Below are 71,738 nucleotides of genomic sequence, written 5' to 3' on the forward strand. Positions count from 1 at the left end.
TTCTATTTTTTGGAAAAAAATTTAAATTAATTAAGAACTGGGTGTTTTCCACAAATTTGAGCAGTATATAACATATAAGTTCTAGATGTATGTTGTGGATCTTTGGCATCAATATCTTATCGAATTTAGACTCTCAAATTTATACCATAAAAAACTCTTTAAAAGGATTTTGCTTTAAAAAGGTTGGAAATTGTTAAAAATATACGCTCTATCTTACCAACGAAAGCAACGAAATAAAACCCGATTGAAATTAAGATACTATATATGTTCCGGAATTCATTTATGCAAGGCCTGTAGGGCAAGGAGGGAAGAATCCATATCCTCTCAAGTAACAAAATATTACTGTTTGAATCACTGCCGCCCGATCAGAATATATCCTGGCCAATCCAACCAACCGGAGGTGGAACACACGGGGCCGATTTAATAATCGTGCGGATTCTGATAGACGGTCCAGATCCAAAGAGATATATTGTGTTACCTTAGGTGAACGAATTCCGGAGGGAAAGAGACTCCATCGGGGCTAGGCCCCTTATGACTTAGAATATATTCTTGGAGACCTCGTATTTTATTCAGTCACCGTCCCAGCATAGCATAAATTTGTTTCTCAAGTCGAGCTTGAAGACGTGTCAATCACGTGATTTAACTTCCACCCTCAACGAAATGGGAAATGGGAAATGGGAAATGGGAATTGGGAAGCATGTCTGCATGTGCAATGCATTGGACGATTCAACTTGCAGTGTCTCTCTCTCACCCCTGTGTTTAATTCGAAATTTTGAATTAAACATCTTGTTTAATTCAAAATTTGGTTGTAATTTGGTAAAATAATATACTGAATCATTATATTTATTCTGAAAAATTCATTGCATTGTACCTTGTAACCAACATGTGTAAATCTATTTTTATAAAAGTGGGTTAAACCCGCCTGTTTCATTAGAAACAAAAATAGATACGAACAATGACACATGGCCACTGATCAAAATACAACCTAAGTAATGCAAAGATCCCACAAGTTGAGAACCAACATGTGTAATTTACTTCCTCAAAAAAAAAAAAAAAGAGTGGAATTTTACTGTTTTATTAACATTGTGTCTATCGATATACGGATTGAAATGTTTCAATACTCATTGTACTAGCTGGATGCATGAAATTAAATTGTGAATGTCAACTTTAAAATATATCAGCTCAAAGCCACTTGAAGTTCAAATAAAATTTATCTCGTTTCACAAGGTACACTGACGGATTTTGAAAATAATTTCCCTTTGGAAAGATAAGTGGGGAGAGACCCAAGGCCTCTTCAATTTTCATGTTGTAGTGTTATGATGTGAAGGCATTCAGCTTTATCTAAGTGGCCTCAAATGCTACCAGGCCTTGTAAGCATCCTGACCCAATAGAACTCTGGGCTAAATTAAATTCTCTTGACCCGATCGATACAAGGGTAGAGATTTAGATTCTTGAATCAAAACTCAAAAGTGATGATTATCCTAAGCCTATAAGGTCACCTTATTTTCAGTCATTCAATGTACATATCAATCGTCACACAATTTTGTGTCATAAAAAAATAAAATATTACTTTTGTAGTTATATTTCAATTTTTTATAAGGGAACGACTAACAGTACCCCCATATCAGTCCCCTAAACGTCCCCTGCACTAAAAGACAAACAACTTTTGACAGGAGACCACTAACTAACTCCAACATCTAATATGGGGGTATTTATACTCTGAGTTAATAGTCAAAACGTATAGTATTCATACCTACGAATGTATAGTATTCATACTTATTATCAGAACCATTCGTCATATGTAAACACAAGCTGTAGGGGACCAGTAACGACCAGGGGGACCGTTGACATCTTGTGACAGTCTGAATTGGGGACCGCAACCGTCTGAAAGCGACATTTGCCAATATTAGGAACCACTACAACAAATCTATATATTATTCATATCTAACTAAAGAAGTATTTATATCTAACTAAAGAAGTATTCATATCTAAACAAATGAAGTATTCATACATGTTTGAAATAATTTATACAATTCAAAATTCAAAGTTAGACCCTTCTTCATGCATATCTAACTAATGAAGTATTCATATATGTTTGAAATAATTTATACAATTCAAAGTCAGACCCTTCTTCTTGAACACCCCTTCTAAGAAATATTCATATCTAATAACATGAATACATATTTAACAAACGAAGTATTCATATCTAACAAATGAAGTATTCATACATGTTCGAAATAATTTATACAATTCAACATTCAAAAGTCAGATTCGTCTCTCTCACCCCCCCACCTCTTCCAAGAAGTATTCATATCTAACATGAAGTATGCATATCTAACAAATAAAGTATTCATATCTAACTAATAAAATATTCATATGTTATACTGTGACAACCTTTGCTGGACTAGCATTGACCCCCTCAAATGGTGCACCACGCTCTCCCCATCGAATGTTGACGGTGCACCATGCTCTCCTCGTTGGATCTCGACGGTGCACCACGCTCTCCTCGCCGAATCTCGACGGTGCACCACGCTCTCCTCGCCGGATCTCGCCGATGCACCACGCTCGTCTCACTGGATCTCGACCGCCATCACAACTGTCGGCGTGGGTAGATGGTGGCGAGCAGTAAAGGAGAAGAACAGGGTGAATTTTGAGTTGTGTTGAATTTTTTTTTTCTTTCTAAGAGAAGATTGAAGAAGATGAGTTTTGACCACGTGAGGGAACAAAAAATGAAGATTGTTAGGGGGACAAATTCAAGGGGACAACATCTTTACTTTTTTTTATAATTAATATCGAATTTAAATAGTTAAGTTTGTTCTTTTTCACGAAAGCCATGTCTCCATAAAATATTATAACTTTTTGTAGTTCATTTAATCCTAAATCAAGAGGATACAAAATAAATGTCCTAAAAATCAATTTATTGTAGTTAGATAGACTCGTTGATTTATGGACTTGAGATTATTAGAAACAAGCTTAACATATCATAAAATTGTGTGGACTCATTAATCAAGAAAAAAAAAGACAAGATTAAACTTTGGATCTGAAAATAAGATTCTAAAATTTTTAGATACAGATAAATAAGATATATTGTAGGAATACGCTAAAATTACATTAAGAATATTAAATGAGACCCTGTATTACAACTGGGCCGCTAATGAAAACGTAGACTATCGAAGTCAATGTCTCATTCGAAGTCCTTATTAATAATTGGATGAACAATTTCCCCGCACATCACATGCATTGATGCATGTTCATTATATATATTATCTTGGTCAAATAAACCAAACGTCAGATCGGCGTTAATTTATTAGATAAAACTTTTGATACTATGTGAATGTAAGATCTAGGGGCCTTCTTGTGCTTTTCCAAATAATGTTTTAATTATTGATTATTTTTCTTATGTGAATTAAGTTTTCCATAGTATCAAAATTTTTTTTAAGATCAGTGTCTTTTATTCCTACTAATAATTTGATTAATAAAAAATATATTTACAATAAGTCAAATGACTATAATTTCTAAATAAATTGCTATAATTATTCTTTATCACACTCTAAATTACTAGATCCACTCTTCTAATTCTACTTATCACTCATAATCATTCTAATACTTTAATCCCTATTTTACTCCACGACTGAAGCCGCTCTTTTGACTGCTGCAACGCTTTGATGACTTGATTTACTCACCGTCGCACTCTAATTGAGATGAGGACTCTAATCTCCAAGCTCCAACAATACGGCGTTTTCGGATCCTCTTCTTTATTCTCCTCTCTAACAACTATAACAGGTAAAGATAGAATACATATAAAATACTTTCTAGTATATAAGAGTAGAATATGAATAAATATAATTTGTAATAGACACGAATATAAAAATATTTCCACCCAATTTTTACCTTACCAGTTGATAACCTACGTTGACGCCCCTACATGTACTGAATACTATCAGCTAACATAACAGCTAAATAAAAACAACTCTTTATCAAGAACCTTGCCCCTGAACCGTGCCCCTCTCCTCTCCTCTCCTCCTCTTCTCCTCCTCCAATCTCCTCTCCTCCTCCTCTCCTCCCCTCCCCCAATCTCCTCTCCTCCTTTCCTCTACCAATCCCTACCTAAATCTCCCTCCGGTGCCCCCAATTTTTATCACCTCCCTACTACAATTTCTTTCCTCCCTCTCTTCCAACACTGTCAGCAAGAAAATGCAACATGGCTAGACCTTTTCCCTGCTTTCAACAAATACCTAGGGGGTTTTGCTTCCTCTCGCCCCTTGATGAGCATCTCAGAATACTCCCGGAGCTACACGCCTCGGTATTGCTCCAGTCCCACGATTTCACCGCCCTCCCTTCTGTTCACCAGTTGGCGGATAGGCTGACTGCTCGATATGGGGGATACTCGGCGAATTGGGTTTTCACACCGGTTAACCAAGCGTTGCTTCTGCGAGTACCCGATTGGCTCTCGGCAGAAGAGCTCCTTTTGGATGCAGCCTATTGGGATGCCACCCATTACATCCAAATACTGCCATGGCAATATCTAAGCAACTCTCAGCCCCTACCGGCCACCACCAGAGTGCGCCTCACTTTGAAGAACTTCCCAATTGATTTCTACCACCCACATTACTATCGACAGGCTACGACGGCAATGGGTATCATGGTAGGGGTGGACCGGGAATGCCTCAGAGGGAGTCATAGGTCGTTTGTTAGATTGTTTTTGGACTGCCCTGATTTGAGGCTTATACCAAATATGCTCACTGTAGGTCACAACGGCAGCTGGACTGATTGCCCGGTTGAGGTGGAGATCAGGCGCCTCCCCCCGGAGATCCCTCCGCCTCCTCCGCCGCCACCACCTCCAATCTTCAATCAGGCACCCAATCAACAACATCACATCCTTCCGGCGGTAGATGACCCTGGAGAGGAGCCACATTGGCATCAACTCCTTCAACTAAGAGTCCCTTTCCTGCGGGACCCATCTACAGAGGCAGCGCCTGCAGCTGCCGATGAAAAATTATTTTGGTCCACAAAGCAGAATCTAACACCGGGTGTAGATAGTTGCGATAGAGAGTTCATCCGTTTGGAAGGGGAAGGAAGAGACAAATTACCTCAGGCCCCTACAAAAATTCAGAGCAGCTCTGCCTTCTCAGTTCTGCCACCTGAACGAATAAGAAAAGAGTCATCCTCTTTTCACCACCCTCAACCAAAAATAAATATCACCCTACCGTTGCATGAGAACACCCTCGTGCATAAAACGAAATTAGAAATTCAGCCCGAAATAGCCCCTGTCAGCCCAAATAAAATATCTCCACTAAAGCCAAACCTCAGAACATTCTACCGTTTCATTCCTCAGCAACAAAAACATCCTGGAACTCCCTTCAAATCAAACTCTATACTAGGCCCCCCTCCTTTACACCTCTCCCCACACACTCTCTTCTACTCAAAAAAAGAGCTCCCAAAATCCAAACTCAGCCTCCTCCCGTCTAAACCTATGGCTGCCATCTCCAAAGAAGATGAGGAGTTGATCAGCAAATTTGTCGGTCTCTCCACTGATGACCAGCAGGGCCCTTTAATTCTCTTGCCACGTAATGCCTCAAATGAAACTGACTGGTCAGCTTGCCTCCTTCTAAAGGTAATCACTAACCGTACTGTCATTGACTCCTCCTTTTCGAGCTCCATGGTGAAAGCTTGGCATGCCGATTCAGAAACTAGAATTACTCCGCTATCCAAAGGTGCATTCATGGCACAGTTTGTAAGTAATGCGGAGATGTTGCGAGTATGGCTAGGGGGGCCTTGGACTTACAGGGGGGATATAGTTGCCATGAGGCAGGTGACGGGTCATGCCGATTTGTCCCCTGACCTACTCTCCACTGTAGAAGTCTGGGTTCAGTTTTATAATGTGCCGGTTGGGGCTCTAAATGAGGCGGGAACTGAACTGTTGGGAAAAGAGGTGGGTTTGCTGGTGTCCCCTCCGGTTGAGGGCTTTACTGGAGGAAGAAGGTTTGTCAAAATGAAGGTGGTAGTGCCAGTTGGAGAACCTGTAAAGGATCGGGTCAGGTTTGGCCATCCATCACTGGGGGAAATCACGGCCCACTGCCACTATGAAAAAATCTCTCGGATTTGCTGTTTTTGTGGGCTTATTGGCCATGAGATATCAGACTGTCCGGATCATCTCAGGCTCTCTAGGATTATGCAAAATCCGGCTGTAAGTGCGCAGCCCGGAATGGCAAACATACTCAAGCCAAAGAAGGGGAAATGGATAACTGATCTAAGTGCTATTCCAAAGGCCTCACTGCCTACTCATCAAGGGCCAACAAAACGGTCTTTCCAACAGACCAACGAGAGTGGGCCTAATCCGAATCTGAAAAGGCTACAATCTGGGCCTATTGACAATGTGGAGGTGCTGTTTGATAAACCTGAGACAAGTTCTGAAATGGATTCTGACTTTTCTCTTCCTGCTAAGAAGCCTAAGCCGACGGGGCATAATGCGTCGGCAGTTTATATATGAATATACTGTCGTGGAACTGTCGGGGTAGTGGGGGCACGACAGTTGCCACGTTAAGCCGATACCTCCACTGTACAAAGGCACACATCGCATTTATTTCAGAAACAAGGTGTAACTCAAAATTTGCGGGGAAACGAATTCAAGGCCTGCCTTTGTGCAATTCAGCAGTGGTAGAGTCAGATGGTCAGTCGGGGGGGCTTTGGCTCCTTTGGAGTAGTGAGTACAATGTTACAGTGAAGTTTAAGAATAAAAATGTTATAGTGGCAGAGGTTCAGGGACAAAGGGAGGATATGATCTTGGTTGGGGTCTATGGTGATCCTTCCAGGGAGCAAAATTCTGCCATATGGGATCTCATTGACTCTTTTATTGGGGATGTGGATAAACCTACTTGTGTAGTAGGTGATTTTAATGCAATTGTTGACTTAGAGGAGAAATGGGGAGGTAACGATGTGTTAAGCTCACAGAATAGAAGTTTTGGGGAATGGATAAATAGGGCGGAACTCATTGACTTGGGGCATCACGGCCCGTGTTTCACTTGGACAAACAAGCGGGCTGAGGCGGCAAATGTTTCTGAGAGGCTAGATAGACGAGCACTCGGGAATGTGGCATGGTCACTCAAACACCCCAAAACGGGTGTATTTCACATCCCAAGATTTAATAGTGACCACATGCCGATACTGGTACGAACTGAACCACGCACGGTCGACAAGTCAAGGAAATTCAGAACTGAAAATTGGTGGCTGGCACGGGATGATTTTAAGGGCATTTGTCAAACGGCGGTGCAGCAGGGGAATTCTGAGTGGGAGCATGTGCGATCTTCGCTGAAAAGGGAAGTTAGAAGGTGGGAGGCAGTAAAGAATTCTCCTCAAGCACTGCTAGGAAAGGTAGAATCTGAAATGTTGAGCCTTAACTCCCAACCGGCAACCCGAGATAGTATAGAAAAGGAAAGGGAGTTACAAAAGAAGCATACTGAATATCTCACAATGCTAGAAATTTTCTGGCATCAACGCTCGCGGGTCAGCTGGGCTCAATTTGGAGATCGCAACACTCACTTTTTTCACACAACAGCAGTGATAAGGCATAGAAGGAACCGAATCAGAGCAATTGACAAAGGGGAGGGAGTATGGGAGACCTCGGAGAAGGGGATTACACATCTCTTTCTGGACCATTTCAGGGATATTTATGCTGGTACTGAATGCGTGCAAATAGAGCATACTATGCCTGAATCAGTTTTGGCGCAACTCCCTAAAATTCCTGAACTGGTACATGAAAGTCTCTGTGATATACCGGCTGAGGCGGAAGTTCTTAGAGCTCTATCATCTCTTGGACCTGACAAGGCCCCGGGGCCCGATGGGGTGAATGCTAGATTATTTCAGCAGCATTGGGATGTGTTTGGGGGGACAGTCATGAGCCAAGTGGATAATTTCTTCAGGAAAAATCAACTTCCGCCAATAGTTGCTCGATCAAATCTGATATTGATTCCTAAGTGTGAAAACCCAAGCAAGGTGACTGATTTTAGACCCATTTCGGTATGCAATGTCCTATATAAATTGATCTCCAAGATCTTAGCAACCCGTGTTAAGCCTTTTATTGCGGGCTGTATCTCGGAGAATCAATGTGCTTTCGTGCCAGGGAGGGAAATTTCAGAAAATGTTATCTTGCTAAGGGAAGTGTTGCATTCCTTCAAAACATCAGATTACAAAAGTCAGGATTTCTGTTTGAAATTGGACCTTTCTAAGGCGTTTGATCGAATGAATTGGTCGTATCTTGAGTCTTTGCTGCCATACTATGGCTTTCCTACTAGATTGTGTCAGTGGATCATGCTTTGTGTCAAATCTGCCGAGTTCTCGATAGTGGTAAATGGAAGGGGGGATGGTTTTCTCAAGCCAAAGTCGGGTTTACGGCAAGGATGTGCCTTATCGCCGTATCTATTCATTCTAGGTATGGATCTTTTATCAAGGGGGTTGTTGCATCTTACTCAGACAGGGCTGCTAAAGGGAGTTAAGTTGGCACATTCGGCTCCTGTCATCACTAACTCCCTTTACGCGGACGACCTCTTGCTGTTTGGTAAAGCCCAACCTGGGGAGGCGGCTGTATTAATGGGGGCGATTGAGGCTTTCTCTAAGATGTCTGGACAAAGAGTTGGAATTGAGAAGAGTGAAATTTGGTTCAGCAAGTGCACACCAATGTCTGTTAGGGAGGAAATTGGAGGAATATTGGGAGTCCAGCATCAACAACTGTCTAGCAAATATTTGGGGGCACCTATTGCAACCTCTGCAGGGGCTTTCAAGTTTTTAATAGACAAGTTTCTTGCTAAGCTTCAAGCATGGAAGGGTAGAAGGTTGACTCCAGCTGGTCGTCTAATCATGATCAAATCGGTCTTGCAATCAGTTCCTTTGTACTACTTTGGGACAGCTAAAATTCCTCAAGGAGTACTGCACAAGCTGACTTCCATTATCAGGGCTTTCTTTTGGGGCAAGGAGGTGGGGGAACATTATCTAGCATATGTGGCTTGGGATTCTATCACAGCTCCTATCTCCTTGGGGGGGCTGGGGATAAGGGACCTTAGCCGCATGAATGAGGCTCTCTTAATGAAGGCACTATGGAGGCTCACTGATGTGGAAGAACCTTTATGGGTAAAGATAGTTAAAGTTAAATACATGCCTAGGTCGGATTTGTGGGATACAAAAAGAACATACAAGTGTACACCACTTTGGAGAAATCTGATGGCATTACGTGAGAAACTTCTACCCTTGCTGTCCTGGAAAATAGGAAATGGAGCGGGTTGTCAGGTTTATGGTCAACCATGGTTCCCTGGTGCATTGAACTTTGTCAGAACGGCTATGGATGATAGAAGTCTGATGGTTAAGGATCTTGTAGACGAGGAGAGTGGTGGCTGGGATCTGGAACAACTAGTACGGCGTTTTGGGTACTCAAATTCTATCCAAATAGCATCTAACATATCACCCCCTCAGCATGACAATAGTGAAGATGTGCTGGTTTTCAACCCGGCAACTAGTGGCAAGTATTCTGTCAAACATATGTACAATGTGTTAAATGATACTTGGAGGCAAATTTCAGGAAACATACCCGCTGTATGGACTAGTATTTGGAGGTTTGGCAACATACAGCCTCGTGTGAGGCTCTTCCTCTGGAAATTAGCAAAATCGGCACTGCCACTTGCGAAAACCATATCAGATAGAACTGGTCTTATATCACCCCTTTGTGCTATGTGCTCCCAATCGGAAGAAACGGCAGTACATATGGCGTTCAAGTGTCCCTTTGCACGAGCTTGTTGGATGTCATCTACACTGCCCCTTAGAACTGATCAACTGCCCGATACGATCTCCGGCATCCTTGATGAAATATTGGGTTGGGTCAATGAAGAACAGTGGTCGGTATTTGCTAACACTTTGTGGGGGATTTGGAGATGCAGAAATGCACGGACATATCAGGGGGAGCAACCCACACTGGAAAAATTCTCTCTGTACTATGTGAAAATTACTGTTGAATCGGCACTGTTGCAGCCGGTAAAGGGGAGCACCGGCTTGTGTACCGGGTTTGGTACGAATACTGGTATGGTACAGTCAGCAGCGCTCAGCTGCTATTCTGATGCTTCTTGGGTCAGCGGGTGGTCAACAGGCATGGGGTTTGTACTCAAATCAGGTGACTGCCTACTAGCTTATGGGGTTAATCACTCTTCCTCTTCATGCCCTTTGCAAGCGGAATCTAAAGCTCTTCTTCAAGCGGTCAGGTATGTAATGGCAAACAGAAATGAGGAATGTGTGTTCTTTACTGACAATCAGATTTTAGCAACTTCTGTTTCTAATTTACAGCCTCCAATTGACGTAGACTGGAGAGCAGCTAGGGAAATGGTTATGCTTTGGGAGATTTTTAAGGGAAATACACAATTTGAATGTAGGCACGTTCATAGATGCCATAATGATTTGGCAGACTATCTAGCGGGAATAGGAAGAAGGGAAGAGATTGATTACATAGGATTTACTTATCCTTTATTCAAATTGTAAACCTGATGTACTGTGATCGTTGAGTATTAATGATATTGCCTACGGGCGTGTTTGAAGCAAAAAAAAAAAAACATAACAGCTAAATATACATCATATATATTTATTTGAATATACTTAATAGACATAAGACATCAGACATATTAGTATTTTGCATACATGCGTCACACATGTAAACATGCACATCTTATTTCAACATAAAATCCGGGAAACTTATCCCTTTGTCCTTCTTCCAGTTGACTCTGTTCGGAGAGCGATACATTTTGATAAACATCAGATATATTATATTGTATATAGAGACAGACAGAGAGAAAGAGAGAGAGAGAGAGAGAGAGAGAGAGAGAGAGTTGCAGAGATACCTAGGTTCCTACAACAGCGATTTAGAAATATCAATTTGTGGAATCAGAAATTTGCTCCGTTCTTTTTTGTGATGGAAGTGGCAAACTATCTTGTATCGATCACCACGAAGAGAAAGGAATTGGAGGTGGTGCATGATCTCTCTCTAGCTTCCCTTCCTAAAAAGATCAAATTAGAGGTGATCATTTCTTTCTTTTCACCTTTTCAGTTTTCACAGATTCGTTGCATAATATGGCCTCCTCACGCTAATTGTTTCCTGAAGTACCATTGTCGTTTCCTTTGGCTCGGTACAGAGTAGTATCTTCTAGTGAAATCCTTTGGTATATACTTATTTGAGCTTTTGGGTATCATTTGTGCCTAATAAATTCTTGTATTGTAATCATGGTGGCATAACAGAGATAAATGATACCAGGACCCAACCCAATTTTTGTTTGTTGATTTTTTTTTTTTTTTTTTTTTGTGAAGAGTTATATCAGGACCTGATTGGCGATGCTATGGAATTGTTTTTTACAAACACATATGCATTATATGTGTATGTACTTCATATCATGTATTAGAGAGAGAAACTAATATGAATTTAAGCTCATTAAGGTGATTCGTTAGCATAGCTTTAAAATTCATTGATCAATTTTAAACAATGAATTAAAATATTTCAAATCAATCTATTTCATAAATGATATGCTTACATCCAAAGTTTGCTGATTTCTAAACATATTTTGTACAAGGTCAACTGTCCAAAATGGTGGTTTAAAGCTTAATTAATGTTTTTATTATTTTTTATTTTTACTGATTGACTTTATACTCAATTGATATGAAGTTTTCTAATTCAAATGCATCAATCATGCAATATATTGAATTGGCGGTCTGAATTTGTTGAACCGATGAATTATTTCCAAAAATTGAGTCGTCCTTTTTTTTGTCTTCATTGTTTTTTTTGACAACAGCATGCAAATTTCCCCCAATTCTTGGAAGAAGAGGAAGATTCACCTGTGGCCATTCTATTTAACCCAAAACATGAATTGACATATTCTGTAAATAATCAAAAAGTACTATCTCACAACTACAACATAAATCATGAAATGGAATTAATGGACGAAGACGAAGACGAACCATCAGCATCATTAATGGAGGTTGAAAACAAAACCGAATGTAATGAGCATCATTGCATGTTACCACAAGTACCTCAGAAACGATCTGCTTATTTATGGTCAGGTATTATATAATAAAACTCTAGGTTCTATAAATTTGGTTGATGGTGAAAATTTGATACTACCTTCCTCGAACTTTACACAGCCTTTGTTTTGTCGTCTCATTGGCAGGTTTCTTCTGATTTTAATTTCAAGACGAGAAGATGGGTTATCAAAAAGATATGGGACACAGACAGATGAGAAGAACGTCAACCATCACTGGCAACGTGTGCAGCAATCTAGTTTTTAAGACGCTTTATAATTGTAATTTATCTGGGAACAACGAGACAATAGGCCTGTAATGATGATTACAAAAAAAAAATGTAATGGTTGACATTGTGAATGTGAAAAATCGTCGTTATTAATACTGCCCAGATTTGGAAATTTTTTATCTATAGAAATTATTCAACACACACGTAAGGAAACAAAAATGTACATAATTTTCAATAAATTTAGAAAGATCTGGCTCAATGAGTCTGATTCAAATATATAGATCGGTCTCAATAGTCCAGATTCATAAATATATATATATATATATATATAGAGTGTGGCTAATTTGTTACCGGAAGCACTTCGGCCGAAGTGCTTCCGGGGTTATATTTTAGTGTGTGATGATCAAACAACAAATCTAAACCATTAGATGTTCAATCTATTATAAAATCTGCTTGGAGACCAAATTTTACATTTTTTGGAATTTTTTTACTATTTATTAAGATGGTTTGAAAATCGCTGTTTTTATTAAAATTCTGCACCATTAAAAAACAGCGATTTCAAACCATCTTAATAAATAGTAAAAAAATTCCAAAAAATGTAAAATTTGGTCTCCAAGCAGATTTTATAATAGATTGAACATCTAACGGTTTAGATTTGTTGTTTGATCATCACACACTAAAATATAACCCCGGAAGCACCTCGGCCGAAGTGCTTCCGATAGCAAATTAGCCACACTCTCTATATATATATATATAGAGTAAGGCTTGGGTGCTATGGATAGCATAGAGGCCTCTATGCTACGGCTCAATATTCGAGTTTTCAAAATCCAAACGGTCGATCCGAACCGTTCATCTTATTCTCCATATTAATATCTGCTTGGAGACCAAATTTTATAATTTTCTGAATTTTTTTACTATTTATTAAGCCACTTTGAAAATCGCTAATCTAACGGTTTTACTGTTTTGTGCAGCCACCGTTGGATCAACAATTTTGTAAAATACTTAATAAATAGTAAAAAAATTCAGAAAAATGTAAAATTTGGTCTCCAAGCAGATATTAATATGGAGAATAAGATGAACGGTTCGGATCGACCGTTTGGATTTTGAAAACTCGAATATTGAGCCGTAGCATAGAGGCCTCTATGCTATCCATAGCACCCAAGCCTTACTCTATATATATATATATATATATATAGGACTTGGCTACGGTGCTATGGGTAGCTAAGAGGCCTCCCGTGCTACGGCTCAATATTCGACTTTTCAAAATTCTAATGGTCGATCCGAACCGTTCATCTTGTTCTCCATATTAATATGTGCTTGGAGACCAAATTTTACATTTTTTGGAAATTTTTTACTATTTTTTTAGATTTATTGAAAATCGCTGTTTTTCAGACAAATCTGGACCATAAAAAATAGCGATATTCAATAAATCTAAAAAAATAGTAAAAAATTTCCAAAAAATATAAAATTTGGTCTCCAAACACATATTAATATGGAGAACAAGATGAACGGTTTGGATCGAACATTAGGATTTTGAAAAGTCGAATATTGAGCCGTAGCACGGGAGGCCTCTTAGCTACCCATAGCATATTAGCCAAATCCTATATATATATATATATATATGAGTATGGCTAATTTACTGCCAGTAGCATTTGAGCAAAGTGCTGCCAACTCTGTAAGCCGTTAGATCTGAATTTAGATTCGTGCCTTGATGAGCCTTGATGAGGCGTTAATTTGAATTGACGGAACAAGAAAAAGGCTCCGTTTCCATTGACCCCTGTCCGGCTCTCTCTCTTCGCTCATTCTCTCTTTTTTCTGAAAACCCTCTTCGCTCAATCTCTCTCAAACACACAACGGCCTGCGCCTCCCCTCTTGAATCCGCCACCCGACCACACCCTCCCACAGCGGCCTGCGCCTCCCCGACCTCTATTTCTCCTCTCTTCTCTGTGCGATTTCTCATCCTCCTCTATGCACGAGTGCTTCTCCTCTCATCGCTCCGCCCAGGTTTGCTCTTGAATCTGCCACCCGACCACCCCTCTCTCAAATCGACGACCTGATCACCCCTCTCACTCGAATCGTTGTCCTTGCCACCTCCTCTCTTCGAATTGGCGTATGAGGGTTTTACTGACAGCTAATGACGATGAGGCATCTAAGGGAATCATGTATCACCTCGCCAAATTCGGATGCAGGTACTTTGATTTGTGATTTTTTTTTTCTTTACTGCTCCAATTTCGAAGGAAATTCGAGCTGAAATTAAGGATGGAATTTTCTAGTCATCAAGCTCTCTCAGTAATTAATCAAAGCTTATGAATGTGTTGAGATAATTTCTGCATCAAGCTCGTGCATACAGGTAACAATGGTTTGTTGAGATAATTTGAGAATTAAAATGGCTAATTAGAGTGTTTAAGGTTTGCAAATTGGATCGATACCAATCGTGATCAATACCTATAGTTGGGAGGTGTTACTGAACATGGTGAGTTAGGGGTGTATATTCATATATTTTCATACAGCTCTTAATTCAATGTCAGAAACACAATATGGAACTACTAGTGTAGTAAACATGGTGTGGCAGAAGTTCAAGATGCATATAAATGAAACTATTCCTGAAAAGATATAAAGACTCAAGGATGAGTATGTACCTATTTTTTGCTATATATTTTTCCCATTAGTTTTTTTTGTATATATGGGTGCATGTAATATAAAATTGCTGCTTTTGTGAATCTTTTTATTGCAGGGTTATTTTCGTATAAACTGCTTTAGGTTCAGCTGGGATAGATGAAGAAGTGGAGTATTTTGCTGCTTTTGTGAATTTTATTATTACAGGGTTATATTCGCATAAACTGTTTAGGTGTTAAATTGTAAGAATTATGTTTAGGTGTTAAAAAAGAACTAGTACAGTGTCTGTGAGTTTCATCTTCATAATTTGGAAGAATTATGTTCAGTTTAGATTGTGTTAAATTGTAACTTTGGCCTAAAGCCTCATTAACTTGGCTATGGGTAACAGTTTTATAGATCAGTAACAGTCCAGTACTAGAAAGTCTTGAATGTGATTTGCTGAATTTTGGACTGGTTTAGATTAGAGTAACCGTACCAGTTTTCACTTAAGTTGTTCAATTAATTAGGTCATTTAGGTAGTTCATTTAATCTAATATGTAATTTTTTTTTTTGTAGATAAATGGATAATTTGAAGTAAATGAAAGGGAAGATATGGTAATAGGTAAAACAAGAGAGGAAAGTTTCGAGCTTCGTGAAGGATGGAGTTTCCTAGTCAACAAGCAGCCTTTGATTTTTAATCTGTTTTGAGACTAGGGTAATTTTTGAGTTAATTTTGGTATTACTGAGTGATGCCCTTGAAGTTACTAATTAGAGAATACCTTGGATGTAATCTTAATTCTTTAATAATCTGTATGTTCTTTTCTAAATTTAGAAATTGAGTATTGCTTAAATTAAGTTGAAGTTTGTTTCTTTAATGTTGAAGTTTGTTTCATACAGACATCACCTTTTATTGATAGTTATTCATGGTTTTACCATTGAATATAACTACCAGAAGTAATTATGAGCTAAGCAAAATCTAAACTAGACTAGTAATTATGCCTAAACTATAGTTAACTATTGCAATAAATTTTGAATTGTGCACTAAAAGAGCAAAAAGAATCCAATATTCAGTTAGGCACACAGAAAGAGCGAAGAGAATGATGGTAAGAAGGTTACATTGACAGCACTGTTAACTCCATTATGAATATATACATACAAAAATTCAATTTGAGTTTTAGTTGAACAACCATCTTTATATTAAGCTCTTGACATGTCACTCTTCAGATTAATTTCAATTTAAGGAACTCTTACATATATGCATCAGTTATACAAAAAGAAACACTTACATATAAACTTTTCATATATACCTATACAAAATCACTCTTACATATCATATTTTATATCTATAGCAGCACCGCAAAACAATTACTCTCATTATCTTTTCAATAAAAGAAAATCAATTTTGTCCCTCCAGAACCTCAAAATATCGGTAATATCCCTGAAAATTAAGAGATATCTAATGTATCAGTGTAATACATGCAAAAGAAGTAAATAACACATCACTCACTTCGAAATTTTCAGTAAATTCTCAAAACTACCGTTTTGTAATACATGCACCCCTACCCTCCTTTATAACCCCTGCTCAAACCTCTTTTCTAAACCAACCTGAGATTGGATCTCATATAGAGATTTAAAATTCTTGGCATCTTTAATTGCTTCACGCATCTCCATCATCTGCACAGAGCATTATATAGGGGCTTCAATTAATTATCACACTTTGACAAAATATACACTCTATTAGAGATTTAGAGCGTAATAATATGAACCGGATTATCAGTATCTCATCCTCTTCTACCGTTACAATATCCACAGGAACAAGCTCCTGTAATAAGGAATATTTTAACTTAATAATTTGTTAGGTGGCAATGTTCATTTTGCTGTTTAAAGTTGAGAGGCATATGTCATTTGATTACAAACTAACAATTTTCCTACATAAAAAAAAGAGCTACTCTCAGGAGCACTAAACACCATTCCTAATATCTTAATCTTGAATTTATGAAATTCTATGTACCCGGTTGAAGTTTTAACTCATATTAGATTTTAACGTGCTAAAGCTCAGGTCCTAATATATTTATTTGGCAATAAACACCATTCCTAATATATTCTCTGTACCCTATTGAAAGGCCTGACCTTGTCAGTTTTGATTTGGCAGAGCAATTAATCGGTCATATAAAGATAGGAAGAGAGGGAGAGAGAAACTTACATGGTTCTCTCTTGTTAAGCCATGTGAATGGACTAGATGAGAAGCTCCGCATCATTTGTAGCTTTCACCATCTTTATCACCTAAATTTTAAAATTAAAACACTGTTCACTTTCCCCAAATCAAGGGTTCGAAGAGGGAAAAAAATAAATAGGAATTAATCGCTGACCTGGAGGCTAAGAACGCTAACCAGGGAGAGGACCTGGAGGAGTAGATGAGTCGTCGGAGCAACCTCGAGTTGAGCTGACCTAGAGTAACACTAACCAGGGAGAAGCGGCCAGACAAGAGGACGACTATAGGGAGGCGAGGCACAGCGATGATGGCGCTAAGGCTGATAAGGAGATAGGTGCCCTGCCAGTTCGGACGAGAGAGAGCGAGAGCGCTGATTTCTCGTTTTCTTCAAACAAGATTGAGCGGAGAGAGAGAGAGAGCCGGACAGAGACAGAGAGAGCGCAAACGAGAGAGGGATAGAGAGAACGAGAGAGAGATTGAGAGAGATTGAGAGGAGATAGAGCGCCGCTGATGTCCTCAAACGAGAATGAGCGGAGAGAGAGAGCCGGACAGGGGTCAATGGAAACGGAGCCTTTTTCTTGTTCCGTCAATTCAAATTAGCGTCTCATCAAGGCTCATCAAGCCACGAATCTAAATTCAGATCTAACGGCTTACAGAGTTGGCAGCACTTTTCTCAAATACTGCTGGCAGCAAATTAGCCATACTCTATATATATATATATATATAGAGAGAGAGAGAGAGGTTGGCTAAGATCAAAGTGGTAGTTCCTAAGCTTTGGTGGTACAAATTTGTTTTTCAATTTTCAAAGTTCAAAACGTCAATCCGAACCGTTCAAGTTGTTCTCCATATTAAATTGTGCTTGGAGACCAAAAATTTTATTTTTCTGAATTTTTTTACTATTTATTAAGCCACTTTGAAAATCGCTGATCCAACGGTGGCTTAACAAAACAGTAAAATCAGAAGCCATCGTTGGATCAACTGTTTTCAAAGTGGCTTAATAAATAGTAAAAAAAATTCAGAAAAATATAAAATTTGGTATCCAAGCACAATTTAATATGGAGAACAACTTGAACGGTTCGGATCGACGTTTTGAACTTTAAAAATTAAAAAAAACGAATTGGTAGCACCAAAGCTCAGAAACTACCACTTTGATCTTAGCCAACCTCTATATATATATATATATATATATATATATATATATATATAGTAAGGCTACGCTACTTCGTGAATTAAACATGTTGTTTTAATTCACACTTATATCTCTAGTTTCGAAGTCCAAATAGCCGATTCAAACCGTTAGATGTTTAATCTATTAAAATGTGCTTGGAGACCAAATTTTACATTTTTTGGAATTTTTTTACTATTTATTAAGATGGTTTGAAAATCGTTGTTTTTTAATGGTATAGAATTTTAATAAAAACACCGATTTTCAAACCATCTTAATAAATAGTAAAAAAAATTTTAAAAAATGTAAAATTTGGTCTCCAAGCACATTTTAATATAGATTAAACATCTAACGGTTTGAATCGGCTATTTGGACTTCAAAACTAGAGATATAAGTGTGAATTAAAACAACATGTTTAATTCGCGAAGTAGCGTAGCCTTACTCCATATATACTAGTATCATGCCCGTGCGTTGCAACGGGAACATATTATAAGATTGAATAGAATATGAAGAGATTCTTAGTGACCGGACGTTGCCGAGTGGAAGAGACGTCGCTCAACGAATAAAAGCTACATTCACATAGAATTAAGAAAAAAAAATATATGAATGAAAATAAAAAAACCCAAATGACAAAAAACAGAGAGACAAATAATAAATAATAGTAAAAGAAACAACAACAAATGATATAGGGAGGCTTGATCTCCATATCTACTTCCAAAAATAGAAAATGGGAAAAATGGATCAAATATAACATAAAAAAAAATCTTGAAGTATTATTGTTAGTGTGGTCCACTTCGATGTAGTTTAACATTTCTAAAAATGAACAAACAAAATATGGAAAGTAGATTATAATTGCTCCAATTGAAAAGCTAATAAAATTAGCTAATGTTTTGGCTTGATGCATAAAAACATTGTCTTATTCCTTAAATTTGAGATTTAAAATTAGCAAATGGGTGTTTTAATCGAAATCTGATCCACTTCTTGCATGTTTATATGTTGTTTTCAATGTTTAGAAACTTGTTTTGCTAAACATGATACTCTAATCATGTTTAAATCTAATTTGAAGACTCAATTCCAAAACAAGTTTTTAGTCATCTTGCAAATTGAGCAGAATTTTTCTTGTAGAGAAACAAATTAGACATAATATTTCTCCTTATTGAATTGAGCAGAATGGAAAATGATTTTTTTTTTCGTGAAATATATTTCCTTGTTTCTCCTTCTTCAATTGAGTATAAGGACATGGAGATCTGTATAGAAAGAAATAAGGATATATGAGGAAGAAAAAAATATTGATTTTCATTTTGCTCAATTGAAGAAGGAGAATAAGGAAACATATATGCAGAGTTTGCTCAATTCGAGCAATAAGGAAACATATTTCATGCATAATAATTTCGCTAAAAGACCTAGTCGACTCAAATTGAATTGTAACATATATTGTGGTTGTACGTGTGGCGAGTCTTATTTTAACTAAATTTACATTTCTATACATAAAAGAGATGCGTTGAATTAAAAGAAGACAAATTATGTGGTTAGAAGGCTGAGATTAAATCAGAAATTTCATCTTTCAATCGTAGCCGTTGGCGGATCGGACACCCAACGTGCTTAATAATGAAATGAATATATATATACACACACACACATAGAGCAGGCTTACTCATATATATAAATATATATAGAGAGAGAGAGAGAAATATGCTAGCATGCTACACGTAACATAGAGGCCCTCTATGCAACGGCTCAATATTCGACTTTTCAAAATTCTAACGCTCGATCCGAACCGTTCATCTTGTTCTCCATATTAATATGTATTTGGAGACCAAATTTTACATTTTTTTTTTAATTTTTTTACTTTTTTTTTAGATTTATTGAAAATCGCTGTTTTTTTATGGTCCAGATTTGCTGAAAACAACGATTTTCAATAAATCTAAAAAAATAGTGAAAAAATTCCAAAAAATGTAAAATTTGGTCTCCAAACACATATTAATATGGAGAATAAGATGACGGTTCGGATCGACCGTTAGGATTTTGAAAAGTCAAATATTGAGCCGTTGCACGAAGGACCTCTATGCTACGCATAGCATCGTAGCAGGTTCCTATATTTATATATATATATAGAGAGAGAGAGAGAGAGAGGTTGGCTAAGATCAAAGTGGTAGTTCATGAGCTTTGGTGCTACCAATTTGTTTTTTAATTTTCAAAGTCCAAAACGTCGATCTGAACCGTTCAAGTTGATCTCTATATTAAAATATGCTTGGAGACCAAATTTTATATTTTTCTGAATTTTTTTACTATTTATTAAGCCACTTTGAAAATTGCTAATCCAACCGTAGCTTAACAAAATAGTAAAATCAGAAGCCACCATTGGATCAGGGATTTTCAAAGTGGCTTAATAAATAGTAAAAAAAATCAGAAAAATATAAAATTTGGCTTCCAAGCACATTTAATATAGAGATCAACTTGAACAATTCGGATCAATATTTTGAATTTTGAAAATTGAAAAACGAATTGGTAGCATCAAAGCTCAGGAACTACCACTTTGATCTTAGCCAACCTCCATATATATATATATATATATATATATATATATACTAGTATCGTGCTCGTGCGTTGCAATGGGGATATATTATAAGATTGAATAGAATATGAGGAGACTTTTTTTTTTACATTCACACAAAATAAAAAAAATTAAATAAAAATAAAAGACAAATGAAAAAAAAAATTCAAATAATAAATAACAATAAAAGAAATAACAACAAATGAAAAAAAAAAAAGATCAAATATAACATGAAAAAAATTATTGGTATCATTGCGATTTAATATCTAATTGTCTCCACAAATAAAATATGTCATTAAACGATTTAGAGGAGAAATGATATGTAAAGAAACAAAATTGAAAAAGATATAATTAAATAATTCAAATAGGATTCTGTACATATATATTTTTTATGGAAATTATTTTAATAATGGAATTTTCTCGATATATAATTTTTCTACACGAAAGTTCTAGATATTGTTTATTTTCTCCCTAGATCTGAAAGATTTGATTGTTTCCACCAGCACAAGATCTGTTATTCATCTATTTGCCAAGATACAGTAGCTCTAAATCCGAAAACATATGATTGTTTCCATTTTCATTGTCGAAACTATAGAAGAAGAGGAGAAATAAAACAGAGGAAATGGTGAAATAAGGAAATAATTTAATTGCAACAATCGAAGATAGCTGTAAGGAGAAATAAGAAAACGGATCGCAAGGGATTTATTCAATTTTAATATGATAAACTATGTAGCAATCTGTGTAACAAGTATGTTTTTAACTAAATTTAGACTTTTACACATCAAATAGATGTATTTAATCAAAAGAGGACACATTGTGTGATTGGAGGGTTGATATTCAATTTAAGAATTCATCTTTCAATCTCAGTCGTTGGCGGAATAGGACAATTACGTGCATAATATAAGAATGGAGATATATTTAACGGTGAAAAAGGAGAAATTTGTATGCCATATTTCATCTAATACTAAGTGGATCTGACTTAATGAGTTTGATCCAATTTTCTTTTTTTTTTTAAATTCGGTAGAGGTCTTTCTAATTTATTTATTTTTAAAAATAATTTGAATTTTCATTATTGAGGTCGATCCCCTTCTTATCAAATTTTATATGGCATTTATATTTCAAATTTTCCCATCAACAATTATTTATTTTTAAATAAAATATATCTATGGATCTGGAACATTGAGACCAATCCATATATTTGAATCGGACTCATCGAGCCAGATCTTTTTAGATTTGTTGGAATCCAAGTATTCTTTTTGTTTCCGTACGTGTGACTTTAATAATGAGTTCGGCTAGTATAACATCGATGTCACGTGACACTAACTTCAAAATTGATTGAATAGACTTCAAACGACTAATCCAAACCGTTCAAACAAATTTACTTTATAAGTGATGTGTTTACATGCAAACTGTTTATATTTTCGAGTTATTTTAGTATCAAATCAAGCGGTAAAAATATTGAGATTAACTTAAAAACTCACACATTTGACCGCTTGACTTGATACCAAATAAATTCAAAAGGTTATAAATTTTACATGTAAACGCACAACTAATGAAGTAGATTGGTTTGAACAGTTTAGATTCACCGTTTGAAATCAATTTGATAGGTTTTGAAATTAGTGTTATATCGACTCGAATGACACTGAACTTATACTAGCTAAACTCTTTAATAATTTCTATAGATAAAAAATTTCCCTCAGATTTGTTGGGTGTTTGACATATTTTGATATTGTTTATTTTATCTCTCTTATGGAACATAAAATTTGCATAATTTTGTTTCTTTTCTCAGCAGCAGGAGTATTTGGTAAGCATGTAGAAAATTAGATTTACAAAAATGGACCTTAGTTTTTAGTTTAATATTTTCTAAGCTCAATCAATGTCTCTCTCTATCTCTCTGGTTTTTTTTTTTTTTTTTTTTTTTTTCCCGAAGACTCCCTCACTGATACAATTGTCCCAGCATGTATCTGTACACTAATCCCAACATTGGATTTATACGTAGGGACAACTAAACAATGACTTGAAGCAAAATTGAACGAAGAACAAGTGAACACTAATGAATTTAATTGCTTCGAGCACTGCAAACTTAGGTTTCCGGATGTAATCCAGAATACTGTAAGATCATATATTCCACCTTTTTCCTTCTAGGTAACAAATAACTTTTCCATTTTAAATAAAAAAATTGCTTTCCTCAGTAAACAACTCGAACGAAATTCCAGGGGAATGTGTAGCTATCTTCGGTCATTGACTGTTCATGTGTCGCAAATAATTGGTGGTATTTAGCAGGATCACAAAATTCAAGTTAACATTCTTCTTCTCACCTTTTGTCCTAGTCTCCAAAAAGTAGCACATTTATGTGAGATCAATCATCAGCAACAAATGTCTTCTCTGAATAGTACCTATCTTCACTCGCTTTCTTCTTCAAATTTCGTCGCTGGTAAGATAAAAAAGGGGTTTGTTTTAAATTCCTTAATGTGTTGACAATATAGTAAATGAAATAGGATGGTTCAAATCCTGCTACACCTTTTAGAAACTGGTTGTTAAACACTGTTTCAGAGACAAAAGGTCTCGAGTTCAAATCCTGGTAGACCCTTATCATGAAATACTTTCCCATTAATAATCTTCTACATGATGTATCTATGCAAAAAAAAACACTAAACATAAAAGTGAAGTTCAAACATTTCAAGTACTTCGTTGATTAATGGTATGAATGAGCTTTCTAGTGACTTCCCATAACATGGGGTCTTGTTTGTAATATTCCAAAATTACGTGAGGAATCTTTTAAAAAGTAGAACACTTCACCTTGTATGCTTCAAGATTATCTATGATTCTTTTTGCAACTGACAGGGTAGTTGTATTCCTCGGGCTCTTAATTGTTTGAAAAATTCCCATGCTTTTAGGTATGGCATAAGGATCAGTTTGTGCCTGTTACAAGAAATCTGCACTTTAGGGAGAGAGAGAGAGAGAGAGAGAGAGAGAGAGAGAGAGAGAATTAAGTTAACAACTGAGAGATTAGGAAATTAGATGTACTTCTGAGCTGTTCTCTGATACAGTCCCATGCACTACTACAGAAATGTTAAAAGTGGCAATCTGTTAAGAAAATGAATAAAAACAAATTCAGTTTGGAGAGTCATAGTTCAATAAACTAGATTAAATCAAAAGACAAAAATGTGACAAGGATGCTGCTTGTGTTCATATATATATAGCTTCTCTCATACCATATCTTTAGAGACCTCCCAAGGAGCACCAATAATAACCTCGTCAACATATCTGCACGCAAGTACACTAAGACTCCTCTCATGAAGGTGCAAAATAGTATGTCGACCTCTCCTCTCACTGATTAGGTAGAGATTCCACAAGTCAACCAAAGACAATAAAAAATGTACATCAAACAATTATTTCATTTAGTATAACGCATGATTCATAGTTAAGTGTCTTAGCAAGGTATAAGCACAACAACCAAAGACAATAAAAAAATATACATCAAACAATTATTTCATTCATTATAACACATTATTCATAGTTAAGTGTCTTAGCAAGGTATAAGCGTGCCTCTTATTTTGTTTGATAGAGATGTTGATGGATAGATTGAGGTACCTTAGAACTTGGTCATCATGAACTCCAACAAGTAGAAAATCTCCCAGCCTTTTAGCGCTTCTTAATATCTAAAAAGAAAATCTACATAAAAATAGAAAGGAAAAAAAAAATACTAAGAGAGTATAGAACATCGAATAGGAAGATGAGAAATAATACCTCAACATGACCAGCATGGAAAAGATCAAAAGCACCATCAATGTACACCACACGAGAATTTGGTAATGGCCCCTGCAGTAACAATAGAAGAAATGAAATTTTAAATAATAAATATACATATTTTTATCTAAAACTAAGATTAATTTAGCACAAATCTTGGACTCTAGCTCTAATTGAAGTAGCAAAAATTACTGCTTTCTTTCAATTCGGAAAATTAAACTACAAGGGTAAAAAGAGACAAACAAGACTTTCTTTTCTTTGTTTAGCTTTACCTTTCCATTGGAGAATTGCATAATGCGGTGAGATGTTGGAAGAAAATCAGACATATTTGTTTTGAATGAACCTGAGTTCTCAGCATGATTCTTATCTTCATTATTTTTATTGTTACCATCTCCTTTTTTCATTGAAGACAGTATTCTGCCTACGTAAAAAAAATGATTTTGTTACATTTGGTTAGAAATGAAAATTCCTAACTTTTACCAAAGTACAAGATAATTTACTGTATTGGATATAAAGTTAGACAAAAGGAGTACAGCCATAATTTTCAAATTGCTTTTCCCGTATATCCAGCTTTTTATTAATAATAAAAACAGTATCCACTCCAAAAGAACAACAATAATATTGTGTTCAGAAATGTTAATTGAATGCATGTGTTCAGGTATATGTGTTCCTCGAGGGCTGCTATTAATGCATGCATGCACCAAACACTTTTGAACATGTTTTTCTAACATTAGGCATAGTCTTGTATTCTTTAAATAAACAGGGATATGCCTGTCAATATTTGCACAAGTGGGATATACAGAAAAATGTAATAAACATTTCATATTTAAACAACTCCTTTGAACACATGTACCATCCAACTGGAAACAGAACATCTGATTATAATTTCTCTGGAGTTTTTAGATTATTTGTGAAAAATATACCATGTCCGCAAAGGACATAACCAGATACCTTGAAGCATAAAAACCAATTAAGCCCCTTTCTTCATATACTGTAGTTTGATATCACAATTGCAATAAAGAAGTAATACAAGGATTGTATTACTCAAGGAAAAGGATAAAGCATTGTAGTGTCCTACCAACAATGTCTGTGCTTGAAACACCTTCAGTACGCTTGATCTGCTTGTACCGACCAACCTTCTTCGCTGATGCATATGCATCGGTACCATCTGGTAGTAGGCATGGATCATCTCCATGTATGATATAATCTATGTTGTACTTATTGAAGAGCTTATTCATGAAATCCTCGCTTATTTCATATGGCGCATCTGGTATTACTTCATCAACCCATTTTAATCCTTTGACAAGGATCAATCTGGTACAATACTTTTATTATTAGTTCAATAAAATACAAAATTCAAAAATCACATTCCAATACAAAAGTGGAAAATATTCTATTATTCACCTCGAAAGAACAAAAATATTTCCATACACGGTGCCAAATTTCTAACTTATTCAACAAAAATGCAGAATTAATAGTATAACTTCTTCCTCGCATTTTCTTGCTCTAGAAACGTGCGAATTTTTTTAGAAAGAATGTGGTAGGGAGTACATGGGATATTTCCCATTTCTACAAGGTAAATGGGATGTTTTCTTGGTTTGCGAAGTCATAATCAGTAATTTGCAGTCATATGATACAGTTTTTCAGTAAAGCAAAAATGCAGAGGACGAGAGAAAAAAGAGATGAATTGATAAAGTTCTCACAAAACCTCAAAAAACACAAAATGCCACATAAAACCAAGAAAACAGAATAATATGCACACTCCTGTATATGCAAGAAGTATAACGGTTAGCCCTCTCAAACATGTGTATCTCTCATATCCGTTTTCTTACAAAAGAATCCAATCTATCCCTTCTTCCTGCTTCCATATACATAACAAAGCTAAAGCAGAATAAGTTCAGATTTTATTTATTCTTTGTATACATCAAAAGAGAAGGCCAGATCTGACATAGGTTTATTTTATTTTATGGGGTGGGAGGGGTGGCGCTGCATTAAACATTCAATTTTAATGCTTTTTGGGGACTGTCCGGTAAGAAAAAGAAAATATAAACATCAAATCAATACCTTTCTTCCATGGATAAAACAGGAGGTCCTTTATTGGCAACAATCTGCTCATCACTAACAACACCAACCACCAACTCATCGCCCGCTGATTTCGCTTGCCTCAGTGCATTTGCATGGCCATAGTGCATCAGATCAAAGCAGCCATCCATATACACTCTCACCGGCCTCTTCTTCTTCCCTTTGTTTTTGTAAAACAGCCCCAAATGTGGCCAATAAGATGTGGGCAACGGGGCCCCAAATGCGTTGAAATAGCCCGTCGATATCAGGATTAAAGTTGTAAGGAGAATTCCACCAATGCCAAATAATTGCGAGTAGAATCCCCCGCTCCACGTTCGATTGTTGCCCTCAAATTCAATTGGATCCATCTTAAAAAATTGTCGACCTTTTTAAAACATGGGAAGCGACAATTTTTCAGCTATGGGTCTGAATGTTGACCCTGCAAAGACACAACTTGAATTACAGGGGGTCTGAACTACTTTAAATTTTACTGTACTGTTTTTGGACTAATTGCTAGAATCTAAAAGCAAAAAAACTATGCATGAAAACTAGCAGAATAATGTAAATATGAGAAAACAAGCGTTTCCAAATATATTCTAAATGGAATGAGAAGAGTGGCACCGATAATTTCCATCAATTACAAAAATTCGGAAAGCATTCCCAGTGGAATTTCTTAAATTCAATTGGACTCGAAAATCCATCTCCCAATATATTGTTTCTGCAGTCTCCCAATATATGCAAGCTTACGGAGAAAACTGATCTGAAATACCCCAAATAAGTTTGCTTTACCAAAATTTGACGAACAATGGCGACCATTTTCCAAAACATTCTAAATTCAAATGCTACTTATTTAAAAAGAAAATATACTAAATTCATCGACCCAGTCAAATCCCAGAATACAAATCCCAAAACCAAACACCATTCGAAAGAATAAAAAAGCACGACTAGAAAATAGATATGAATTGTATTAAACTGATACAGCTCTCTGTATCACAACGTGATCACTTGAGATCGAGATCTTGAAAGAAAAACGCACCTAGACCCTTTTTCTCCAAAATTTCGCTCGAATTTCTTCGAATGAGAACCCAAGTTGTTTTTGTTTACGGTCGTGGGTGGATTCGCCTCCACCGCGCCTTACCAGCGTGTGTATTTAAACATGGTTCACAAATTTACCCAACCACTAGTCTATAATACTAGAAGGTAGGCCCCACTGACATTCGTAGCAAGAGGCTTTCATATTAATCGCCCGGTGTATTCAATCGGTATGGACTTGAGATGCGTAGAAGGAAAAGAAAACGTGATATTCGGGCAGACGTCATTTGGGGGCCCCGGCCCTTTGAGGTGTACAATTCTTACCGTTGGATTCGAATAGGACGGCTGCTAAAAGCACAATTCAATGCATTTTCACAATAAAAGTAAAAGTGACTATTTAGCTCTACTGCCTGTCGCTGTCTTACTCTCTGTGTTTGACTGTCTGGTTTTCTATTGATTCGGGATCTACCGATTTCGAATCACGTGGAGCGTTTTGATTGGTTTACTAGAAGAGATATTTAGCACTTCAAGGTTTCAAGGAGAGAAAACATGAATGAACAATTGAACAGAGGGACACCTACGGGTTTCACATAAAAAAATTTTAAAAAAAACATAGGGAGAATTCGGGGTTATTATAATCCCCTCTTGGGGAAATTTCATACATACCACTAAAAATAATAAAATTACGTATTTGGCACTTTAAATTCTATAATTACATATTTATCATACTAAATTCTAATAGATCACATATTTACCTAATATAACTTAAATATATATTATATATACTTAAAAATAGAGTTCTAAATAGCTAGCTATAGCTTTTTCAAAGCTATAACGCTATTAACAACTTTTCTTATATAATAATTCTAAATAACTAGTTATGGTTGCGCTATAGCTTTTTCAAACCTTAAAAGTTACAGCGCTATAGCTTTTTCAAACCTTAAAAGTTACAGCGCTATAATCGCTATTTAGAACCTTGCTAAAAATTCAAATTAATTATATTTAATTTTTTTTTAAATTACAATTAATCAATAATTAATTAAAACTGACTCATTTATCATGTACCCGCTCTGACAATATATAATAGCATTGAATTGTGCTTCTCCGACCATTCCGACGTGTCCCTTGCCACCATCTCATTCAAACTCAATTGCGACAACAGTTTTGGCCATGCCTTCTCCTACCACTCCACGCAAGCAGCTAATCATAACCGCTAATACTCTTGCTGTCAGAAGCTGATTGTAATAATGAAATAGCGAGTCATGCGAGAGACAACAAGAGAGGTTATAATGAGAATGCAATGGGCGCGGACAAGAGCTGAAGAAGAGAAGAATCAAATTTGAATATGAGGAATGTGACTAGTTTTAATTAATTATAGATTTTAGGATGTTAAACATAATTAATTTGAGTTTTCTGTATATTTATAATATATTTAAAATATATTGGAGAAATATGTAAGTTATTATAATTTAGAGTGGTAAATACGTAATTATAGAATTTGGAGTGATAAATACGTAATTTCAAAGTTTTTTAGTGGTATGTATGATATTTCCCCTAATCCTAATAATTCAGTTATCTCATTAGATAATTAATTTTTCATTGACAGATTTAGTTCAGCGGTAATGATAATTATAGCATTATTTCATTATAGTAGTGTTTAAATATTTACCATAACACATCCAATTGAATCTTCTTTTTTACGATGCTGTCGGATGGGTAGAAATTAGGACTTTATCTAATCTATTAATTGTATGTAAGTTTAATCTAAAATATATATCTTAGTCCAATCCGTCATATTTAATTTTCTATCATATATTTTGTAAATAATGATATCTTTAATTAGTGGAATATATATATTAAATCATTCACATGCAGCTGACGAGCTTTAAATATCTTGATGAGTATTTTTGATATATGGAATTGTGCTTGATGTATACTTTTTTTGCTTTTAAATTTATTATCTTTAATATTCAAAAAAAGATTAGTTGCAAGCGTACAACCGATCAATTTAGTACTTAGGGTGTCGAACAACAGGGAGTATGTTTAGATACTTAGCTTAAACTTTAACAATTAATTTCAGATAAATAAGAAAAGTAAAGTAGAATAAAGTAGAATTTTGGAGGATTTTGTTCTATCAATCCTAAGTTTGGGTTCAATATCGGGTAAAGAAGAGTTTTAAACAATAATTGTAAATAAAATAAAGAAAAGAAATATTAGTTTGCTTTCAAAATTGAGGAGATCTAGGGGCATTCGGTCTACAATTCCTTACTAATTATATTTATTCGGTTTGTTTGAATTCATGTTTGATTTGAGGAGGTTTCTAACCTAAAGTGTTAAAAAGGGTCACGGTCGTGAATTAATAACGTGCCAAGATAGTTTCGGACTTCACGGTCGTTTTTCACCCTAGCTATCTAGACCCATTAAGCTCTTGTTAGTCTATCATATTCTCAAATATTGGTACTTCATGGTCGTTCTTCATACAAATACCCAACTCAATTCAAGATGTCCTAATTAAGGGTTTGACTTCACGGTCTTTCTTCACCAAACCCTAACCTTAATTTCTATAGTTCCGGATTAGATATCAAATTGGTCAATTTCAATCTAATTCCTAAGGTATTTGTGTTCATAATTTCGTACCATTATATATAACCCTTGTTGGGTTTCGGGGTCTCCAAAACCCGTTTAGACTTAAGCTGCGGAAAGACTGTAAAACAAAAAATTTACTTCTAACTCAAGTCGTGGATTAAAGAGATATGTCGGAAAGACTATCGAGAGTGTCCCTCTTCAGTCTCTCATTGGAATGACCATTTAATCCTTTACAGATCTACTCCATGATTGATTTATAAAAATTAAATATATTTAACAAATAAATAAATTAATATAACATTTATACCTCGTTTCCAAATTCGAATTGGAATGTAAAACCGACTCGCCTTGGAGCATCAGACGTCTGATGTCTCTATCAGTTAACCAAAGAGCGATTTATTTCTTTTGCCTGAAATACCGTAAACCGCGGGATTCTACAAAACACTATTCACTAGAAAAAGACAAAAACACGTAAACACAAATATGCAGTTATTCAGATTCACTAATAAGTAAAATTGAAATACCACAAAATTTAAAAAAATACTATTCACCAATCCTGTAAATATCCTTCTCAACAACCCGCAATATTATACGTCAATTACGTATGACTTCCTTTTATCAACCGAAACACTATTTGAGAAAGAAACTGAGAAAGAGAAAAAATAGAAACTTGAATCGATCTGACACGAAATGATACAGTGAATTAGTGGTACTAAATCAAAAACAAAAGATGAAAGATTTTTTTCCCCATCCCAAATCCCCCATTCATTCCCGTCCTTCTAACTGTCAGTCTAACGACTTTTAAGAAATCAGCTTATTTCTCAGTCCTACGATCCCTTCTAGAAAAATAAATAAATTCAAAGTCGAGATCACTCTCAGTGGCCTCCGCCACCCGAACCCACCCTCCTTGCCTCAGCAGCCTCTGCCTGAGCGCTCCCCTACGCGCTCGACACCTCCTTTTATCGAGATCCATAGATCGATCTGCACTTACAAATCCCTAAAACCACCTCTCACTTTCCCTGATTTTTCATGCTATCTAATTGATTGAATCCTCAATTTTGAGCAAAATATGGGGAAAGGGGACCACAATGAAGGTAGAAAACTCGGATCTGATCTACCTGAACTAGCTTCGAACTTTTCGGGCTGGGCGAGAAGCATAGAGGAACGCGAGGCAGAGTTCAAGGTATTGATTCTATGTGATTAGAAGATGACTTGTTGATTTTGCAAATTCGCTGGTATTTTGCACAGATTTGATACTGATTCTTGAAATAAGAGGTAAGTCTGAGTAAAGGAAAATGTTTTTTTTTTCAAATTAGAAATTAATTAGGGACCTTCTTTGAATTTTTTTTTATGCTCGTCAGACTTTGAATCAAGAATGAATGAAATAAGAGAAAAGAGTTGATTCATCTGTTGGATCAATCTAGTAAGAAGCTTGCAGCTAATATAAATCTTTGTAAGGATTTTTACAATTAGTTAATTTTTTAATTTATTATATTTTTATAGATTTTTCTAACTTTCTGTAATTACTTATAGAATTCGAGCTTAGAGAAAAAACTGAGGCAGTGTGGAATTGACCCGACAACACACAATCCTATAGCAGGAGATGCGACATAATCTCAAGAGAAGAAACCAAACACCTCAACCATTCTAATTTATGCATTTACCTTTTATTTATTTATCATAGCTCAATTGTTTCACATATTTAGTATTGATTCTTTAAATAAAAGGTAAATCTGAGTAAATGAAAATGTTTTTTCAAATTAGAAAAGAATCAGGGGCTTTCTCTGAATTTTGCCTGATGCTTGTGAGACTTTCAAACTATCTAGTATTGAATCACTATTTGGTGTGGCACTGCTCGCACATTTATGTGTGTGCTTAGAGATGCTTAATAATTTGTATTTATATACAGATGAATATATAATTGGTAGAGATGTCAAGTTTGAAGAGCTTTCCTCTTTTCCCCAAAGAGATGCTTGAAATGTCTATGTTGTTGCTGTGACAAATGTTTAGGTCTACTGGCATTAATTTTTTAGAAACCATGTTTTCTTCTCAAATGATGATATTTTTAGGATGCTTATATTAAAGAGGCATCTCAGATTTTTAGAAAACTGTCTCAGATTTCTTTTTTTTCTAATTTCATAATTGTATTGGAGAGGGAAAGAATGTTTAATGCTGATTTATGGGTTATACGATTTGAGTATGAAGACTTGCTAATATTTTTGTTTATTTCATTATGTTATTATTATATTTTTTTTGTTATTTTAGTTGCTTGATATTTTAGATATGAATACTTTATATTTTATATATTAATATTTGCGTACATAGGCATCCATACTTGCATCTAGTTATTTTAGAAATATGTTAGGTATCTTAGGTATGAATACTTGCATTATGATGTATAAATATTTGCTCGATGCGGTATGAATAATTGACATATTGCATATTAATACAACCAAGCATTAAACTGAGTAATTTGTAAAAAAATAAAAAATAAGATACTTTTCAACGTAATAATTCATACTTTCATACTTCAATTATAAGTATGAATACTTATATTACTAGTTATGATTATTTATAATACTTGATATTAATACTTTCAAACGTCATCTAGTACCACAAGAAAAAAAATATTTGTTCGATGTTGTATGAATACTTGTATTTTTTTAAAAATATCTGATAAGCATAAATTATATACACATTTGATCTAGATTTTATCATAAAACAACCTCAAATATCTTGTATTTTTAATTATAAAATGATTTAAATACACCTAGAATCAAGCTACTGCGGTTGTTTGGCTTTTCGTTGCAGGAAATGATGAAAAATGGCGAAAATACCCCCCAGTGCGGATCAAATCACCCGCAGTGCGGATCAGAGCAGCCGCACTGAGTACTTAGCCGCATTTCCAACATCCAAGTGCTGCGCAGGAAAAAGTCCGAGCCTAGTGCGGATGAACTTCCATTCGCAGTGCGGATGAGCCCAGCCGCACCCAATACTTAGCCGATTTCAGGACCTTCAGAGAAGCAGAATCCACCCGCAGTGCGGGTCAGCCATCCGCACTGCCATCCGCATTCAACTAATTCGCAGAAATTAAATAAGGAAACTTAGAGTCAATGCGGATGAGACCACCCGCAGTGCGGATCGGCCATCCGCACTGGAGCCGCAGAAAAGCCAAATTTACATGATTTCAACACGGTTTCTATTTTTGGCACTTCATGGACGCGTTTTACAGCCAAATGTGGACAAGACATCCTGGGAAACAATCCAGATATAGCACCCACTAACTCCACTTTCTAGGCTCTTAATTGGGCATGATCCTTGGCTATAAAAGAGGGGGATTATTCTCCATCCAGGGACATCTCATTCATTTTCTCCACATACACAATACTTAGCGATAAATTCTGGAGAAAAGGAAAGCTTTCAAGCAAGGAGAAGAAGGGTTTCCTGAGCAAGAAGTCGGCAAGATAGAGGTTTTTGATTTGTCAAAGGGTGTAATTACTTCCCTTATTTCATTTCTTCTTACTTTGCCAATTTTTGTAATAGATCTCTCCATGAGGGAGTAGTTCTCTCTCTAGGGGTTTTGGTCAATGCATGAACTTGTTTAATTGTATCTTATTCGGTTATTTGTCTTTGTTATGATGGTTTTATGGGATTTGATGTTAATTTCTGTGATTTATCATTTGTGTTAATTACATAATTAGTACTTGAAATCGCAGTAGTCCCGCTTTGGTATCTCTTTGTCAAAGGATCCAAAGAAGTTAGGACGAGAGGAGAGTACCATTTATGAATGCAAATACCCTAGGTTTAGATTAGGATTGTAACCAATTTGTAATCTAAACCGGAACTATAGAAATTAAGGTTAGGAATTTGGTGAAGAACCTAACCGTGAAGGCAAACCCTAATTAGGACATCTCAAATTGAATCGGGTATTGGTATGAAGGACTTAATCGTGAAGTATCAATATTTGAGGAGAGAAGAGACTAACAAGAGCTTATGGTCTAAGTAGCTAGGGTGAAGGACCTAACCGTGAAGTCTGAATTACTTAGACACGTTATTAATTCACGAAAGTGACCCTTAATGACATATTAGGTTAGAAACCTCATCAAATCATACATGAACTTAAACAAATACCGAATAGATATAGTTAGCAAGGGAATGTAGACCAAAGACCCCTAGATCTTCTCATCTAGAAAGCAATCTAATCTTTCTTTTATTCATTTACTCTTATTGTTTTAAAAACTCTCTATTCGGGTATTGAACCCAAATTTAGGAATTGTTAGAACAAACCCCCCAATTTACTTTTATTGCACTTTACTTTATTATATTTTTCTGAAATTTATTAGTAAAGTTTTAGCATAGTAATTAAACGTACTCCCTGTGGATCGATACCCGACAATATACTACAAAGTAGGATTGTATACTTGCAATTTGAACAAAAAGTGTATTTAGGGTTAAAAGGTACATCTCATTGTACTGAAGCTTTTGTGCATACACTTTTGCGCGCATCAATATCGTATCGTAATATTTGTATCGTATCTAATACGATATTTGTACCTGTATCCATGCAACATAGTCTACAACGTAAATATTAGTACATAAATGCACAGGTGTAAATACTTTCCATATTACGTATTAATACAATCAAGCACCAAATAGAGTAATTTGTAAAAAAAATATTAAATTAAGATATTTTTCAACGTAACAATTCATACTTTAGTTATAAGTATGAATACTTACATTACGAAGTATGAATACTTACAATACTTGATATTTATACTTTCAAATGTCATGTAGTGCCACAAGGAAAAAAAATAGAGAATATGTTAAATACAAACACTTGATACACGAACTATTCACACTTGCATGACAATGTATGAATACTTGATATTAATACTTTCAGACATCATTCAGTGTCATGTGAAAAAAAATTGATATAATTTGTTAGATAAAAACACTTGATACATGAATTATTCACACTTGCATGACGATGTATGAATACTTGTGATACTTTATATTAATACTTTTAGATATCATCCAATGTAATATGAAAAAAAAATAGAATTTGTTAGATACATATACTTGATACATGAACTATTTATACTCACATGAGGAGGTATTAATACTTGCATACTTTATATTAATACTTTCAAATGTCATCTGATGTCAAAAGAAAAAAAAACTGTTGATAAAATATTTTAGATGAAACACTTTATACATAAACTATTAACATTTGCATGACAAGGTATGAATACTTGCAATATTTGAAATTAATACTTTCATACATCATCACGTGTCATATGGAAATAAAAAAAAAATTCATAGATTCTGTTAGTTACTAACACTTGACATATGAACTATTTACACTTGCATGACAATGTATAAATACTTGCACTACTTAATATTAATATTTTCAGACGTTATCCTGTGTCATATGGAAACAAATTGATAAAATATGTCAGGTACAAACACTTCAGACATGAATTATATACACATGCATTATGAGATATGAATTCTTGAACGAGGAGGTATGAATGGTTGCTCAACAAGATATGAATACTTACACGACAAGGTATTCACGAGGAGGTATGAATACTAGCATAACGAGGTATGAATACTTGCACGACGGACAACTCAAAAGTACGTCATCATAGATCTCATTTGAAAGAGAAAATTACCTAGAAGACGTCTATGGTTTTAGATTTGCAAATTTCCTCACAGATTGTCAGAAATATTAACGAGATTGAACGGAGAAAAAAAACCCAACTCTAAAAATGTATATAAGATGTGTGTATGATGTGTCCAGTTTTTTTTTTTTTTTTGAAATACTTGGTATCTTAGGTATGAATACTTGATATATTATATATTAATACTCACGCGCATAGGTATCCATATTTGTACACGTCAGTTATAAAATCTATCAAATATTAGATGGTTCTCCAAATAATTAATGAAGTTCAGTTAGTTAACGGTTCCCACAAGTAGTTATTGACTAGAGGATGTGGGGGAAATTGACTGGAGATAGTCAGTCGGTCCCAAGATAAAAATGTAAAACACAATTAAGATATAAAAGAGATCAATTGGTAGCGAGAGTTACGTAAAACAAAAAAATATGACCCTGATGTTTCAACAAGATTTATTTCTAATTATTAAGCTTTTTTGGGAATGATTTAAGCGGTATGGTTAAAATTATCAACCCCATCTTGTATGATATTATTGGAAATTTTATATCTTTTAATTCTTATAATATTCAAAGTCCAAATATTCTAACAATTTTACTTTCTTCTTCCGATGCGATCCATTGTTCACCGCAATTATAAAAGTTAAAATAGAGTAGGTATGAATTGTTCACCGCATTTATTTCATATTCATATATAGTAATATTAGATACTATGGCAGCGAATTTACAACACCCTCAGTCGAATTCGGAAAGTCGAAGCGGATCGAAAAGCGATGACCAGATCAGTTAAACAAAAGCACCTACTCGATTGGAGTAAGGCGAGATGGACCGACGAGCGGTGGCTAGATCCGGAAGCATCTGATCAAAACGTGAGACGGAGCATTGAATAGCGATAGAGTCATCCGCTCGAATGGAGCGAGTCGAAATGAACCAGGCGAACGAAGGGAGAAGCAGAGGTGGCGGAGCAAGACGGAGAAGCGGAGCGGACGAACGACTCTCAAAACGTCAGCTTTAAAATCTTTTATTATTGTGGAGGAAGAGTGAAGTGGAGTCTCCAAGATGAAGCAAAGAGTCATTCGCTCGAATGGGATGGGCGGTCCGTTGAATAGCGATGGAGTCACAACACGAAGTACAAGGTCCTGTAGCTCCTGCTACAACGCGGAGCCCAATATCCAACCCAAGTTGTTTTGAAATTCTTATGATTTGTAAAATTTTGAATGAAATTCTATTAAAAAATAAGACGATGGTAAGATGTCATCACTAAAATGCAGAGCTGAAGGATTACGGCCATTTTTTTTAATACTCTAAAAAAAATTAAAAATACCCTTCAATTTTTTTTTATAAATGCCCTGACCGCTTGGGCCTGGGGCGGCCCAAAACACTCAACGGACCGCCCGTCCCACGGGCGGGTCAATACCCCAAGCAGACTGCCCATCCCACGGGTGGTCTGCTAGCCATCAAAAACCCTAGCGTCGCCCTCTCTATCTCGCTCTCTCCTTTCTTTCCCCTCTCTGTCCCGTTCTCTCCTCACTCCGCCTTAACGAGAAAAAAGGAAAAAAATAGTGACTCCACCAGATTCGCCCCCGTCGGTGCTCCACCAAGGCCGCCACTGCTCCGCCACCTCTCCACTCCCTCGCTCTCTCTCTCTACCTTGCCGGTGCTCCGCCCTCACCTTCACCACCGCGGCTCTGCACCTCCCTCGCCCTCTACCTCGCTGCCACTCCTCTCTCTCAAGTAAGTTTTCGATTCGAATCTATTGAATGCTATTAAGTTGTGTAATTGTTGAATTCGAATCGATTCGATTCGATTCGATTCGATTGAATGTGATTTAATGCGATTAAATGTGATTGTGATTGCAGTTATGAGTGTGATTTAATTAATACTTGTAATTAAAAAAATGTAAGTTTTTTTGAAAAAAAAATATTACGATTGTGATTGTTTTAGGATTAATGTTAGGATTGTGATTGTTTTAGGGTTTTTGAGCAAAACAAATGTTAGGATTAATGATTGGTTTAGGTTTAGAGTTTTTGAAAAAAAAATGTTATTTGGTAATTGATTATAAATAAAATTCGATTAAAATTCATGTGTTAGGACTATTAGTTAGGATATATATTTTCTAAGTGTGGTGAGATGAATGGGTGAGATTATTTTTTTAGGGATATGGTTTAATAAATATGCATATTTTTTTGCTAATTATATGTATATATGTATTCAATTGTTAGAGTTAGGGTTTAATTGTGAATTTGGTGATATGGTTGAATTCAATTAGTTGTTTAATTCGATTAGTTCAATTTGGTGATATGATTGAATTGTGAATTGTTGAATTCAATTAGAGTATTTTTGAATTGGTCGAATTGGTTGAATTACTCGAATTAGATGCTTTAACGAATTGCTTGAATGTGATATGGTTTATTGAATTGTTTGAATGTGATATGGTTTATCGAATAGCTTGAATGTGATATGCTTTGTCGAATTGCGGATTATGGTAAAATTGGTTGAATTGCTCGAATTGTATGCATATTTAGGATTAAGGTGTATGGTAAAATTGGTTGAATTACTTGAATGTGATATGGTTCAATTTAGGGTTTATGGTTGTGATTTGCTTAAAAATTTAGGATTTATGGTCAATTATTTGAATTGTTTAAAAAAATAGTGTTAGGGTGTATGGTTAAAAAAATATGCATATTTTTTTTTTTTGCAAATTATTTTTGTGATGTTGAGGATACGAAGAAAAGTTTCAGTGATGTTGAGAATGTTTTGAAGTTAGTTGACGAATGACATGTATATATCAATACAAATTAATTTCAAGTTAAACAAATTATTTTGAAGTATATCAATATTTGTTTAAAAATTGCATACTTTTTTTTTGCAATTGCATGTATATTAATATTTTTTATTTAAATATGCATTTTTTTTAAATATGCATACTTTTTTTTGCATGTATATCAATATTTTTTTTAAAATATGTATTCTTTTTTTTGTAAATTTTATTTGTTTGTCCATTTTCACAATAATTTATATTTTAAAAATTAAATTTTACAATAATTATTATTAATATATAATTAGAAGTTTATTATAAATAATTAATCATTTTAGGGTTTCAATTGCTTTAAATTTGGTTGAAAATATTTAGAAATTGTTTAAAATTTGGAATAAATTTTGATTTCTTAAATTGTGATTGATTCATATATATATATATATATAGAGTTAGGCTGGGGTGCTATGGATAGCATAGTGGCCTCTATGCTACGGCTCAATATTCGAGTTTTCAAAATCCAAACGGTCGATCCGAACCGTTTATCTTATTCTCCATATTAATATCTGCTTGGAGACCAAATTTTATAATTTTCTGAATTTTTTTACTATTTATTAAGCCACTTTGAAAATCGCTAATCCAACGGTTTTACTGTTTTGTGCAGCCACCGTTGGATCAACAATTTTGTAAAATACTTAATAAATAGTAAAAAAATTCAGACAAATGTAAAATTTGGTCTCCAAGCAGATATTAATATGGAGAATAAGATGAACGGTTCGGATCGACCGTTTGGATTTTGAAAACTCGAATATTGAGCCGTAGCATAGAGGCCACTATGCTATCCATAGCACCCCAGCCTAACTCTATATATATATATATATATATATTTTTTTTTTGTAAATGTAGTATGCCCAGGAGATGGTGGGGAGTACGAGCTGCGCCTGCAGCGGATCCTGCAATAGACTAACAATACAGTAATTAATGACTAATTATAAACTAATTAAAAAATATTTAAATTAAAATAAATAATGTACCTGTAGCAGTCGCCTGAAAATCGTCAAAAATCGTCAATTTTTTCGTTGATTATTGTATCGTTTAGAATGGCGTCAGTGGATGTTTACAATGGTTTGGAGTGGGCAGGAGAGAGAAAAAAACGGAATTTATAGGGATCCATAGCGAACCACCTGCAGGGGGTGGTCTGCTTGGGGAGTGACTCGCCTGTGGAACAGGCGGTCGGCTTGGGGTACTCACTCGCCCGTGGGACGAGCGGTCCGTTTGGTGTTTTGGGCCGCCCCAAGCCCAGACAATCAGGGTATTTATAAAAAAAATAATCGGAGGGTATTTTTAAAATTTTCTTTTTTTTAGGTATTTAAAAAATGGCCAGAAGGATTAGGAGTTTAGGGGTCATCGAGAAAAACTCTTTATGGTGCCTCATGCTTATAGAAATCATAGAGTTCAATCCAGTACTGCTTGAAAATAGAGGGGGGAACATTGAAACAAGCATAGTGGTAAACGAATAGTTTAGATTCTGTTTAATGGAGTCAAAGTTTTATGATTTAAAAATAATTCAAGTATAATTCAGTATCATAAGGAAACAAAATAAAAAATAAAAACTAAAAAAAAGAATTCAAATATAATTCGGTACCACAAGAAAGAATAAAAAAGAACAAAAAAAAAAGACTCTTTTTTGCATTTTATTCACATATATTATATGTTATATGGTTCGTATTTTATTTGCGAATAAAACCTATAATATATTTTTTGACTTTTATTCAATGTTCGGTTAAAAGCAGTGTTATAAAATGCGATTTAATTTGACTTTTATTCAATGTTCGGTTAAAAACGGTGTTATAAAATGCGATTTAAGCGGCCGTACATACAGCTGAATATCCATATGCAGTTCATAACCGCATAAAAATTGTCTATGCGGACCGCATACTAATGAAAATTATACAAACTCACATATTTGCCCAATCTACCCTTCGGTCTCTTTAGTCCGCCTTAGTTCTCTTCTCTGTAAGGCGTCAAACCTCCCCCGCCACTCTCAAAATGCCCCAAATCATAGATTTATCTCCGCCTTCCCTAGTCGCCTCCTCTCACACAGATTTCTATCGCTTCTCGCTGCTTTAATTTTTCATTTTTGTTTGGAGAGAGGCGGGAGGTTTGGTGCCTTAGAAAGAAAAGAACTTAGACGGACTAAAGAGACAAAAACGAAGGGCATAATAGTCAACATATTTTTTAATTAATACTGTAAAATATTTTTTTAAGTTTTACAAAATATTATTTAATTATTTTTGAAAATATTTGATATGTTACAGAGTTAGACTGGACAAATATTATTTTGAAGGAATAAATATGTAATATTAAAACTTTTGAGGGATAAATTGCCCCTATTTTATTTTATATTTTATTAAAAAAAAGTCCGAATTCATTGAAATCGAAATAATATTATGATATTATTAAAAGAAACGAATCAGGTATGAGTAATAACCGAAAGGCAGTTCCACTCATCCGGACGGACTAGAGGTCTAGTTGAGAATTTTGTTTACCATATCGTCTCCAACTGCTGCCTGTTGTTTATAGGATGCGGAACGCTTTATTTATTTTGTTTAGACGAAGTGGGACTAAAGGAATTAGATTATACCAGAGCTGCTTTTCTGAGTTGTCTCTAGCTATCGAGCTGTCCGCACTGCTTTTGGGCCAAACAAAAGGCTATAAATTGATTTTTTTATGAGCTGGGGACTAATAATTAATAAAGGATCTGCTTTTGGATCTAATATGTTTGTATTTGCGTAATCGATAAATATGGTCTATTTAATTTGTACCATTAAATTGCATGAATTGATAATGTTTTTGGATCTATTCCTTATTATATACTCTATTTTACTTGATTATTTTTTAAATATTTGTCTGCATATACATCATATGTACATTATGCGGTGCGGTGTCCATCTGCATACCGCATCAATAACCGTACCGTATTTAATAACAATGGTCAAACAAGTGAACAGCAGTCCCACTCACCAACAATTTCTAATTTCAAGCACCCGTTTTCTCCGTCCGACCCAAAACCTCTCCAAAATCCCAAAATCCCAAAATGACACGAATTTCTGCGCCACCCTCTCCGCCTCCTTCTCCTCCCCTCTCTCCGCCGCTTCCGTCCCCTACAACCTCCCTTTCTCTTTCTTCACCATTCCCCCTCGCCAATTCTGCTAATTCCAAACCCAGCAAGAGATCCTTTATTGAGTGGGTTCCATTCGCCACTCACCCGGTCTTTGCCTCCGTCAGAAACTCCCAGCCCAGCTCTGATTTCAAGCCGGGAAGTGGCAGCAGTCTAGTCGCATGGGACGTGGTGAGGTCCCGGTTTTACCTTTGGGACCCAGCCATACGAAGGATCCACAGACTGTCCGTACGGTTACAAGATTCCGACGATGGTTCTGAGACGTTAGATCAGGTTTCAGTCGAGGCAGCCGTGCCATCTGAGGTCTGTGATTTCTCATTCATTTATTTCATCGGAGAAAGCGGTTTCCCATTGTACGTATGTTGTGCGTTTTATGTTTTTTGAATAATGATTCTGCTTGCCAGGCTTCCCACTAACCTCTTGTTCCACGTGTGAACCCAGCACAATTTGTATAAGTATCTACAAGTTTAAACTTAGTACAATCACCAAATCTGCTTAGTTCCATCTGGTAATAACGGTTCTACAGTGGTACCAAAATATACATTGGTATCCAATTTTGTTCTTGTTACATCTGAAAATTGTCCTTCTTTTTACCTGTCTTGAAATTTTGATTTGTAGACTCTGGTCCCAAGTATTCAAATAACACATGAGGTGTGTCAGATCTCACTAAATATAGACGGGTCATCTCTACTTATTGCTGGGTCGGACAAGCTAACCCTGATCAACATTTTTGACAAGACCACAACAAATGGCGAAACAGTAATTTGCAGGTCGGTTTTCTGATCATATATTTGTTGAGCAGTATAGATGTTTCATATAAGTTACATGTGTGTGTATTTTTTTTTCTCCTGTGAAAAGCTAATTTCAATTTCAGTGTCATTGGGTTTTCAAATTTTCTCACTTTCTAAGGATCCTAATGCAAAGTGCGCAAACAGGGCTGTACCAGTTGCAACTCAAATTTTGTCAGGTCAGGATAAGGGAATACGAGTGCTCCAAGCTTCTTGGCACCCCTTCAGCGGAGCCCATATTTGTCTTTTGACTTCAGATGCTGTTTTCAGGTGCCATCCTAAAATTTCAAATGTATTGGAAATTGGTTGCCCTATACCCTTCTAAAAACACTTTTGAAACAGCGGAAAGTAGTTTCGAAGGTGTTATCTGTGTACTTGAGCAACCATGCTAAGTACATTAGCACATTATAAATTACAGTGGAGTATTGAACCTTACAAATGGATTACATAGTTGATCATACTGGCCATTGCAGTAATCTATAGTGCTTTGTTACTATTGTAAACAACTGAGCCTTTCTCCATTTTGATTAAATCATTTTCATCTCTCTTTCTTTTAATGAAGTTCTTTTCTCTCAGAGCTAAAAGATTTATAAATTGTTTGCTTTTTTATCTTATCACGCTTTCCTTTTGTAGACTGTTTGATCTGTCATCTGATTTGGAGAAACCCGAGCAGGAGTTTTACCTCCAGCTGGAGCCATCCGGCAGAGGCCAAAGTGCTGTCTTGTTATGCCCGGTTGCATTCTCACATGGAGCTCATCATTTGTGGGACACTTTCTCTGTAAGTATCTAATTTTATTTTCATGCAGTTATCATAAGATACGGATCTGATTGAATACCATAAGTTCCATCTCATCACTTTGTCCTTTCTTTTAGGCTTGTATGGTGGTTGAATTTTTTAGGAACATGCCTAAAAGCTTCTCACTGGACCAATTAGATACAGTGTGGATCTTGGCCTATGCCAGTTGGTACCGCACAGTATGCATTGTACATTGGGTAATAGGGTATCAAGGTGAAAATATTAGAGAGTAAGTAAGAAGGGTCTTCTACCATATTTTAGTGGTATTGAGTAAAACTGTGAAATGTTTACAAGGTATAAAGCTTGAACCAGAACCAAAATGCTCGACTGTAATTCCTTTTGATTTTTCTCATAGATGTCCTTGATATTATTTTTCAGATATTTTTCTTGTTTAGTGATGGTTCAATCTATATTCTCTGCCCAGTTGTTCCATTTGGAAGGTATATTTCAAAGGATTACAAATAAAAATTATATATGATATCTTCCAGTGTTTATTTAAACTAATGGTTTACACTTTTATGTTGTTTTCCCTTTTCTTCATAGCCTGTACAATCAGAAGCATATAAAAGAAATATATGATGATGTTAAATCCTTTGAATTGGAGGCTGCACATTCAAATGCAGCTAAATTTTCACGTTTGGCTCTCTCTTGGCTAGAAGAAACCTTTCCAGAAATGCTACCGGAGTCAGAACATCACGGCTTGTCAGTGTGTAGGGCCTGTGCTTATGCTTCTCTAGATGCTTCGCTCGTATTACAGGTTGCTTTATTCTCCATTTATCTTTTTTTAAAAGGATTTTTTCTATGGACAGAGTGTGAATGATTTTTTTTCTGGCGTCTTGTTGTACAATCTAATTCACATTACCAAACCTCAAATAGAACAAAACGAAATACGAATAGATTGAATGTGAAAACTCATGGTTGGATTGTATTATTGCAGTTATGGTCGATATGATTTACGTCCTTGAATGTTTCTAGGACATTTCATCTTTTTCTATATTTCTTAAATATTTAAAGCTAATTTGAGGTTTTCTTCATGGATTATGATGGTGCATGTCTTGTTGCTTTCTTCAATTATGTTACTTTTTGTTGCCTATGTTCACCAAAACAACTTGAACTCCTGCAGGGTCCTCTCCGCAACATTTCACACGGCCAAGAGACCGGCATTCTAAAAGGCCGAGCTGTCAGCTTCCTGTACACCTCAGCTGGGAAAGACTCGATCCTTGTAGCTGCCTTTAATACTGGCCTTCTCTATATACAAGCTTTAGCTGATGAAATTCACCCGCAATGGGCCACTGATGCTGGGCCTCACTTCAGCCTTGACTCAAATCACCAAGTAAAAGGTGTTGCCATGATTTGTGAGTCATTCCCACACAACACTGGTGATTCCGGCCAGACTCCCCCCTTGCTTGAGTTAGCAGTAGTTGATCTGTCATTATCCGACCCATCTCAAAAGCAGCAGGGTCCGTCTTTATCTCTATTTTCTGACCCAGTCGTAGCAGAGAGGTTCTACTGTGTCCACTCTGGGGGTGCAGATGCGGTCACACTCAATTTCCTCCCTTTCTCTGATGTTGATGTTGGACCTACAAGTGCAAAACCACCTTCTGTTCAGCCTGTATTTAACATAGGGAACAATACGGGGCTTAACGGGTTTGCTGCCATAGCAAATTCATTTGGTGATTCTCATATAATTGGAGTTACACAAAATTATGAATGCATTGTGATTGAGATGAAGGTTTGGAAAGAGACTGTAATAGTCGATTTGGGGGAAACTGGTGAAGCGGGAAGCATAGATGCATCAAGTGGAGTTATGACAAATGTGAGTAAAGATTTGCTGGCTGGGCCAAAGGCAATAGTTTTGAATTCATCCGGGAGTTTGAAAATGATGGATCCTGAATCAATTGAAGGTCGGTCGACACTTCATCATTATATGAAGATTTTTCGAGAGAATTATGTGGAGTATGCGCATAAGGTACTATTTCTTTCTGACTTCTTTTCAATCCTATCAAGTCTCGGTTTGTAATTGAAACCTGGATTTGATTGAATTTTGATTAGGTTTGCCCTCACTCGTGCATGTCTGCTTCATCCAAGTACAAGCCCAATTTATCCCCTTATAAATCTTCATTGTGTAGTGAAGGTCCATAGAGAGAATAAGCAAGAAAGTTAAAGTTAGGTCAATTGAAGGTGGGCGTGCATTCTACTAATCCCAAGTTTAATGGAAACTTAACTTGATTTCACCTCAATTATTTAAATCTTTCCAATGACTCATAACTTTAGTTAATTATGCCTTAGCTAAACATCAATTATATAATAATAGCATGTATGAAGTTTCTCTCAATTGATGTCAGTGTTTCAATCATGTTGTTCTGAATTCTCAGTCGCTTTCCTAGATCATTGTGGTTATAATTAACTCTCAATTAGTAACTGATAAAAGTTTATTAGGTATCTATTGAGTTGAAGCAGCGCATAGGGCACCTGAAATCTTTGATGGAAGAACAAAACAAAAAAATAAATGCCGTGAAGATGTTACTTGAAAATGTTGAAACTAAAGAAGAGAGTATACACGAGAGAATAGACCGTGCTTGCGGATCTCATACCGAGTTGGAGAGACGTTTGAATAAACTAAAAAATTTGCCTTTGGCAAACAAGAAGCCGTTGTCTAAAGCCGAGAAAGATTTCAGGACACAGCTTGGTATGTACTAGACTGTACCATTTATTACCAGGGAACACGTGTATGCAGATATTGTAGCAAACCAAGACCCAAAAAATTTACATTTGTCCCTATCTAATTGTTGGCGATCTTGTCCTTGCAATTCCATTTCTTGAAAATTTGGAACTTCTTCATAGGAATAATTTCATGAGTACTGCACCAAAACTCTTGAGACTTGCAGAAAGTATCATAACACTAGCCAAGAGCACAAAAAATCGTTCTGCCGTTTATTTTAAATAAAATAGGGGAAGTGGTGTGTGGATGATATTTCTCTTGGGGGGCTATTCAACAATTTTCTGAAATGCTAAAATTTTGTAGATTCTATTTTTGAATTTTTGATATCTTTGAACTAATGCAGATAGATTTGTGGGAGTAGAGTTGGATGCGTTGCACTCAGCCATAGAGGCACTCAGTGCAAGGATGAAGCGGTACAATGGTAGTCATGTTTCTTCAGTTACTCCGAGAAGAACAGCACTGAGGGGGAGGGGCCCTGCATCAGAGGCACAGGCCTCTCTTTTAAAACCATCACTTGAGAAGCTTTCAATCATGAACAAGGAAAATACACAGAAGCTGAAATTACTTGAAGAGCATTTTGCTAATCTGGAAATGTGACTGATTAAATTATGTCAAGCATCATACTGAAGTTTAGTTTGATCAAATGCATATTTTGAAATTTTATTTTAGCTTTTGTGTTTGAACTGATTCAGGCCACACTTGTGGTGATGAAAAAAGAGAAATTTGTTAGACATAACTAAACAAGTAGAATATGTTATCTTTGGGGGTCAAGAATGATGCATTTCTGTTATAAAAAAAACAAAATAACTCACTCCGCTGCATCAATATTGCCAAAGATACGACAGTCTTGAATTGATGTGGATTTGGGAGGCTTAGGAGCAGATCCATCCTTGAGATTATGGGGTGCAAGAGATCAATACAACATGGCTGCCTACGAAGTTGGTTCTATATTTTTGTGGTTGCTCTACTGACATGCTTACACATTGTGAGTGCCAACTTCTCTCGGAGTATCTGATAGGTTGGATAGTTCTCGGTAAATAACAAATTTTGAATTACCCAAAGCGGTTTCCATTACCGCATTTGACCCAATTCTGCACCCTCCTCTGACCAAAATGGACTCGAGAAAAATGGGACATCAAGTTAATACGAAAAGCATGTCAGGCAGAGTGAGTTTATTCGTCAATTTTTCACTCGATAATTTATTTTACAGATTATTTTTCGATAAAAAAGTGACCTTTCTAATCCAAAAACAAGGTTCCTCTTTTTTCGCAGCTCCATGTTCTTATTTGATGGAAGCCTTTTCTTCTTTCATTTATTTTGGATGGAAAGTCTATAAGCAACCGGTGCTCTAACAATTGTTTCATCTTAAGAGGCAGATTTCTTATCTGGATAATATATGTTGTTCCCCAGGCATAATTTGTGTAAGAAAAACATAATTACAGATTTCAGGCCGAACCAAGAGGAACCAAATATCGTGTACTTTTTATGCTCAGTGAGTTGATAAAAAACATAATGAGATTCAAGATACAACATGACAGTGATAAAAAGAAATACATCAGAAACATGCATTGTTGCAACTGCAAAGCATATAACTTGAACTAAACACGTTCTAGTGGGGACAACTAATGACTAATCTTATGTCTAGTCCAAAACTACCATACAAGGAAACACAAGGAACCTTTTGAATCAACATGAACAACCAATTCCACAAGTTCTCAAAAACCAACTTTTCCCAAACTTACTCCATAAATTAACACAAATTTGATAGTACCAAGAAAATGAGTCGAGATACAGCACCAGCACCGCAGCAGACATAAACAATCATAAAATGGTCATTCAAATCTTTACCCACCCACACACCCACCTGTCTCATTGGTGGCAACATGGACAGTAACTTTGATAAGCAACTTCAAGGTGAATACTCAAAAGGTTGGGGTGGTAGTGGCTCCTCATCTACAGCCATGGCTGAAGAGGCCTGCTGTGACTGACTGGCTGGGACTGTGGCACTAGGGTTTGAAGAAACAGCAGCAGGTGCATCAGTGAGGGTAAAAACCTCAGGTTCAGAAGGTTGGAGGTCTCTCAGTAGAACAAATCCTGATGGCGCCAGCTTGACCGGTACATATCGGCATCCCTCCAAGAACTTGATGTACTTCTCTTGTGAGGGAACCACTCTTGCAGGGTTCATCAGGATCTGGAATGTTGGCTCTGGCTCTGGCTTCTTCTCAGCTGGGTTATCCACCTGAGCATTATAAAATTATTTTCAAATTTATGATTTATTTTTGTAATACCAATTCCTGCTTACTAAATGAAGTACGCCTCCAATATCTAAACATCATTTTCATTCGTGATTTTTTAACAGTACCCTCTACTTATGCTTTTACTCGTGGGACTGTCGGTTTAGGTAATAACTGTGATAAGTGCCTTCTGAACATAAATAAGTCAACAGAAGGCAAAGCAATTGAAGAGAACTGAAATAGGCATAAAGGAAAATGATTCATCAAAAAGGATAGAACAGAATACAGAACCAAAAGGTGGTAAAGAATATTGAATTTTGTGTACACAATAAAAGAGAAGGCGGATGCTTCCTTTGGATGGTGGACAACAAATATTCACATGGACGCAAGCACTATAATTGCCAACAATGTACACTTGTCGTAAAACCTTACCTGCATGGCATCAGATTCCTTCTCTTTATCTTTCTCTGGCTTCTCAGCAGTCTTTGCAGCCCCTTCGCTTGGCGAGGCAACCTTCTCGGCTGAACCACCACCAGATGCTGCCTTCTCCTTCTCAGCCTCCTTTTTTGCAGCCCTTGCCTTCGCCTTGGCGAAAGTTGACAAGATTGCAGTTGGTTGCCTCACTGCAGTTGTTGTTGCCTGGGGAGTAGAGGCCTTGGGGTAGTCAAACAGTGAAGGCTTGGCATGTGACATGAAATCAAACTTGGGGACCTTGAGATCATAGTTGAGGCCTACGAAGGCGGTGGGTGAGAAGGTGAGGGAAAGGAAGTAGATGAGGGGATACCAGTACCAGAACTGGCTGAATACTGCAAGACCAATCACCGCAGTGAGGCGATCGTGTTTATTCTTTGAGAGGAGGCGGATTGTAACATTGCGGCCACCTGCGTCCAGTATCCCGGAGGCCAGTATGGCCCCCATCTTGCTCATCGCGTCCTCATGCTTGTCCAGGATTATCTTCTCCAATTGACGCCTGGGAGGAAGGACAAAAGGTCAGAGATCTAAATTATTTAAAGCATTCTGAACTCAAGTACAAGATGTATGTACACCATATAATACACTTGGTTCACATTATGGAATGTGTTATTGGTGGTTGATGTATGTTTATTCTAGATCTCACTTGTTTCTTATTCCTGTTTGGGAATTCTTTTCGCCACTATTAACCATCATCTTCACCAGCATTGTTATTTGACTTTTTTTGGGTTAAGGGAACCAATGTTGTAAATGCCCCCAGGCTAGCTAATAAGATCATTCACTATAAAAGTTCCAGAAAAGTACGAAAAGGACAAGGAAAAAGTAATACCTAAATGCGCCTACTCGGGAGTCACATGCTTCATTGGTCTGAATCATCACCATGGCCATAGCTATTAGTGCACCTTGTCGAACGAAATCAACTACATCAGATGTGAGGGGTTCAAGGAGAGAGATTGCTTCGCTCAATCCTGTTCCAGCACAAGAGATTCCTACTGCCATAGCTGCACCGTACCGCACATGCGGGTTGTATGACTCAGAAAGAAGCGACACTATTCTTGGGGTCTGCGCAATAGGTAACTCCAATTAGTTCAAGAACAAATATAAGTTGTTTTAGATCTTATTACTCAGAAAGTCCAGTATCTGGCAGAAGTAGACTGTCTGCTGTACTCTTTACCTGTACTAATACCACACCAGGACACTCCTGTTCGTCACTATTTTCAGTTTTTGATTCATGTGTTTGATTATTTCTTTGGGTTTCTAACATCTGAATATCAGGGGTTGAATGTCTACATCTACATATTTGATGGCCTTGCATCTATTAACTGGAAATTGGGTATTATCAAATATCAAGCACTAAGATGATTGATAGAAAAATGTTCAGAACACAATAGTAGGGTTTCGCTGACCTGCTCGGGCTCAGAGTAGAGGACAAAACCGAGTGCCAAGACAGCTGTCCTGCGTACATCATCACTCACATCAGACACAGCGAAATGAAGGAGTTGGTGAATGGCCTTGTTATTAGCAGTTCCTCTATAGGCCAAGCCCAAGGCGTACATACCACCATATCTTAGTATAGGGTCTTGGTCCCTTGTCATTTGTTCTATCAAGGTATCAGCATCTTCTTCCCTTCCATAAACTGTCAGTGCAGTACCAAGGGACAACCCCCTGAAGAAATATTACAATAAGACAAGATTTCAGGAACATGCACTGCTGAAACAAACCAAGCCAGTCTAAGATATCCATATTGGTTTTTTTTCAACAGGTGTTTTGTTCAGCACCTCTCTGGCCACCTTAAACTGGCATAAAGCAATAGAATGTTATAATACAATATCAATACATCAGCGTTCAATTAGCCATACAGTGGAAGCACAAGTGCAAAACAACCTTCCACAGAGAATTCATCCTTGACCCAAAGTGCATTATGATAAAACACCCTTCCAAGCAGCTTAGGTCATAAAAGTTAACACAACATTAAAAGGGGATTCATCTTTTACACTACACTGTAGTTGGATTTGGGTCCAGCACTGGGCTCTGCAAAATTAACTTAAAACCATGAAAATGATTGGCCAAATATAAGGGCTATGTACATAACAAATGTAAACTTACCTGATGATCTTCTCATGTTGGGTATCATGTGCATAAGAGAGCATCTCATTTGCCTTCTCACTACCAGTACCAGCCATGAGTAAACCCATACCAATACCAGCAGCCTCACCAGCCACAGCACTGTCACCGTAAAGCACATTCTTTATGTCATCATATATCTGCTCATCAGCAGTCCCCAGTGCTGCAAGCCCGAGGCCCAGGCATGCTCCGTGTTGGATCACCTGCGTGTATACATTGACCAAGGTACAACATCAGAAGAATGATAACAAAATTTGTAATGATAGAATGGCATCTTTGTAAGCATCATCAAAGAAAAAGAAGTCACATAAATATTGCTGAAATCTTCAAGAAGTTATAGCAGCAGAATATCAACACATGTAAAGCAACCCAAAAGGTTGAAGAAGGAAAGGCATATTGCAGACAGTATAATAATACTTTTTGATAATTGCTTTAGCAACCAAAAATCATTTGCCATTTAGCTGGATACAGGAGCAGCAGTGTTAAGACAACCAGGTTGAAAATCACTATGTGAGGACTTTGCAGATTAACCCAGTTAATTACCATATGTTACCAAGCCCAACCTTCTAGGACTACTGTGGAAAATACCCCTCTCACACTGTTTCTCTGGAGCTGCTGATTTTCTTCATGTTGTCTAAATCAAGTAAACTCCATCTTATTTTCTAACCCATTTATATGTCCCAACTCTCTTCATCTCAGCCTCCAGTATTTTTACATCTTTCTCTTCTCTTACAAAAGCAAAAAGGAAGTGGGAAGAGAAAGTGAAATTAAAGGGTGGGAAGTAATGGACAAAAAGATGATAAGAGAAGGCAGTATATGCATTAGAGATGAGTAACAAGAAATGGAGGCAAAAGTTCGTTCATTTACTGAATGGAGAACTGAATGCAGAGCCAGAGTGTGTGAGATAACGCAAAGCCCGCCAGCTTATGGGGGGGAATGAAATACAAGTTTATAACATGGTATATATTGACCTCTGACATAATGTACTGTAATTTGGTAATGATAACAACAGTTGATTGAGACTCAAAACTTAACCATAAATCTATAATAAAAGAAAGCACATTCAAATGTTCAGCATAAAGTCAAATGAGCTGTTTATGAAGTAAATTACTAAATTGCATTTTTTTTTTCTTCACTTTGCCCAAGTTCTAATTGTTTGTTGCTAGCTGCAGAAGTTGGGCTTTGTATTTGGTGTCAGAACAACGGAATGCAGATTCAATCAGCAGAAGAACAGCATTACCTCAGCAGTAGTGTTACGGAGGCTCTCACGGAGGAACTGCTTGATCCCCTCACCATGGTTGGCATGGATAAGGCCAAGAGCATAGAGGGCCCCACCTTCGGAGTAAGGGCTGCCTGCACCAACACCGCCGCTTTGAGGCAAGTATGGAGCCATGAGAGACCTTCCTTGCTGAAGGTGGCCCTTGTGAATCACCCCTAATCCTGCCGTTGCGCTAAATTTTGCCCAATTTGTGGCTCTGCTGAGCCAATCCTGCAATTAAAAAAATAAATAACAGAATACCGTCTTTATAAATTTAAGTAGGTTCAGCAGCAGCCCACGAGTGGATGGAGAGTTATGAAGGGGCTTTCAAAATGTGAACAGAGATAAAAAGATGCAATTTGGAGATCTGTTGTGTGAATAAAAATTCAAGGTTAAAACTACAAAAAAAATTATATAGGGAGAACACCAAAACCAAAATAGTAGGGGAAAGGAAATAACATAAACAAGAAGATCCTTTCCAAGGGATACATGCTAGAGCTAGGGTGTTCTAGCAGATAAATTTTTTCATCAAAGGTTAAAAAAATATAACCTAAGTTAACCTAAGTTTCCCTAAGTTTCTCTAATAAATTAATTAAAATCACTATCTAAACTAAGTAAATTACACGTGGCCCTTGAAGAAAGTTACATGTCAAGGTTCATGTGCAAAAAAATGAAGTCTCATGAAATTGTTATCAAAACTTGAATTGAAATTTTATTTACCTTAACAATAAAATTTGCCTTTCAAGAATTCCACAATACGATGCTTTAAGATAAAAGAAGAGACCAGTAAATAGTACCAGGTTTTCTCTAAGGAAGGTGTCGACTGTTGTTCCTGCATGCATAATTGCATTTGCACATATGGTCGCACTGTGGCACACACTATTTCTCATCTCCACAGACTGCTTTATTGTCTTCAAAATCAAGAGATCAGACCTGTTGAAAAAGAATTTATTAGCTTGTCTGTTTACAACACGCACAACACGAGATAGTAAGCACACATAAATATCCTTATGATGATAATATCTAAGTTTCAATCACAATAAATTAAACACTCATTTCGAGAAACAAGTTTGCATCAAAATCATAGTCAATCTTCCACTTCACACTGTTCAATCCTTATCTCTCAATAGTAAGATTCATCATCATGCTTATATATTCATCAAAATCATATTCAGTCTGTTTTGAATATAAGTAACAGGTATTCATATGTAACGTAACTGCAATTCAATACTGAACCTAATTTTAGAGACCCTTGACTTGAAGCCCACAAATTTGGGACTACAAAAGAATTTATACAAGATAACCAATAACTAACAGAGGCTGACACCTCCTGAGCCAAACCAGACTATGTTAATTGGAGAAAAACTAGTAAACAGGGGAAAATAGATATCATGAGGTGAATTTATAGAAATTATAAAAGATTGCTAATAACTAACAGAGGCCGAATCCTCCTGTGCCAAACCGAACTATGTTAATTGGAGAAAAACTAATAAACATGGAAAAAAGGATATCATGAAGTGAATTTATAGAAAACCTGTTGTGGCTGTACAAAAATTGCAAGGTAAGTTTGATGGGGGTCTCTCCAGACAAAATCCCTCTGATTTTTGAAAGCCGTTCAGCTTGCAACACCTCAGCAGGGTCTACCTCAGCAGATCCATTTGGTTCATTGGATGATTCATCGACCATCGGTACATCTCCACCCACCACATCTGGGGCATCGGCGGGAGCCTCAGGATTCACGCTTGGTGTAGGAGCAAGAATGTTCCTCACACTGAGAAGGAATGCCTGGTTTTCATTTTCTACTAGGTCAAAGGCAATTTGAAATGCCAATAGAGCATCCTCCTGTGAAACAAATAAAATGAAACGAAATAAGCATGTAGGTAATTTGAAAATCAAAAGCTGAAGTTCACATGAGAACCTCAAAAAAAAAAAAAATGCCCCAACTTTATCAGAGTTATTTTACTAATTTTTGTGTATCATAAAAATTTAAATCAAATCTAACAATAATTCTATCATAAAAGTTGTTCCGTCTTACAAGGAAATAACACAAATAGGACAAATTAAAACAACAGAACCAATGTTACACAAGACTCAGTTTGGCTTCTCTCACCCAAGTAAAAAGATGGTACACTTGCATTTTATCAATAAAATATGCCTTTCTTGATATAACACAAAGAAAAGGACTTCACAGCATTTCTTTGAGACATGGTACCTTTGAACCAAAAAGAAGCTTCTTTAGAATATTTGCGACAGTTTCAGGATCGTGTAAGAACATGAGGCACTGGCAAATGCTCAAGTAGTCGGGGTGAGGCAATTGCTGATATATCTTAACAAGGCATCTAAGCACCTAGAGCACACAACAAAAGTAAGAGAACAAGGTAAATATAAGGTGAACATTTTCCTTCTTTTGCATGGAAAACAGTAAATCAATTGAGGAGCATTTAAAGTACAACCAAACATAATAGCATTGCAAATAACACTCAGTTTCTCACATTCACAATAAGCACCCAATGATTTTTCAGTTATCAAGCCACTAAAGCTAGGCTAAATCAGCATTAAAAAACTTGTAATTTAATTTGCACACAGAATCAAATTGTACTTATAAATAATAATTGCAGGTGGGACAGTCACATATTAATTAAATCACATGTAATCTGCAAAGATGACCAGTAATGGACGTTATCTGCATGGATGCATGGAGCAAAAGCAAATATAACTGAATGCTAACCTCACAGCGGTACTCGCGGTGATTAACAAACTGATGAGAAAGATTTATACAGTACGACAGAGCACTATTTATGTTATCACAGTTTGTTATCGCCTCTTCGAGTTTATCAAGCCTCCGACACTCAACTGCCATTCCCATAGCTTGCTGGTACTTCCCATCAGATATACACCTAGACATAGATTGTGACAATTATAAAGAGGAAACAGAAAACACAAGTAAAAGAGTGCATACTCCACATAATATGTTTTCATTTGAGAAATAAATCATTATCGAATAATGATGAGGTAGTAGAAGAGACCAAAATACGTAATGCCGAAAATAAGTTTACCCTTGAATTATCCATACACAAGTCAACCCATTCGATCACACATTGGGCAGTTAAAAAAACCTCTTATACTCTTAAAACCAAAATCCATTTTCTTATTTTATATAATTTAAACTTCAGTAAAACCTGAAAGCTACCACCTGTTGAATGAGAGAAAAAATTAAAAAATATATATTTTTCTTAATAGAGGAGCCGGACTTAATCCAAGTTATGTATACACAATATAAAGAATAATCAGTTACTCCATATCAACTCAAGCTTTTACGAGGAAATACAAAAATCACAAGGGCTTTCAGCAACTTCTGAATAATTAGTATTTTTTGACAAAAGATAACCCATATATTTTTTATTCAATTGAAATTTCAAATCATACTTATCAAGCATTCTTTCGACAATAGCCTCCAGTCGGGGGTCTATCTTTGCATCTTCATCACTTGGTTTTACCGGCCTGGACCTGACAGCAGCATATTCGTCTAGTGCCTTAGCTGCAAAGGCCAACAAACAAATGACAAACTACACATCATAAGAGGAAACAAATTAACTGAAACCAACTAAGAAAAGAAATAGCAAGCTGGGATGAAGAATGCTGCATCCTGTATAAACAAGACTCAGAAAAAAACACAATTGTATCAGTAATTGGAGTACCGGTGTACCTTTTCACCATTTCAGACAATATTGAAAGCAAGTCAGTGGTTTTATTTGATACCCTTTGGCATTAACATACTACAAGAGTCATAAAAAGAATAGCACAGAAAGGAGCAACATAGTTAAAAAATGTTAAAAAAGAAGCTAAAATATGATGCAAACCTAGAAGGGTATGAGCATAATCAGTATCTTCAGAAACATCAAATAGAGGTCCAGCACCAAGTGCATATGATAAGGCATCGTTGAGCTCTCCTAGGTAGTAAAAAACCTGATTTTTAAAAGGAAAACTATCAGATATCTAAAATGCATATAGTTGAAATATACATACAAGTAAATTTTTGTATTAATTGAACAACCTTAGATACAACCAATGCAGCCAGTTGCCTCTGGTCAAACTCCTCATCTTCATACAAGCTTTCTCTGTTAAAGCATAGCACAAAATCATCCCAAAATTTTAATTTCAGCAAGGCTTACCATAATTTATCAATCACAGCAATTATTACCAACAATGGTTCGAAATGCTAGGTCGTCGTCCCAAATTAGAGGTGTTAAAAAAATTTACAAATTTATCATTGGAATGCCAGATCAGGGTAAGAGAAGCTTAAGTTTGGGTGTTCGGGTTACAATTCGGGCTAGGTTTTGTGACACACTTACATGGTAGGGACTGATGTGGAGATCTCAGGCCAGAAGAGGTGAACGAGCGAGTTAAGGTTGACAAGCGCGTGTAGCTTCAGCTCTGCTTGCTCCTCCGTCAGCATCGCTAGCAACCCGCTAGCTGAGCTCACCGCTGCCGCCGCCATAGCTGGTTTTTTTTTGTTTTTTCCCTACAGATAGCGAGAGAGAAGTTTGGGGGGGTGGGAGAAGGGGGGGTGTAGGGGTGTTGTTTTTGGGTTTGCTTGGAGTGGGGGCAAGGTAAGGGAGACCGGGGTAAGAGAAATAAGCGAGGCGGTGAGGTTAGGTCTTTTACGCTGAACCGGTATTGATTGGGTACGCTGAACCGGGTTTACTGATAAGCGGGGTCGTCCCTGACCCTGAAATATGTAATCCCGAATATAGAATCGTGAATAAACATTTTGATGTTGTAAAAGTAAATTGACTGAATAAATATTTTAGTGTTGTAAAAGTAAATTAAGTTGTAACAAAAATAAAATGAATAATAAGAGAGATAGAGAGAGTAAAAATATACTCTCTTTTTTTCTAATTGTGTGTTCAATTTTCTGTTTATAAAATTTTTATTTATGAGTTAGAAATTGTATATGAAGAACTATTATGGATTTGGCTAATATGCTATGGGTTGCATAGAGGCCTCCCGTGCTACGGCTCAATATTCGAGTTTTCAAAATCTTAACGGTTGATCCGAACCATTCATCTTGTTCTCCATATTAATATGTGTTTGGAGACCAAATTTTACATTTTTTGAAAAAATTTTACTATTTTTTTTAGATTTATTAAATATCTCTGTTTTTTATGGTCCATATTTGTCTGAAAAACAACGATTTTCAATAAATCTAAAAAAATAGTAAAAAATTTCCAAAAAATGTAAAATTTGCTCTCCAAACACATATTAATATGGATAACAAGATGAACGGTTCGGATCGACCGTTAGGATTTTAAAAACTTGAATATTGAGCCGTAGCACGGGAGGTCTCTATGCAACCCATAGCACCGTAGCCAAGTCCGAACTATTATAATAATAAATGAGATAATGAATGCTAATAGTAGTGGGTAGTATGGTAATGAATTGAGCATTAATATTGAAAGCTATAGAACAAACATCCAAATAAATTATATTTAATTTGATTTATAATATTTCTTCTTGGATGTTCATATTTCATTATATGTTATTAATATGACACTTTATGATCAATATTAACATAATACTTCATGATCATGTATATTGCCTCATAAAAATCTTATCAAGAAAAACTCATTGGAATAAAAACTTGATTAAGAGAAAAAGAGTAGAGTGTGTGTAATGTTTTCTCTCATTTTGATATCATTGAGTATTCTTTAATCAATAAAGACCTATCTTCTTTGTGAGTTGTTCAAAAACCTTTGTCGGTAAAGATTTTGTGAATAGGTCTTCCAAATTATCAATTGATCGGACTTGACAAATATCTATTGCGCCCTCCTTTTTGTAAGTAATGTGTCGAAAAGAACTTTGGCGCAATATATTTAGTTCGGTTTTCTTTGATATATATTTTTTATTTGTGCAATGCATGCTGCATTGTCTTAATTTGCGGAGTAGGATTTTTCTTGATGTTTTCAAGTCTGTATTATTCTTGAATATTTTGAATCATTGATCATAACCAAACGCATTCTCGATCTACCTCGTATAAGGCGATTAGTTCGGCATGATTTGATGATGTTGCCGTTAAAGTTTGCTTTGTTGATCACCATGGAATTACAGCTCCACAATAAGCGAATACGTGTCTCGTTTAAGATCATGTTTTATGTGGGCCTGACAAATATCATGCATATGCATATCCAATTAAATTGGATTTTGTATCATTTTGATAGTATAACCCCATATCTCTAGTTTCGCAGAGATAGTGAAATATGTATTTAATTCTATTTTAATATCTTCAAATTGGTTTGGAACTATATCTTGCCAATGCATTTACAAAAAATGTGATATCGTGTTTTGTATTATTTGCAAGATATAATAATGCTCCAATTGCACTTAAGTATGACACTTCAGGACCAAGCACTTTTTCATTATTTTATTGCGGGCGAAAATGATCATTTTTTACTAGTGATTGTATACGACCATTGGTGTGCTCAAAGAATGAGATTTATCCATATTAAACCTTTTTCATATTTTTTTCAATATAATTTGATTGATGGATAAATATCTTCATTCTTATATTATGCACGTAGATGTCCTGATCCTCCAATGGCTATGATTGAAAGATGAAATTTTGGATTTAATATCAGCCCTCCAATCAAAAAATCTATATTATTTTGATTAAATGCATATTTTTTATGTGTAGAAGTCTAAATTTAGTTAGAAACATACTCGCCACACATACTGCCGCACGATATGTTACAATTAAATTGAATAGAGAACAAAATTGGAGAGAAAATCAATTTATTCATTTTCTTATTTCTCCTCCAGCCATCTCACATTTATTTCCTTATTTAAGAATCATGATGATGATCAATTTATTTTTAAAAATATCAAATGTTGACATCTTTTAAAAATATTATATCAATATTTGATATCTCCAAATTTAATTCATACTCAATTTAAGCTATAGTGAATCTTTTACAATTTTACTTCTTCAATTTTGATAAGATTAAATTTTCTTTTTTATTAGTATGTTCATATTCATTCTTAGTTTCAGTTGTTAATTATATGGAGAAGATATATTGAGGAGGGATTTTAATAACATTAACTATAATTAGTGACATAAAATAGAGCAACTAATTTATTAATATGAATTAACTTTTACTAAATATTTTGTCCTTTGGCTTTTGCCTATGGGATGTATATATTTCTACAAGCTATTTTTTTTTTTATCAAACCTCTTTACTTGCATCAAAGTTTGAAATTCAATTTGTAAATCAAACTCATGATCTTCTTCATTTTATAATATGTTTCCGTTGCAACGCACGGGTACAATACTAGTTCTATTATTAGATGCTCAATCTGCATGCCAACACAAAATTTAATTACACCAAGGTTTTTCATTTCAAACTCATTTTTTTAATAATTTTGCAGTATTTTCAATCTCTTAAGAAGATTCAATGATGTTTAAATTATCAACATACACTACAATGATTATAAATTTTAGATCTGATTTTTTAATGAAAACATACGAATTAATTATGTTATTTTTGTATCCTTTAGAAGATACTCACTTAGTCGATTGTACCACATTCGACCTGATTGTTTTAGTCTGTATAAAGATCTTTTTTAATTTTATAAGTGTACATTTCTCTAGGTTTTGACTTATATGCTTCAGGCATTTTCATTTATATGTCAATGTCAAGTGAATCATATAAATATGATGTTACAACATCCATAAGTTGTATTTTTAAATTTACTGTGATTGTGGGACTTATTAGAAACTAGAGACTTATTGCACACTACAGGTGAATACATTTCTTCATAATCAACTCTATGTATTTGCGTAAAGCGTTGCGCCACTAAGCTTGCTTTATATCTCATAATCTCATTTTTTTTATAACAAATACCTATTTGTAACTTACAGTGTTAACATTTTTTAGCGTCTGGACTGCATGTCCAAAATACTTATCGTTTTCCTATTTTTTAGTTATTTTCTCAATTTTTTTATCACTTACAAATATATTTTCAAATTGTATCAAAACATAAAAATATTTAAAAATAAATAAAACAATGTAATTTATTTTTTACTTTTGAATATTTTTCATTTTTTTTAGACATTTACACATTTTTAAAGTAACAAATTATCAAAATCTAAAAAGAAAACATAATTGACACGATACGTGTAAGTATGACACATCACGCCGATGTTGGTCCCAAAGGCACTAAGAGGGGGGAGGGGGGTGAATAGGGTCTTTTTAGATTTTTTATCCAAATAATAATATTCTACTATGTCTATAAGTTATTATTGGCGAAAACTAAAATAACTTGGTCCTAAACTAAAAGTAAAGTAAATAGTAGAGTTTAGAGACACTTGACATGAGAGTTGTTTTTACTGAGTTCGGTACTAACACCTACGTCTCCGGGGTCCGCGACCTTCTAGATGGCGTGTCTTTCTTTATCCAATGAGAAATGGTTACAATTGGAACCGATGAGCCCTTACAATCTTCTGAGAAGTCACATGGCCCTAACAGGAGCACTAAAGGCTCAAAGGAAGATAATCTAATTCACGAGGACTCAAGGATTGCTAGATGAGCACAAGGCTCGGAGTAGTGATTGATTTGATCACGCATGATCACTCTAGGAGTTATTGTATTGATTGAATAAACTTGAGATTGATTGTGTATATTGAAGTTTGAGTGCACAAGCAACAACGGCTCTCTCTAGATCTGTAAATACGAAATATTGAAATTGGGGATGGCTAGAGTGGTACCCTAAACCTTGGTATAGCTTCTATTTATAGAGAGCTGATAAAATGGAAGTAATTGGTACTGACCGTTGCAACGGTACAGGGGATTGTCACAACGGTAAGTTAATCTGAGCGGTTTGGAGTGTAACAGTGGATACTGTTGACAACGGTCAATGACCGTTGCAACGGTGCCCACCATGGTAATCATCTGGAATGGTTAGCATTTGATGATGCTAAAAACCATTTTATGCGTCACGGGGTTTTCAAAGGATTTATTTCGTTGCAACTGTTCCTTAACCGTTGCAACGGTAAGCCCCACTTAGGTCAATCTCAAGCTTATTTTACCAATTTTACAGATTAATTATCCTTAATCTTGAGTTAATGCTTTTGTTATCCAATGTCTTATGCCTCATGACTACATCCATTGCAGTTCATTAATTCATCATTGATGCATCATTACTGAACCTTCAGTTGTCATGAATCTGCACAAATTCTCAAAAAGAAAAACTGTAAAATGCAATTATGTATGTTTTGCAAATCCAGTCAAACGGATAAATCGAGAGCTCCCAAGACCAACAACCGAAACACATTGTACCAAACCGTGTCGTGATGTTAAACGTGTTGTGTTCATTTTCGACACTGTGTAGCACGATACGTCTAGAAATTTTGACGTATTAGCATGACATGGCCTTGTTCCAAGCACATCTAGACATGACACAATGCGACCGTAGTACAATATCAATAACCCACTTACTTGAGGCCAGATGCACGTTTATTAAGAAGTTAAATGGGTTCTTCGACAATAAGAGATTAAGCTTCTTTAAGGTTTAATTCGCTTTCTTTAACTTCCTTAGTCGCTTAATTATATCGAAAACCGGTTCTTTAGCGTAGATTAAGATTATCTCATTTAGCCTCCTCTGCGCGAATCTTAAGGCAACTCCATTTCTTCCTTTAGCTTTCATCCACGGATCAAGACAACCGGACATTAATTCTTTAGTGCTTCTTAAGCTCTTAATCCTTTACTCTTAATATCTTGTTGTGGAACAACCTCAAAGGAGTAGTTTCTCCAGACATCCACGGGCAGATTCATATAGTTCATATACAGGGGTCCGTATCGATCCCATAGGCGCAACAGAGAAAAAATGACAGCCGAGTCAAAAGACTTCGATTCCTATTTAGACATAGGAGATCTGCTTTAAGTTTCGTGCCAAAGCTAAAAGAACAATCTGATTTTTTTTTCTATTGCATCTTAGGTAAACCTAAGCGGATACAGATTACATATATAGTGAGGGATCCTTTATACAGAGGAATCCCAGCTGTCCGGTTTAATTATGATACAAATCTTAAAGACCTTCGTATCCTCTGAGATATCTCATATTTTGCATGACCGACGTGTCCGGTGCCTATTTGGGGATAATGCGGGGGCCAGTATTATTTGAACTTTGTGATTCGTGTAAAACTTATTTGAACGGTTGGGATTTTCAGAAAAGTCATGCAAAATATGAGATTATCTCAGAGGATGCGAATTCCATTTTCCGTTGGCTCGTAAAAGTATCGTTTGGTTGAATTTCGTAAAATGATGCGGTACTCGATGATAAGCTTCTGGATTCACAAGGGGTTCAGATCACTTAAAGTAATCCAAATTTTGGGTTTGGATCCGGACCGTCTAATAAAAACTTGAGTCAATCTGATCCGAAATAAAATAAAGAGAACTCCTTTAATATTTGCGCCAAAGCAGATCGGACGGTTCGAATCCAAACTCAAAATTTAGGTTACTTTAAAGATCCGAATTCATTCACAAGGGCCAAGCCCCAAAGTATCACTGTACAATATTTTTGTTGGATGATTTATTATTTATATTTATTTTGAACGGATAATATGTTATGTTCTTGAAGTTTTCTAAAATCAAATCGTAATTTTTTTTTTGTCATAATGAATATATATATTGAGTATTTTCTTATTAAAATTGAAAAGTAATTCTAATTTTTTTTTTATATATTGAATATTTATCGGTGAATATTTTCTTGTTAAAATTGAAAAGTAATTCTAAAGGCAAAAGAAACATTTCTCACTTATTCTTATTTGATCGGATGATCAAAATTAGTTATTAATTTTGCTCTCATAAATATAAATATGATGCACATACTCTTAATTTAATGGATAATGATTTTACTCGTCAGATTGGACGAATCATCCAGCCAGTACGGAATTCACCGTTTTTTCCCTCTAAATGGGACGCGAATTTTTGTTAGTTAGCACCTTAATTAATTCAAATTAAACAACAACTATTTAAAACTTTAAATTTCAGTTTTTATCATCCAAGCGCTCTCAATCTAGGCACTAATTTTTTTTAGTTATGTTCTGAATTGTTTGAAATTTTTAGACAAATTTTGTATGTGTTCTGCATATAATTTGTAGTATAAAACATTCATCGAATTAGGCGTATAATTTGTAACAATTTGCTCACTAACTTACTTAGTACAAAATGCTGCTCAGATTGTGCATATAATTTTGTTGTAATAATTTTTTGTTCAAATTAGTCCAAAATTTTATTTATTGAACAAGTGAGTTTTATCTTCTACAATTTCATCGTTAAATTTTATGTGTATATATAATTATAAATACCACAGAATAAAATAGAATAGAAAAAAAATTAGTCCAAGCAATTCAAACAATTCAGAACAAAACTAAAAAAAAATTTGGTGCGCTTCCCTAGTCCGCGCATCAAAAAAATTGGTGTGCAGACTGAGGACGCTTGGATAGTAAAAACTGAAATTTGAAGTTTTAGGTGGTAGTTGTTAATTTTGAATTGTTAAGGTGCTAACTATATTTTTTTTTTGAAAAATAGTGGTATATACCACCGATTTCATTTGAAATCATAGCATATCTAACATAGTACCTAATTGGTACCAAAAACAAATATGACAAGTCTTATACAGCTATTCAAAAGAGAAACAAAAACAAAAGAAATACAAAACCTCATAACATACACACAACTAAGTAAGGCAACAACATAAGAAAGTACAAAAAATATCAAAATATGCATAAAACTAAGTACTACATATCTAATAAGTCTTCATCATCCTCCTCTTCTTCAGACATTGGAGATGGAGGGTTGCCAACTCCAAAAACCTGCATATCCTCTGAACTGGTCACTTGAGAAATGTACATTTGAATGTCTATTACTTGAGCTAATTATGGACTTCTTACCTCTTCCTCCTAAAGTTGATCTGGGAGATCCTTAACATCAGAAGGGAGCATTAGACTCAATTTTAAAAATGAATTATCTAAACGAGATTGACACCAAAAACTAGCCAATGAAATAATTATTGCACTAATAGATTTAATTGGTAATATGTTAGCATCATTAAAACAAATTCGATTTCTTTCTAACCAAATGATCCATAAAATGGATCCTCGTAATAGCTCAACCAATAGCCTATCTTTTAAAGGAATATTTGCATCTAATAACCATAAATCCTCTAAAGATGCACAAGTAAATGTAAAATTATTATGATCGGCAATCAAATTCCATATTAATCTAATGTAAGAACAATGTATAAAAAGATGTTCAGTATCTTCAGGTTTATCACAAAAAACACAAGAAATATCACATTGCCAACCTTTGGCAGCTAAATTAATTTTAGTTAGGATTTTATCCCTCCTAACTAACCATAAAAATATTTTGATTTTCAAAGGGATATGTGATTGCCAAATAGAATTATACCCCTTATTTTGAATACCCCCATATTCAAGCCATTGATAAAAAGAATGTACAGTAAAGTTATCATCCTTAGACCATCTCTAAATCAATCTATCCTCTAACTGATCAGATAAAGTGAAGTGCTGAAATTTAAACTATAAAGCTTGTCATTCTTCTAAACAGATACCCGTCAACTGTCTTTTGAAAGACAATTGAAGAGTAGAACTAACAAAAGCCTCGGCAACTGAAATAAATCTATTAGATACTATAGAAAACAAGTGCGAATATTGATGTTGTAAAGTATGCTCAGAACACCATCTATCTAACTAAAAAGAAGTAGTTTGACCATTACCTATTTCTTTGTTTAATACTAAATTAATAACCGGAATATCCTTAAGAATTGATCTCCAGAAAGGAGAGCAAATTGAAGGAGTAGTTCTTGTCCCATATTTACTTCAAATTATATCATTCCACTTACCATGTACAATATTATCTAAAAATTGAATCCACCACTTAGCCAATAAAGCTTTATTCATAAGTTTCAAATCTAAAATGTCCAAACCACCTTGACTTTTACTCTTACAAACTATCCTCCATTCCACTAAATGATATTTTTTTCTTGTAGAATTACCCCCATGCCACAAGAATTTTCTTCTAATCTTATCTATTTTATGTCTTATTTTTACAGGTAATCTATAAATAGATAGCCAATATAAAGGAATAGCTGAAATGACAGAATTAAGAAGAGTAACTCTACCCCCCTAAAGATAATAAGGAATCCTTCCATGTTTGCAATTTTTCTCAATCTTATCTATAAGAATTTGCCAATCAATGTCTGTAAGAGACTTATTATTGATTGAGACACCTAAATAAGTAAGTCGTAAATTAAGTACCTTACAACCTAATACAGAAGCTAAATCAGCACACTCTAAATCATTCAAATTTAGTGGGTACATCTCACTCTTGTCATAATTAATTTTGAGACCTGAGTCATTCTCAAATGCCAAAAAAAGCCATTTAATATTAACTAAAATATTTTTATCAACTTCAAGAAATAGTAAAGTGTCATCCGCAAAATGTAAATTTAACACATTACCTAAATTAGAAAAATTACCTAAACCTTCTATAAATCACCCTTGTTGTGCTCTCAACAGAATCTTATTTAAAAAATTCGTAACTAAGATAAAGAGAAAAGGTGACAAGGGATCACCTTGTCTCACCCATATATTACATGAAAAAGTATGGACCTAAAGTACTATTCAGATTAATACAAGTTCGACTACCTTCTAAAGTAAATTTAATCCAAGAAATAAATCTAGGACCAAAGCCTCTTAATTGCATAACCTCTATAAGAAAATATCAATTAACATGGTCAAAAGTCTTTTCAAAATCTAACTTAAATAAGACTCCTTTCTGTTTCGTAATCTTAATCTGATGCAATACCTCATGGGCACAAACTACATTATTAAGAAGAAATCTACCTTTAATATAAGTTGTTTGTGATGAATCAATTATAGAGTCCATAACATTTGAAATCCTATCTGCAAGAAGTTTAGTAATAAGTTTATAACTACAATTAATTAAACTAATATGTCTAAAATTTCGTACTGTAATGACATCCTCTTTCTTTGGAATTAATGATATTGATGCTAAATTAAATTTGGCTATTAAGGTGCTAACTATAAAAATTTCGGCATTTGAGGAGTACATCCTTCATGAATTTTAAGGCAAAACAAAATGAACCCTGTAAAAATTTTAACTGGGCGAAAGATGTGCAAAAATTCTTGGATGATAGATTGATAGTTAATTAGTAGCAACCTTTTTTTTATTACGCCAGACATGATTACCAATTTTTTTTAACATGATTATCATATTGTAAATCTACAAAACTAACAAAAAGCAGCATTTGCAAATGACTAATTTCTCCATCAAAACATAAAAATTGCTTATTTCCCCACAAAATCAAACAACCTTTCTCATTTTTCCTTTCTTTAATCTAATTTTAAACTTATTATTAATATTTTATTTTAAGATGAAATGACTAATTTATCATTCTCTTCAAACAAACAAATTAATTCTTAGTGTATTACTATCAATCAATATTCTTTTGCATTATATTCATTCAAATTTTGAATGCTAATCTCAAGTTTAGCTACTAGATTCATTAAAAAAAAGTTTAGCTACTAGATTGTATTGATGGAAAAACTAAATTTGTATTGGTGTAAGTTTCATTTTAGATTTTTCTTTTTTTAATTTTTGTTATATTATTTGTTGTACATGCATTACATAATTTGTGGAGATGTAAATCTGAGCCGTATGATCAGTGACGAAGTGTCCTAATTATCAATCAATTTCTCGTGGGTAGGGAGTCTATATTCTCTGCGGTAACATATATTTCTGTTTATATCTGGCCCTAGGTGATACACTATATTCTTTAATAGTCTCTAATCAGACAGCCTCAACCTAAACGGAATGATTATGTTACCCCAGGTGAACTGAAATGATGATGGCTTTGGTAATTTTAGTAAGAGTGAGGCTATGGTGCTATGGGTTGCATAGAGGGTCTCTATGCAACGGCTCAATATTCGAGTTTTTAAAATTCTAACGGTCGATCTGAACCGTTCAACATGATCTCCATATGAATATGCACTTGCAAATCAAATTTTATATTTTTTAGAACTTTTTTTACTATTTTTTTAGATAGGTAGAAAATCACTTGATCTAAAAAATTAGGGAAAATTGTGAGATTGCCACTCCAAAAACTTGAAATTGTGAGATTGCCACTTCAAACTTCAAAATTATAAAATTGTCATTACAAAACTTCTTAAATTGTGAAATTGCCATTAATACTGTATTAATTTTATTAATAAATAAAAATAAAAAAATGACTGAAATACCCTCTTCAGAAAAACAGAAACTCTTTCTCTTTGGCAAGGACGAGACTTACACGGCTAAACTCACAAATCGCAGTTCATCAACCTTCAAATCGCAGATATCCTCAAATTGCCTCCTCCTCCGCTCGCTAGGGTTCGTGAATTTTCGCCTCCTCCTCAAATCGCCTACTCAAATCGCCTACTCAAATCTCTCGCTAGGGTTTGGTACCTCTTCATTTCTGATGTTGATGGAACTATTACCAAGTAAGTGATTTAATTCTATTTTATGATTGTGACTGCATCAGATGCTATTTGTAGTGATACACTTTGAGCTCGAGTTTTGAAATTTTGATAGTTGGAGATCAGATGTTCTTGGTCAGTTCATGCCTCAATTTTCTTTGTGCATTTCTCTATCTTCACTGTGATAATTATTTCAGAAGCATTTTCTTACTTGGTATTCCAATTTTCAGGAACTCATCAGTGGTAGATATTTTAAGACAAAAATATTCATAGGTTACACTGATTGTGGTGCTCTTGCATATTATCAAATAAAGTATTAATTAAAAATATAAAACTCACTTGGTATTCCAGAAGAGCATGAACTGAGATGAAGGGACATTTCGTAGAAGACGGAAGAGTCTGGTATTCCAAAAGAAAAGAATTGACTCTAATTTGACCCAGTTTTGTTTTAAAAGAAAAGAAAAGGGTTGATAATTTAAGTGTTGTGCAATTTAGACAGAATAGGCTCTTTATTTGGCAATTTATACAAATAAGGCAGAAAATTTGTTTATTTAGCAATTTACACAACAGGTGAATTTATATTTCTGGTGTATGGTTGGTCAACATTCTTATGCTTTTGAAATTTTTTACAGTGGTCAACAATCAAGTGATGATGAAGCTATTGCACTTGGATGAGACATTCTGCACTACTCTAGTGCGTTTGGGAATTTTTGTGCCAAATTGTAATATTTTGGATTTTAATAGTTGACAGTGGTAATTTTGCAAAATTGTAATATTTGTCAGGTTTTTAGTATAGAGTTTGAACTGAATTGGTGTTTGTTTTAGGTCTTTTTTTGCTAAATTGTAATATTTCTGTTATTGTAAGCTTATTTGGTGATGAATTGAAAGCTTACTTGGTGATGTTGTCTGAAATTACATTATGAAGTGAAGCATAGCATTTGTTTTCTTATTCCTCAATTTCAAATGGAACTGGGAAATTTAGGCTCCTATTCCATTACTGTGCATAGTAACCTACCTAGTACAACTGCATTACCAGAATTTCTTGCGGCAATCATATCTGTTCATCGTATGGAATAGAGGTTGAACCCAAACAGTCATCACCATATATTAATTAATCACCTTTTTCCACAAAAGCCAAATTTTGATGAAACCAGGGACCTCTTTGTGAAAACAGTGGCTATGCTTACTCATGCTTACTCATGTCAGAACAGTGGCTATTAAAACCGTGTTATAACCCCAAAACCAATGAAAATGACCTGTTCTGGTAAATCAGTTAGTGCAGACTGATGCAGGGACTGAAATGCAAAATAAATTATACCAATATGTAAAGGACTTCATTCCACACAGTTTAGAGCCAAATTTTGATTTATTTGAATTTTTCTTCTATTTTTAATGGATTTCTAAAGTTCAGCTTTTTCAAGTTTATGATATCTTTTCTTTTCTGCTGCTGGAAATAGGAACCATGGCACCAAGCCTCCTTACCAGTACCTTGTAGAAAGATCCTGAGGCCACCACAAAAATCACACATATAGTACAGATTAATATGAGCATTTCCATATAAAGAAATCAAAATTCTATGTAGCTAATTGGCTAGAAAAAAATTCACAAATTTGTGGCAGCAGAACTTGGACTGAACAGCCCCTGTCACTAAAATAATTCTTTAAAACATAAATTAAATCCATAAAAATGTGTAAATTGGTATAGAGGTGCCTGAGACCATATGCTACCAAGACATGAATTTAAAAGCACGCATTGTGTGAAGAAAACACAAAGAAATGATGAAGTTTTTGGCTCAGCTCATGAACTGTACAGAACATGGACAATGCATGTACTTCTCTTAATTAAGAGTACCTTCTAGAATTAAGAGTACCAATGTCATAACAGCATATTAAGCAATAAACATACACATATTCACACAATCTCCAACTAGCATTTACTAAAATCCACAAAAGTTCACAAAAACATGCAATTAAGCAATAAGGTCCACAAAAGTTCTAAAAACTAGAAACACCTCCTAATACTACTTGCACATAATTACAATCAAAATACAAATCATCACAACAACATTTATAACAAGAAAGAATCTTCTCCGCTAATATCTTCAATTTTCCAATCTCATTATCAAATCGAGCGACAATTCGACAATTCAGATCATTCTGCATGCCCACAACTCCAATGTCACGAAGATTATCCTCGTAGTCCTCTTCCCACATCTAGAACCTGCACGAAAATGACTTCTGCAAAATAAAATAAAATCAAAATGCTGGCACTAAAATCAGGAAATAGTGATGAAAAAAGCAAGGACTGTTTGGTTAAAACATAGAAAATGAAACAGTGATAATCCTTGTTTTACATCCATTGCCTCAAATCAGTAAAAGAAGGATCTTCAAAATAGTATACAATAACTAATTAGAAGAAATTGAGGATTACCACAAAAAATTGCCCGTGTAGTTTAACATAGTCTCTCATATGTATTCTATCATGCATATACAATATAGTCTCTCATATGCATTCTATCATACACGGCCTTTGCAAAGTTGATGTAGCCACATTTAGTATACACGTCTATTAAAGCATTTCCAACTTCTAAAATATAACCAAAACCCTGTTTCAATGCATATGCATGGAGTTCACTTCTATTTCTGATATTAACTAAATCAATGAATTTGTTCGAAGACCAACAGAAATGGAGAACGAGGGAGAGGAAGAGAGTGCTTACCGGAAATGGAGGGCTTTGAAAGGGCAAGGGAGGCGGCGGAGCTAGGTGTTGCGCAAGAGAGGAGAGATCTGTGATTTGGAGAGGCGCGGAGGGGTGTTAGGACGCACGGAGAAGTGCCTGGACTGAAGGGGTGCTAGGACGCGCGGAGGGGTGCTAGGACACACAATAATGGTGAACAAGAGAAAGTGCTCAACTTCACCTTCTCTGTAGAATGTAGGATTCTAGCTCCTCTCAACCTCCGTCCATGGCGTCTCCGAAGGGGAGGAATCGGAAGCACAGAGAAACGATTTGAAGAGAGGCGAACTTGAACTGGAGGGGAAAATAACCAATTAAGTGTATGAAGGGGTAAAATTGGAAATACAGAAATACGTATTTAAAACAGAATTTTTCATATTATTTTTAATAAAAAAAGTATAAAAATTGTATCAGAATGGCAATCTCACAATTTAAGAGGTTTTGTAATGGCAATTACACAATTTTGAAGTTTGAAATGACAATCTCACAATTTCAAAATTTTGAAGTGGCAATCTCACAATTTTTTTAAAAAATTATGCACCATTCAGATATTTAATTTTCTACTTATCTAAAAAGTAGTAAAAAAATTTCTAAAAAAAATATATAAAATTTAATTTGCAAGTACATATTTGAGATCATATTTATAGAACCTCTGTGCAATGACACCGTCTTTTTAGTAAATTGGATACAGAGACGAATGTATCTTTCGAACTTATTTTTAATCTTTTTCAAACCTACTCGACAGACCTCTCTTCTCTCTACCCCCTCTCTACTCTCCAAGTAATCCGAGCATTCCTTTCTTCTGAATCCTCCACTAACCAAATCGCATCCTCTCTTCCAGATCGATCGACCGCTGCCAGCCCCAGCCTCTTGCTTTTCTCTACCAAATCTTCAGAGATAAAACTCTAACGCCACACTCTTCTCAATCGATCGGAGATAAACCCTAACCTCACTCTTCTGTCTTCTCTCTATTGATCGGAGATAAACTGGTATGTAAAACGGCCCTTCAGTTTATTTATGGAATTTGTTTGTTAATTTTGAGGAAAAAATGTTCAATCTAGGGTTGTAATTTGGGGAAAACTGGTTCTCTACCAAATTTGAATTTTTTGTTAATGAAGGATTGGATACCAAGTGGAATGATAATTCTTGATGCAATTACCAAATTCCAGTAATTATTTGAAGTGGCATGTACACACTCTTCACTGGATTAAGAAATTTTCCT

At 35.4% G+C, this 71,738-nt stretch overlaps 4 protein-coding genes and 4 long non-coding RNA genes across 15 annotated transcripts in view; 5 read left to right on the top strand and 3 right to left on the bottom strand.

Moving 5' to 3' along the window:
* Window positions 1-10,800: 10,800 nt before the first annotated feature.
* On the top strand, window positions 10,801-22,674 carry LOC144569182 (uncharacterized). The gene is made up of 4 exons (XM_078319397.1): window positions 10,801-11,047; window positions 11,814-12,081; window positions 12,189-12,413; window positions 22,477-22,674. Exons 1-3 carry the CDS (start codon window positions 10,943-10,945, stop codon window positions 12,197-12,199), a joined length of 384 nt encoding a protein of 127 aa, XP_078175523.1. The 5' UTR covers window positions 10,801-10,942; the 3' UTR covers window positions 12,200-12,413; window positions 22,477-22,674.
* LOC144569696 (uncharacterized) lies at window positions 15,776-17,602 on the bottom strand. Of its 2 annotated transcripts, XR_013516135.1 has the most exons (4): window positions 17,233-17,602; window positions 17,067-17,146; window positions 16,469-16,537; window positions 15,776-16,301 (listed from the first exon to the last, which is right to left on the bottom strand). It is a non-coding gene; the product is annotated as an uncharacterized LOC144569696 (long non-coding RNA). The 2 variants fall into 2 exon arrangements; XR_013516134.1 differs by having other exon boundaries at window positions 16,299-16,537.
* Window positions 22,675-22,822: 148 nt separating the features above from the next.
* On the bottom strand, window positions 22,823-27,738 carry LOC144569181 (ethanolamine-phosphate cytidylyltransferase-like). Of its 2 annotated transcripts, XM_078319396.1 has the most exons (10): window positions 27,642-27,738; window positions 26,609-27,044; window positions 25,623-25,858; window positions 24,817-24,965; window positions 24,545-24,616; window positions 24,389-24,456; window positions 24,010-24,127; window positions 23,822-23,881; window positions 23,594-23,716; window positions 22,823-23,225 (listed from the first exon to the last, which is right to left on the bottom strand). In XM_078319396.1, the coding sequence occupies exons 2-10, from the start codon at window positions 26,971-26,973 to the stop codon at window positions 23,154-23,156; spliced, it is 1,263 nt and encodes a 420-aa protein (XP_078175522.1). In that variant the 5' UTR covers window positions 26,974-27,044; window positions 27,642-27,738; the 3' UTR covers window positions 22,823-23,153. The 2 variants fall into 2 exon arrangements, with proteins under 2 accessions (XP_078175522.1, XP_078175521.1); XM_078319395.1 differs by lacking the exon at window positions 27,642-27,738 and having other exon boundaries at window positions 26,609-27,626.
* Window positions 27,739-30,987: 3,249 nt separating this feature from the next.
* LOC144569680 (uncharacterized) lies at window positions 30,988-31,897 on the top strand. 2 transcript variants are annotated; one of them, XR_013516129.1, is made up of 3 exons: window positions 30,988-31,458; window positions 31,585-31,676; window positions 31,757-31,897. It is a non-coding gene; the product is annotated as an uncharacterized LOC144569680 (long non-coding RNA). The 2 variants fall into 2 exon arrangements; XR_013516130.1 differs by having other exon boundaries at window positions 30,988-31,406.
* A 9,785-nt stretch (window positions 31,898-41,682) lies between these two features.
* MOS7 (nuclear pore complex protein-like protein) lies at window positions 41,683-46,913 on the top strand. Of its 4 annotated transcripts, none has more exons than XR_013515996.1 (9): window positions 41,683-42,139; window positions 42,455-42,606; window positions 42,772-42,894; window positions 43,258-43,402; window positions 43,799-43,860; window positions 43,964-44,177; window positions 44,544-45,389; window positions 45,852-46,109; window positions 46,486-46,913. XR_013515996.1 is itself a non-coding variant. In XM_078319392.1 (9 exons), the coding sequence occupies exons 1-9, from the start codon at window positions 41,753-41,755 to the stop codon at window positions 46,737-46,739; spliced, it is 2,433 nt and encodes an 810-aa protein (XP_078175518.1). In that variant the 5' UTR covers window positions 41,683-41,752; the 3' UTR covers window positions 46,740-46,913. The 4 variants fall into 4 exon arrangements, 3 of the variants coding, with proteins under 3 accessions (XP_078175518.1, XP_078175520.1, XP_078175519.1); XM_078319392.1 differs by having other exon boundaries at window positions 45,860-46,109; XM_078319394.1 differs by lacking the exon at window positions 46,486-46,913 and adding an exon at window positions 45,473-45,601 and having other exon boundaries at window positions 45,852-45,930.
* Window positions 46,914-47,603: 690 nt separating this feature from the next.
* LOC144569178 (26S proteasome non-ATPase regulatory subunit 1 homolog B-like) lies at window positions 47,604-56,879 on the bottom strand. The gene is made up of 14 exons (XM_078319391.1): window positions 56,582-56,879; window positions 56,284-56,347; window positions 56,090-56,195; window positions 55,656-55,767; window positions 54,958-55,126; window positions 54,442-54,576; window positions 53,764-54,071; window positions 53,027-53,162; window positions 52,212-52,460; window positions 50,954-51,174; window positions 50,254-50,512; window positions 49,677-49,909; window positions 48,809-49,346; window positions 47,604-48,381 (listed from the first exon to the last, which is right to left on the bottom strand). Exons 1-14 carry the CDS (start codon window positions 56,725-56,727, stop codon window positions 48,052-48,054), a joined length of 3,006 nt encoding a protein of 1,001 aa, XP_078175517.1. The 5' UTR covers window positions 56,728-56,879; the 3' UTR covers window positions 47,604-48,051.
* Window positions 56,880-67,563: 10,684 nt separating this feature from the next.
* LOC144569827 (uncharacterized) lies at window positions 67,564-68,731 on the top strand. The gene is made up of 2 exons (XR_013516156.1): window positions 67,564-67,806; window positions 68,415-68,731. It is a non-coding gene; the product is annotated as an uncharacterized LOC144569827 (long non-coding RNA).
* Window positions 68,732-71,210: 2,479 nt separating this feature from the next.
* LOC144569183 (uncharacterized) overlaps window positions 71,211-71,738 on the top strand; it is a 2,589-nt gene continuing 2,061 nt past the window's right edge. Inside the window, exon 1 of one of the 2 annotated variants that reach the window (XR_013515997.1) lies at window positions 71,211-71,505. This is a non-coding gene — a long non-coding RNA (uncharacterized LOC144569183). The other variant, XR_013515998.1, reaches the window with a different exon arrangement.

The sequence above is a fragment of the Carex rostrata genome, chromosome 18 (assembly GCF_964058835.1).
Source record: "Carex rostrata chromosome 18, lpCarRost1.2, whole genome shotgun sequence".
NCBI lineage: Eukaryota > Viridiplantae > Streptophyta > Magnoliopsida > Poales > Cyperaceae > Carex > Carex rostrata.

Bases quoted from the DNA above. Each gene is read 5' to 3' on its own strand.
- LOC144569182 (XM_078319397.1), top strand. From the start codon at position 10,943: ATGGAAGTGGCAAACTATCTTGTATCGATCACCACGAAGAGAAAGGAA. The intron at 11,048-11,813 runs GTGATCATTTCT...TTTTGACAACAG, and splicing joins CTAAAAAGATCAAATTAGAG to CATGCAAATTTCCCCCAATT.
- LOC144569181 (XM_078319396.1), bottom strand. From the start codon at position 26,973: ATGGATCCAATTGAATTTGAGGGCAACAATCGAACGTGGAGCGGGGGA. The intron at 24,457-24,544 runs GTATTATTTCTC...TTTTCTTTTTAG, and splicing joins TCCATGCTGGTCATGTTGAG to ATATTAAGAAGCGCTAAAAG. The intron at 23,226-23,593 runs GTGAAGTGTTCT...TTATCTTACCAG, and splicing joins ATAATCTTGAAGCATACAAG to CGACGAAATTTGAAGAAGAA.
- MOS7 (XM_078319392.1), top strand. From the start codon at position 41,753: ATGACACGAATTTCTGCGCCACCCTCTCCGCCTCCTTCTCCTCCCCTC. The intron at 42,140-42,454 runs GTCTGTGATTTC...TTTGATTTGTAG, and splicing joins AGGCAGCCGTGCCATCTGAG to ACTCTGGTCCCAAGTATTCA. The intron at 43,403-43,798 runs GTAAGTATCTAA...ATTATTTTTCAG, and splicing joins ATTTGTGGGACACTTTCTCT to ATATTTTTCTTGTTTAGTGA.
- LOC144569178 (XM_078319391.1), bottom strand. From the start codon at position 56,727: ATGGCGGCGGCAGCGGTGAGCTCAGCTAGCGGGTTGCTAGCGATGCTG. The intron at 54,577-54,957 runs GTTAGCATTCAG...TGTGTGCTCTAG, and splicing joins ACCGCGAGTACCGCTGTGAG to GTGCTTAGATGCCTTGTTAA. The intron at 50,513-50,953 runs GTAAGTTTACAT...ATATTTCTTCAG, and splicing joins CAACATGAGAAGATCATCAG to GGGGTTGTCCCTTGGTACTG.